We start from the raw sequence: 72,089 nt of genomic DNA on the forward strand, positions 1-72,089 counted from the left end.
CCCTCGCATCCGAGAGGAACCGTAACGCTATTCTTATGAACAAGCTGAAGAAGGCTAGAACTGCCAAACATGGAACTGAAAAACCAATCGTTATTGACGAACGCGGTAACCGAGCAGACCGACATGTTAACGAAGGCGAATCAATGTTCGCATCATCAGTTAACAACCTATCGGTAGCATCACTATTACACATCGTGGAGTGCAAACCAGCTGATAATGATTGCGAGATCGATCGAAAGTGCTATGAAGACTGGAAGTACCTGTTGGAGGCTACATTTCAATTAGTGGGAATAACGGACGAAGTTACCAAAATGAACATATTTAAAATAAGGGCCGGTCCACTGCTTATGGATCTTCTCAACAGCACACCTGCTTTACAAGGTTCACCAGATGAAGTTGTCGCGCCTTACTCTAATGCTATTGATCGTCTACAAAAGTTTTTTGGATCTCGAGAATACAGGTTTCTACAGCGTCAAAAGTTACGTTGTACGGAACAACAAGAAGGAGAGTCCGACATGAAATATGCCAAAAGAGTTATTGCTTCGGCGAAACTATGCGATTTCAAAGAAGAGCAGCTGGCTGAGAACGTTGCTGACGTTATTCAACTACATGCATTTAACTTAAAACTTCGCGAAGTTTGTCGCAAACTTGTTCGGAAAGAAGGAACGGTAGCAGACTTGATAGGAAAGATACGCGGTTCTGAGGTCGATAAGGCAAATGAAGAGATTTTTAATAAAAATCACCCCCAAGCAGCAGCATACGCGGAGGTTGCAGCCGTTTCATATGGGTCATCTAAACCATCTTCCTTCCATCGTTCTTCAAATCACACAAAAATGCTAGGTCCACGTGAAACTTATAAAGGCTACGGGCAAATGGACCACAGACGCAACTGGCAGGCTAGAGATAATTTCCAGCAGCGTTCTTTGGGCAAAAAAGGTCGTATTCTAACCCAATGTTGGCGTTGCACCAGCATTACTCATCTGCCAGGAACCTGTCACGCGATTACCAAGATTTGTCATAACTGTCAAAACGTAGGTCACATTAAACGTGCCTGCCGTGAGCCACCATCCTCGGTTTTTTTGAAGCGTCGAAATGGTGATGAAAACGAGGCAGTGCCCAAACCCAAGAAAATTGCAGCACTTGTCAAGGAAGATAATGATCACGGAGAGAACAATCCCGTAAGTGACTAATTATTACGCTAGGTTTTCAACAACGGTAGCGATTATCAGTCGCGATTATAAAATATCAGTTCTTTTATAAAATATCTATTACTTGCTCTTAACGTTAAACTATATAAAAAAAAAGAAAGCTAACACTGTTCGAGTTTAAGGCCATTACCTTGTTACTAAATAATTAAAAAAAGAGGAAAAGAAATAAAAAAATTGATTTAATGAACTATCAACTAGTTTTCAGATTAAGTAGTATTTGTTACGACCGAATTGGTTCTTTTAATTTAAGAATTAGGCGACAAAAAATATATCCGGCAAATTGGATCTAATCATTGCAACCTCTTACAGGAACAAACCATGCTCCCCTGCGATTCTCTTAAATTAAATAGAAAAGTAAATGAAGACAGTATTGTTACGGGATGTATTGCGGGAATATGCGTAGCATTCCTAATAGATTCCGGTGCAGAAGTGAATACCATTAATGGAGACTTATTTGAAGCACTGATGAACAATAAGGCATCAAGAGATCATTTATTTGGTATAATGCAAGGTGCGGATAGGCCTCTTAAAGCATATGCTTGCGTTGACGAGGTTCCGGTAGTGGCAACTTTTGTTGCCAAATTATTCATCACCGAAGATCGACCGCAGACTTTCGAGAAGTTTTATGTAATAGATAATGGTAGACCGCTTCTTGGTAGAAATACCGCTATCCGATATTGTGTATTGCAAGTAGGACTGGATGTGCCCATTCATCAAAAGCGACCTAAATGCGACACAAACAAATTGTTGCCTGGTGAAATCTTCACATTAACGTCTACTAGAGAGTTCCCACGATTCAACGTGCCCGCTGTGGTTCTTAACTATGATAAAACTAAACCGCCGTCAAGAAACATATTCACTAACATCCCTTTAGCATTTCGGGCTGAAACTGAGCGTAGATTGAACGACCTTTTGCTTTCGGGCATCATCGAGTCAGTAACTGAAACGATGGAGAAATCGTTTTGCTCGTCACTCCTAGTCGTACCCAAAGGCAAAGATGACATCAGACTCGTCGTAGATTTGAGAGGGCCTAACAAATCGATCATTCGAACTCCATTCAGGATGCCGACCCTTGAGGAAATTCTCACAGATTTACATGCTTCAAAATGGTTCTCGACAATCGATCTGACCAGCGCGTTTTTTCATGTCGAAATAGCAGAGGAATCGAGGCATCTTACAAACTTTTTCACGGGGTCAGCCATTTTTCGTTTTAAAAGATTGCCCTTCGGTCTCTGCAACGCTCCTGATATCTTTCAGGAGATATTGCAGACACAAATTCTTAAGGGTTGTCATGGAGCTAGAAACTACCTCGACGATATAATTGTCCACGGTAAAACGAGAAAGGAACACGATGAGAATTTGCGAAAAGTTCTTCAAAGATTACGAGAGCATCAGGTGAACATTAACGTAAAAAAATGCGTGATTGGCAAACAATCCGTAAAATTCATCGGATTTGTATTATCACACGACGGTATGCGAATTGAAGATGAAAAAATAAGAGCGGTAAGAGAATTTCGGAGACCGGAAACGCAACTAGAAGTCAAAAGTTTTCTAGGGCTTATGAACTTTACTGAGAGGTTCATACTCGGAAGGGCCGAAAAGACTGAAAAACTGAGAAACCTAGCAAAATCTGACTCATTTTACTGGTCGCAAGATGAAGAAGATGAATTCATCTATTTGAAATCTGAAGCGTTAAAAACTATCTCTCGGTAAGACGCGATTCATTTTTTGTTACTAGTCATCCGTTTCTAGAAAATGATCTGAGTTTCCTTTTAAGGTTGGGATACTTTAATCCAAACGACGCGACGGAGTTATTCGTCGATGCTTCACCTGTCGGTCTTGGTGCCGTTTTAGTCCAATACGACGAAGACAGGAAACCGAGAATTATTTCATGTGGATCAAAAGTATTGTCTGAAACAGAAAGAAAATATCCGCAAACCCAAAAGGAGGCGTTGGCCATGGTTTGGGCCGTAGAAAAGTTTGCCTTCTACTTAACTGGTAAGACCTTCACTATTCGTACAGATTCCGAGGCCAACGAATTCATTTTTGGAAGTGGGCTCAGATCCGGCAAGCGAGCCGTTACTCGTGCTGAGTCATGGGCTTTGCGGCTCCAGTCATTTAATTTTGATGTGAAACGTATCTCTGGAAATTCGAATGTAGCCGACGCCTTGTCGCGTCTTATAGCTAGGACGCAAAGGGACGAGCCCTTTGATGACGAAAGCGATAAACATTTGTTGTACGTTTTGGATGAAGGATGTTTGGAGATAACCTGGACAGACGTGGAGCTGGCATCAGAATCTGATCAGGATATTTCTGCATTAAGAGCAGCACTGAATACCGGCCTATGGCCAAAACACCTCCATTGGTATGAAGCTCAATCGAAATTGCTACGGATTTTTGGACCAATCGTTTTTAAGAATGACAAGACCGTATTACCATCTCAACTTCGAACGAAGGTTATGGCCACAGCACACCGAGGTCATATCGGCTGCGTGGCTATGAAGCGTATTTTGAGGGAGCATTTTTGGTGGCCTCACATGAGTAAGGATGTGGAAGAATTCGTCAAAAAGTGCGAGATTTGTCTTGTGATTTCTAAAAAGAATCCCCCAACTCCCCTAACAAGTCGCAAACTCCCAGACGGACCTTGGCAAATATTGCAAATCGACTTTTTATCTGTTTCAGGCTGCGGCTCGGGAGAGCTTCTTGTATGTGTCGATACATACTCAAGATATTTATCCGTTATCGAAGTTAAATCTACCGAAACGAAGAGTACATGTGTAGCATTATCCAAAATTTTTCATGTTTGGGGTTTGCCTCTCGTTATGCAAAGTGATAATGGGCCTCCGTTCAGAGGAAGCGAATTTATCTCTTACTGGGAAGCTAAAGGCGTCAAACTACATAAATCAATACCGTTAAACCCTCAGTCGAACGGAGCTGTCGAAAGGCAGAACCAGGGCATTATCAAAGCCCTTACTGCGGCAAAGGTAGCTGGAAATGACTGGAGAAAAACACTACAACAATATGTTTATGCACACAACACCGTGAAACCTCATTCCAGACTTGGAGTGACGCCTTTCGAACTTTTAGTAGGCTGGAAGTACAGAGGCACGTTCCCAAGCTTGTGGGACTCACGTTTAAGTAACGTCGATAAAGATGATGTTCTGGATTCTGACGCAGTGGCTAAATTGATAAGTAAGCAGTATGCTGACCAGCATAGAGGCGCTAGGTTAAGCGACATAGTGGCGGGTGACAAAGTAGTGGTTTCTATCCAAAAAAAGAATAAAACAGATCCTACTTTTTCTGCTGAAGCTTTCACAGTATTAGCGCGACTCGGTTCAAAAGTGGTTATTAGAAACGATGCGGGCATTCAATACTCCCGTAGCGTCCAGGACGTAAAGAAGATACCTAACTTTACTGACAGTTCACGAGAGGATTACGAAGATGCTGAGTCCGATATCGATGGAAAATGCAATTCCCCATCAACACCGCTGTTAAATGCGTCCAAGAGTCAGTCGTCTGATTCTTTACCCACGCAAAGCGAACAAACTGAAAGATCAAAAAGAGTCACTCGTAAGCCTTCTCGTTACAAAGATATGATATTATATAACATTTATCAGTAAGCCGTTTTCCTATGAAACTATAAAATACACTCGCTTTTAGATGCGCGAAACGTTTTTTTATCATCGACGACATATATATCGCTTTCCCTCAACTGTTGTAGCAACTAATGTTCTGTGATTAAGTGAGCCTAAAAAGGCAAAAGGGTTAATAAAGCTTTTTTTCATTAGATACTTACCTTAATTAATAATAGATTGACCCTGTTGCATTTCCACTCAGTGAAAAACTAAAAGTAAACAAATGAGCTGTCATGCTCATGTCTCGCCAAATTATTTGCATTCGTATGGGTGTACTCACGCACGACATCAAAGTACGTCGGTAGAAGGTATGATACAGTATGATGAAGTGTGAAGCGCCGCTTCTTAGACATCCAAGAAGTGTGGTCAAATCAATTTTTTTAATGACAGCCAATGAGAAAATTCGAAATGGGCGTATTGGTAAATTTAAATTCGATGTTGCCATATAGTTTTGCATTAGTGAGAGAGCGCAACATGTTAAACGAAAATATGTCATCCGGTAAACACGTAACTACGTACTAGTGCTGATTAAGGGCTTGTAAGAGACAGTAATTCAAATTGAAGCCATTAACTTCTTTATTCATTTTGTGAAGAATGGGAGAGAGGGAGATTGTAGGAGATGCATATTATAGAAAGGAATTAAAGAAAAAAATAAATAACTATTTACCCCAGTGTCATCACAAACCTAAACTTTCATCTGTTCCTTGCAGGGAACAGCATTACACAAATCGCAAAAAAAAAGAGAAAAAAAATTGAAACGCCTCGCTTCTCGCATGTAGCGCAAAAGAGAAGAGAGAAGTTTGAAATACTCGGTTGCACAGTCAAAGGCTTGAAATTCGTTATGCCAATGCCGAAGCAGCTAGAGTGTGAGTAAATATTTGGAAATGCTCACTCACACTCGCAGAGCAGAGAATTCGGTTGAGTAAGACCATTTCTCGCTTCAGCGATAAACGCCAGTCATTGGAGTGAAGTCTTAGCAGACGGCCGAAAATGAAGAAACGCTCTGTAGTACACGACACTTCTCATTTCTGAAAGCAGTTCTGCTCATTGTGTTGAACAAAAAAAGTTGCACTTTTTGCACAATGAGTGAGGAAATAACAAGCCTGCACGTGTTTAGATTTCTACTTCCACTTCTGTTCTGTGATATTACCCTTTTCCGGTTATAAACTTTATACGTCTCCTAACAGAGGCAGACTACGCACTACCACGTAATTCTAGGTACACTCAAGTCTTTTTTACACGGTTTATTTGTACGATTTTTGTATTACCGTGGTTTTTTATAACGATTTTTGAATTATCATGGTTTTTTGACGTAGGACTACGTCTTACTTTAATAGGGTGACAACGGTTACAGTCCACAGACGTCAGAGCAAGGCACTTTATTTTAGAAGTGTTCCAAAAGATTAACCATATCAGCTATTTTAAAAACTATTTTTGCAAACAAATTTTTTTTTAAATGCAATCAAAAGTTACTATAACATATAAACAAATTTTCACTTTAATCAGTTAAATTGTTTTCTCCAGCAAAATACTAGATAAATCGCCTATTTTATGCCTCCTAACTGTATAGACTAACTGAGAAGAACTATATTTTCGTTTTTTAAGAAAATGTATGGTTGTTGTTTGTGGAACTTTTGTCTTTTATTCACTATTTTCCAGCAGCACTGGTTTTTGCGGGAAAATAACACGAAATCATTCCCTCAGCGATAGTACCGCACATCAATTACTCTAAGCTCACTCTGCAACCGCAATACATCAATGTGCCGAACGCAACGGAAAAGACACTTTAGATTATAGCGAAGCGCTGAAAATTCGTTCATTCTTATAAGCCCCGATTGCCGTGCAGCCGTGGTAACGAGCATACATAATTTGGAAATTAGTAAGGTGTTTGAGATGTACTCCAATTTGCAGGAAAATAAACGCTTTGCATCCAATCCGATTTGGTGAAGGATCACAAAACTCCCAACGTTCTTCGTTCGCAGTTAGCTGCTCAGGCAGTGCGAAAATGGAACAACTGAATTGGATGGAGCTTCCGATGCACGTGACAGACGGAAGGATAGAAGAAGATTACAGATAATGGGAACGAATTAGGCTACAGCACGGATTGTGTTGCTGCAGCAGCATATTTTCTCGTACATTAGGGTATGCGTAAACATCCTTGGAGATATCTTGGCAGATCGAAACAGACGTTCATCAATTATCCATACAGTGTGGAAGCAGTTCAAAGGCATGTCGATTGGCAATGACTTGGCAATTTGGAAGCGTAGAAGGATAAAAATGTCTCTTAAACATTTATGCGTGCAATAATGTCCTCGACCCTATTTTGGCATTCTCAGTCAGGATGAAATCTATTACTGCTCTTTCGAATCTCTTCGTGTGTCATGGCGTAAGTTAGATGCATTCAGAAAGGATTACAGATTGCAGACGATTTCCAGCTTCGAAGGAGTCTCATTAGTACCTACTATACGCTCTTGATGCTATAATAATACATACAAGTAAGATGCGGGTTGCTTGCCTTACATGTCGATGTCAAAGACAAAAACTTATCCTACAGTGAGATGATCTATGTCGTCGAAAGTTTCCCACAAATCGAACCGTAAGATTGCAGACAGAACGCTATCGCTTTCACCAGAAGCTTATTATTTCGGAGATCGAGGATAGTCGAACGATGGCACTGATGTCTTTGAAAGGCTTGCGATGTACAATAGCTAATTAGATTTCAACTTTCCAACTATTGACTTGATATGAGTAATTAATTAAACTTTATAACGGTGCTTGGCACATGATCAGAGTGCACCGGAAACGAAAGATGGTGAATGATAGCTTTGGATGCTGCTGCTGCTGCTAAGGGTGGTGATGACGACGACGAGGATGATGATGATGATTTGTAAGGTGGTTGGATGGTAAGCGGTTTGGGTCTTGATTGCTGGTTTGAAAGGGAAATGATAAATTACCATCTGTTGTGGGGTATAACGGCCATCAATTTCCGTATCGATCCAGTTCACACATGGTCCAGTAGTTGGAGAACATCTTGCAGCAGTCTCTAAAGTGCATTTCTTTCCGTTGTGCTGGCCGTATTCTAGCATGCTCATGTTTGAACGAAACGTATTGATTTGCTTACTCAACTCAATGATAAATTCAGATAAACTAGGAGCAGCTCGTATATTATTCCAAATGGAAAGAAATCATATAAAATATTTACATCTAGTAATTGATTCATTCCAATTCACTAGAAAAAGCTGATTGAAATTTGTAGATATATGGAAATCCATTTGTCGAATCAGATCAATTAACCAGAAAATACCGACCCGAGTAGTTATAACGAATCGATAAATAATGTAATTGTTCGAAAATCGATATTAAACGATTATTCAATTGTTGAAGCTCTGGATAGAACAATAGTATTTTCGATACAGTATTCAGCAAAGAGCAGTGAATAAACGTCACCTGGAATATGTGCTTCTTCGCTACATTACGTTCCAGACAGAATTCTCGACTGGCAGAGAGAAATTCACAGGCAATTTTTACATCGCACTCATAGAAACAAATTGCGACCAAGACAATGCAGTCTCTGCTCTACACCGCGGGGACATTTGTTTCTATTTATTCGGAATTTATATCCTTGTGGGTGCTGTACAACTTCTCGTTTGCCAGTCGCCATGGAAGGCAAATTTATGAACCGAAAGCTTGCCATCGTAATCGCGCACCGCTGGAAAATGAGAAAAGTGAAGGAAACTTTTTAATTTTTACACATACTTTACACGATCATTATCAGCACTGCAGGGGAAAGGTGCAGCTGGTGGGGGTTAAACTGGCCGACTGCTGGTCGCCAGAGAAGTCGGCGGTAGCAGCAGCGGGACTGATTGCACCGAAGCAAGTTGAAGTTGGCCATACCGATGCTATACATTTGCGTGCGAGCTGTACGGTGCCGGTACTGCTATTCAAGTATAATATGCATTTGTAGCATTTCTGTGTGTAGGGAAAAAAGTTAGCGGTGAAGCCTGTAAGTCGAGCAAACAGTATGTAGTACTTCATATTTCATAATAAGAAAATGCGGTTGGCAAGCGGCAGGGAGGGAAGATGTGCACTTTCGCCAGAGTGCCTATTCCCGGTTGTCTACCGGCTGGCAAGAATTTCGCATAAACATGGAGGTATTTTTAATAATTTGTCACCATGTGCAGTGAATGAAAATTAAAGCGGCATATTGCAATTGCGTTGTGCATACTCGAGCACAGTAATGTAAGGTAGGGTAAGGGGGCTAATGCTGATCCTTTCTGGTGGTTCAATAATGGGACTAATTACAACGATTTATTAGTTGAAATTTGTCTTTGTTTCTTGACGCTAATATATATTTTGCGTTTTATCATTATTATTGTAGGATTATAAGAGAAAAAATTCATTCAACTATAAATCAGCTACAACAGAATAAAAAAATAACGTCAAAATCAAACATTTACACCACTACCATTCCTTGTAACTAGCCATTACTTCGAAAACCGCCAAAAGGTCATCTTCGTCGTCAGCATAGAGCCGGGGTGGCTAGTGCTGTTTCAAGCAGTCGTCTCCATTTATTCGATCTTGGACGACTCGTCACCAATTTTTCAGGCGTCTCAGAAGTCGTAAATCACTTTGAACCTTGTCAAGCGCCGGTAGGGTTGTTGGAGAGAACTGTTTTCCTCGCTCTGTCGTCCAGCAGCCTTACGGCTGCCGGTCCATTTAGTTGAAGCAACCGGTTTACGACTGAAATTAGTTATATTTCGGTTACCACAACAACTTTGTAACAACCGTGCTAGTAGGGCGGCTCTCCGTAGCCCACCGACTTTCGGCAGATGCACGATGAAAATCTCTCCAAGTAGTGCCTATAGCTCCCCATTCATACGCCTCCGCCACTCTCTGCTTTCAGTTTGTATTTCACCGAATAGCGTCCGCAGCACCTTTCGCTCATAAACGGTAAGGGTGCGTATGTCCTCCGTGAGTAGCATCACAGCTTCCGGCCCCTAAAGAACTACCGGTCTAATAGGAGTTTTGTACATTGTCAACTTGGTACGGTGGTGATCGTAGCGCTTTGCGAAGGACAAAAAAAGCCAGATTCCCACTGGGTCATGAGATTTGTCTCTTTTGAGCCTCTTCCTTCCGTGTATTTGGTCTTCGCTTTCAGTCTGGCATAGATTGCCCCCGCCATCGCAAACTTCTTGGCATTGATATCAAAGTCATCTTACCGAAGCCTTGGAGTTGGCCAGTTTTTGTGAAAATCGTGCCTCGTTTCGATGACCGCTCATCGGATCACCCCCGTAAAAGTGATGTTGAACAGGATGTAGGATAAGCGGTCGCCTTGTGCCAAAGCTCGTTCCGTCTCGAAGGGTCGCGAGAGTGTCCCAGAGATGCGCACGAAACACATCACTCGAACTATAGTAGCTCTGATCAGTCACGACAGTTTGTCCGGAAAACCGTGTTCGTGCATTATCTGCCATAGCTGGTCTAGATTGACTGTATCGTATGCTGCTTTGTAGTCAATAAAGCTGTGATGCAAATATATGTTGTATACTCCCGACATTTTTGTAAAATATGTCATTTGGATCATTTGTCTTTGGTACCTAGAGGTGCGAGCTCCCATGAAGCCCACCTGATAATTTCCTACGGAATTGGTGCAATCGGTGACAACCGGCGTTACAAGATCTGGGAAAGCACCTCTTAGACAGCGTTTACCAGCATTATGCCGCGATAGTGTAAGTAAAGGGTTCTACTTATGATTTGACTCGAGCATGTAGACTTACCGATTATCTCAAGGGGGCTTCCTATCTGACCGATTTTATCGATCGTTACTTTCCCCGGACGCACGGTGACAATTTGGCTGAACACATGATCGTAGCACTGTGGGAGGATGATTTTCGGGAGCGGGATAAAATAACACAATAATACAGACAAGAAAAATCGAAAAATATATAATTCTCACAATCGATTTCGTAATCTATTAATGAAAAAATCTGCGGCGCCATGTTTGAAACACTGAAAGAAATATTCATTTATATTTTTGTAATTTTTTCATTTTTTTACAGTGATATTGTAAAAAATACATGAAATTTCAAATAGAAACACAATTCTTATTTCAAAAGCACTGCCAGCCATCATAAATTACCAATAGTGTAAGCAGTGTGTTGGTTTAGTAACCTATTGACGTATTCCTGAACTACATATAAGAGCAATTTTAATATTGAACTTTTCAAAAGAAAATTTGACCGCCATGAACATTTTCTAAAAATCTAAAAAAAAGCCTATTATTTATACATTTGATTGAAAAATTTTTTGATTGAAATAAATAGGCGCCGCCATCTTTGGAACACTAAAATAAATGCTCTTGAAAACTTTTTCGATTTTTTTTACTGTGATATTCGCATCGGAAAATTTCCAACAAACAATGGAAATGTGTCCTGCAGTGAGTATAACATCTGTGTTTTTTCAAATTTTTGTGATGTATAATTGATTTTTAAGTGTTGTTAATAACACGTCACTATATTTCGCAACCAGTAAGAGATAGATAGTTACTATATTCAACAAAGTTAGTTATTTTAGTATGTTCAGAACTTTTTGGAGGAGAAAATTTTTTTGAAACTATTTAAAAAACAAAAGTTTAAATCACCCTAATAGGTGATTTCACCGTCACCCTAATAGTACGCTATAGTGCGCTATATTTTATTAATAAACTTCTCCTAAGACACCACCGTGAAAAATCACGCATTTTTTTACCCAATTGCTAATGTCCGCTTTTTGGTGATTCACGCCAAGGACTAGGGTTCAAATCCCAACCCCGCAGAAATCACAAATGACTCAAGCTGTTAAAGTGACTATAATCAAATTAAAAAAAACGACCACCCAAGTAACAATTCTAAGTTTTATTACGTTCCTATAGCGGTTTTCATAACCAATTTTATAAAACCGCTAATAAACTAGAATTTTCTGATGACCGCTATAAAACTGCCTTCTGGCCAAGTGGCCCAGTCCTCAGAATGTTTTCATAACCTCTATAAGAATCAGGTTAAAAGCTCAAGAAGCTGTATTACGCTCTGCTGAAAACAACAAAAAAACCGATTAAGCTTTCACTGCTTGATAGTGCTTGACAGCACTGCCGTAATTTAATAAAGCTTTTCACTTTTCGCTTTGGTAAATGCTAAATCAGTTCGCCAGTTTGGTCGACTTGAAAATACATCCATGAGCAGAAAAGTTAAAGTTTTACTGTCAGATCATTCTGATCGATTTGGTTTATAGCGCCCATAGTTAAATATTCCATAGAATAATAAATAAATTTGAGCAATATTAGTTCGTTTGCAACATGTGCGCATTAAATTTTATCGTACATATTGATTTGATAGGTGGATAGAATTAACGCGCCATTGAAGTTTTGCAATTTTTGAAAACTAGTTGTGTTAACAAAATAAATATATTCAGTTAGTCAATTTCAATTTATAGCATAATTATTTTAGTTGCTTCCTGTGACAGGAAAAACGATCGATAATAACTTTCTTTCTCCAAAACACTTTGCTTTGTTGAATTTTTGTTTGCGAGCTAAAACAAAATACGAGGATATTGAACTTTATTATTCTTCATAATAGCAACTAAAAAACTGTTTGGTCAGGGTGGTACCCTTTTTAATACACTCTTTAAAACTAACATATTTATTGTGTTAATATTTTTTTGAAACGATGGTTCTACAATTGATGAAGGGACGGTAGGGGAAAGAAGTGAAAATTTTTTGGTGAAGGAGCGGAAGAGCGGAAAGGAAGGGGGGGGGGGTATTGGTAGCTATGCTTGACAAGTAGTCATTTTGACTCCTACCTTTTGTCCAATGCTGGTAGGTGCATGAGTCGAACCAAGCTGTAATCTGAGATTACAACCGGATTCGAACCCAGTAATCTCAGATTCTTTCCCCTACCGTCCCTTCATCAATTGTAGAACCATCGTTTCAAAAAACTACAAGGTATACAGCCCTAAGGGTTGTACGAAACGGTGACGTAGGACTATATCAGATGATCAGATCAAAGACTAATGTAAACTGCATTTCTGGCATATGTATGTTTATAAGAATCTGTGAGTGCCATTGTTTAAGTGAATATTTAAAAGAGAAGAGCGAAATATTCAGATTCAATTCTTCATTTAATGCAATGGTGGCTTTGAAAATACGTGGACGGGAGTTCATAAGTACAACGCCTGCAACCTTTGAGACATAGAAATTTCTTTTAAAAATCACTTGTGTGCATCATAAAGGTTGAAATGGTAATGAATTAGCCTCTTATTACAGGGGCGAGGGGTCTCAAAGCATCATAAAATAATAAAATTCATGCCTCCAAACAAACCTACACGTCAAATTTGGTGCCATTTGCTTGATTAGTTCTCGAGTTATGAAGAATGTTGTATTTCATTTGTATGGGACCTCCCCTTTTTAAAGAAAGCAAAGGTTCTAATCCACCATAGAAAAAATCCCCCCTCCCCCTGTTAAAAGACAGAAGGGTCTCATTATACCATAGAAAAAATTCCTGCCTTCTAAAAGCCCCACATGCCAAATTTGGTTTCATTTGCTTGATTAGTTCTAGAGTTATAAGGAAATTTGTACTTCATTTGTATGGGAGCCCCCCTTCTTAGAAAAAGAAGGGGTTTCAGTACACCATAGAAAAACATCTTACTTCCAAAAACCCCCACAAGCCAACTTTGGTTCCTTTTGCTCGAATATGCTCGAGTTATGAGGAAATTTGAATATTATTTGTATGCCCCCCTCCTAAAGAAGGGAGGGGTCTCAATTTACCATAGAAAAAATTCTTGTCTTCTGGAACCCCTACATTCGAAATTTGGTTCTATTTGCTTGATTAGTTCTAGAGTTTTGAGGAAATTTGTATTTCATTTGTACGGGAGCCCTCCCCCCCTCTTAGAAGGAGAAGAGGTCTCAGTACACCGTAGAAAAATAATCCTGCCTTCTGAAACCCCCACATGCCAAATTTGGTTCCATTTGCTTGATTAGTTCTCGAATTTCGAGGAAATTTGTGTTTCATTTCTATAGGAGCTCCCCCTTTTACGCCCCCTTAAAATTGCTCTCTTACCCTCATAAAAATTGCTGGTCATTTTATCTAGCCAACGACATATAAATTGTTCAGTTTCGTTCAGTAGTTTAGTAGTTATTGGCATTTGAAATCTTTCATTCAAACGTTACACTTCTATTTTCGTTTTCACAAAGTGCTACCCAGTCCCAGTATAGTAAACAAAGACGTAGTCCTACGTCAAAAATATTAATATATATGTATGACCGCATTTCAAGGTCAAGACTAAAAACTTGAGATTAGTCTATATTTATTGTGGTTTGACAAGCAACCCCGATAAGATCAATTTTGATTAGTGCGCCATTTTTTTATTGCTACCTCACACTATTGGCAAGTTTATAAGGCACGTGGGGTAGCCAACAAGTTTTAACGTGATAATATAAGCAAACACAATCAATTTGCTTTATTAACAGTTTTATCATGGTTTTCTAGCTAGCTGTAAGTGTGTTTTGACTGGTATCCTCTTGGTATCGCGCAATACCACAATAAAACCAGAAGTAAAGGTTAATACCACAATAAAACCTTTATAAAATTCAAGTAAAACCAAATGGCTTAAGAATTGTTACTTGGGCAAAGACAGACAAAGGCGACAGAATACATACCTACAGTAATAAAAATTAAATACAAAAATTAAAAATAAAGGATGAAATCTGGAAAACAAAAACAAAAGGAAAACAAAAACAAAATGACGAAGGTCGAGAGTATGCGTCTTTGAATAATTTAGGGAAAATCTGAAATGTATCATGAATTGATTTGATTTAACAAAGTAGTAAAAAGTCCTGAATTTCACTGATGTTACAAACCTGTCCCAAATTATCATTGCTGGCGGCCATGATGCAAGTGCTCATATGTCTACTATAATATGATATGTGAAAATTGATTGCCTGACTTTTAGAAATGCTGTAATAAATGCTCAGAGTAGAAAGGGGCGATTCTCTTCAGCAACTGAAAAAATGTAAGTTTTTTTGAAATGTTATTTATTCTTAATGTATCTGATCCCTCGTGTTGCCACCTTACAGACCAAGCTTTGTAGGATTAATTAAATACTAGAAGTCTATTTGGCTATAGTGTTATAAATTTTACAATTGTTAGATTTAAGCGCATCAAATGTATTACTGGGCACTTGTTTCTTTGTTAAAAGCTCCAACAGCTCTCGCCGATTGTCCTCGTGTCTTTGACAGTTGAAGATCAGATGGTCTGGGTCTGCTAGTTGTGCACCACATGTACACGATAGATCCTGGATGATGTTATTTCTCCAAAGATGCGAGTGGTTGGAGAGTAGTTTACTACAGATTACAATTTCTCGGCGATTTAGTGTTAGATCTTGAAACCACGGTTTATTGCTTACATCCGGCAAGAGGCTATGGCAATATCTATGGAAATCTTTGACAATGATTTTCAATTCATCAATTTTTTTGTCGAAAACACAGTAAATTGTGTTTGTATGAATTACATTTATGGTTGAGTGAATGAAGATAATGTTCTTATCAAAAGATTCTGAAAATATGAAAAAATACTGCATTTTAAGCTCATTTGACGAGCGACATTTCAAAAGGTTCATCTGCCAATGAGAAATTTTCTTTGTGTCTCCTCTCTTACGTTTATCACGGCGGCACAAATGCATTTGGATACGTCTATTTTGCATGAATCGGTTGCTGGCGTTATTGGCTAGATTAAGAAAAATTGGGTTGAAATGCACTCATGCCTCCGTAATAAGCCTAAGAAGGAGACGTAAGAGAATCTCTCATTTGCACATTGGACCTTTTGACATGTTGGTCGAGATTTATTCTCAGCTGATTAAAATAGGCGACTCCTGATTAACCAGTTCCTTCCCCTACATAAGATAAAAACTACAAGGTATACAGCCCTAAGGGTTGTACGAAAGGGTGACGTAGGACTATATCAGATCATTAGATCAAAGTCTAATGTAAACTGCATTTCTGGCATATGTATGTTTATAAGAATCTGTGAGTGTCATTGTTTAAGTGAATATTTAAATGAGCGAAATATTCAGACTCAATTCTTCATTGAACGCAATGGTGGCTTTAAAAATACGTGGACGGGGGTTCATAAGTACAACACCAGCAACCATTGAGATAGAGAGATTTATTTTAAAACTCAGTTGTGTGCATCATAAGAGTTGAAATATTAATGAATGACTAGCCGACATATTATTGTATTAAATATGATTATGTGTAGCTTGACATGTTTCAATAAACTTACTTTAACTCTCTTGTGGCCTTTAAAAGGGTCATTGCCCAAGTAACAATTGGTTTTAAATAAGAATTGATAACAGATTTAAAACAAAGCTAATTGCTGACCTTTCGTTTTCGCATACTCATTTAAAACCAATTTCCGACTGAAAAAGCGCAAGAAACGAGCTAAAATGTAACATGTTTGTGAAATATTTCAAAGTGACGCCTATGCGTTGTATGGCTTTTGTACTACCAACAGAAAAGCGCAAATAACTGTTGAAGGGATTTTTTCTGACATTTCCCTGGAGTTATGTATTTACAAGCAAAATAATGTCAGACATTTTTCGCAAGATCAAATGGCTAAAGTATATTTCGGTAATTCATCAATCACTCAAAGCAACATTGTAGCCTTCACATAATCCAAACTAAAGTGCGATTTTAAATTTATCGTGAACTTTTCCATTCTACTTCCGAAAAATTGATGCGCTCAAGATTTACTTTTATAAGCAAAAATTGAGTGGAATCAAAATAAATATCATTTTATGACAATCTCACAAAACATGCTCATCTCTTTGAAAACGTGTGGGATATTTCATATTAATTATGTTATATGTCCCTTTTATACATAAAATCATTCTACGACACAAAAATATTGATCTATTTCATTATATTTTGGGGTAGTCATCGGCCATGCTTGTACAAGATTGGATACAAATGAGCACACCGATAGCCGAAAAATTCGAAACAAATGAAAAGTTGTACTCTATGAATTTTGTTTTGCGTTAACTTACAACTGATTCACAGTTAATTTTTATTTGTGAAAGAACTAAAATTACGCTCAAAAAATACTCGGAAAACTTATAAATTGGAGCATTTAAGCTCAATAAAATATTGCAATCTTGCGAAAATGTGTCAAAGTTATTGATCTGCGCTGTACTTATCGTCATCACTTCGCCCGCAATGTTCAATGCCGGCAATTCGCAGCTACGAAGTTGCTGATATTTGTTTGATTTTTGTGTGACACAAAAAGAAAAGGAAGTATTATTGCTTTTCTTTTCACGCAAATTTTGACAATTCGGCATGGGTCTTCGTGTGAGTGCGAACAGGCTTAAAAATCTTTTTTACTTTCGTAGTCGCGAATACTCAGTTGTAAATGATCGATACAAGCTTAGCTGTACAACCGAAATACAACTTTAACCTGTCATTCTGGCTGAAAACATCGGCGTTTGAAATAAAACATTTTTATAACATCTTGTTTTCCATTAAACTTATTTATGATTTAAATGCAACTGTTTTCTGAATATTTTTCTAAAAAACATGTTGCAAGTGTTACTTGGGTGGTTACAAATGACATTAAAGCCAAAGCATGTTCATCGCAAATCTGACGTGCCATTCGAATGTCCTTCTCTTTTGACATAAATGTCAACAGGCACGTAAGTTAGCCGTCTTTTGCTCCAAGAAGGTTTTACTAGTTTACTTTTACTTTATTTTACTTTACTTTACTTTACTTTACTTTACTTTACTTTACTTTACTTTACTTTATTTTACTTTACTTTACTTTACTTTACTTTACTTTACTTTACTTTACTTTACTTTACTTTACTTTACTTTACTTTACTTTACTTTACTTTACTTTACTTTACTTTACTTTACTTTACTTTACTTTACTTTACTTTACTTTACTTTACTTTACTTTACTTTACTTTACTTTACTTTACTTTACTTTACTTTACTTTACTTTACTTTACTTTACTTTACTTTACTTTACTTTACTTTACCCCTCCCTCTTTTAGAAGGGGAAGGGGTCTCAGTACACCATAGAAAAAAATCCTGCCTTATAAAACCCCCACATGCCAAATTTGGTTCTATTTGCTTGATTAGTTCTCGAGTTTTAAAGAAATTTGTGTTTCATCTATGTAGGAGCCTCCCCTCTTACCTCCTGCATAAAATTGCTAGTTATTTTGTCTATTCAACGACACATAAATTGTTCGATTCCATTCAGTAGTTTAGCTGTTAGTAGCGTTTGAAATCTTTCATTCACTTCTATTTTCGTTTTCACAAAGTGCTACCCAGTCCCAGTATAGTTAACAAAGACGTAGTCCTACGTCAAAAAAAAAATGTAATTTTAAAATGGCCTACACTATCGATTGACGACAATAAATAAATGAATAAACTCCGCCCAATTGAGAAATATTGGGTAAATATCAAACAGCAATTCAAGAAGAGTAGAAAGCTGACTCGGGATGCGACTGTAATGAGAGATGGTAGGGCAAAATGGCCGCTGCGGTAAGCCAATAGAGTGTTCGAAACCTGATATTCGAAAAAAAGTTCGAGATTTCATCAAAATTAAATCGGAATTTTATTCATATGTTTCCGAGATGGATCCGTTTTATGCGTCCAAATATTACATGACGCAAGATTTAACAGTTTCATTATCTTCAAAGTTTCGTTGAAATCCATGAATTTTCAGTTGATTGTGCAGAGATTGCTTAATTGTATGAAAAGTAACAATGTGAGGACACAATGGCAGGCAGTAGACGACAGTAGTCCTTTTCACAGCATCATCCAGCTCCGGTCGGTGCTAATCTGCAGTTATAATCCATCTTCAAAAACATCATCCATCCGAGCAATTCAAAAACACGTCCTCCTGTCGCTCTTGAAACCATTTCACACTTGTTCGACCTACTGACCAGAAACGCAATTTCGATAAACTCGTACTAGATCTCGTAAATCGATTCATTTCTCCGGTTACACCATTCTGTACGCAGTAGCACCGCCATTGCCAGTTTGGACGTCCAATTTCTATCGCCGAAGGGGTCTGTTATCAAAAAATGATGAAAACAGCAAAAACCAACCAGCCTATTTGGATGTTGACCGCAGAACCTCAAATGTTACGTTTGCCAGTTTCTAAGCCACAATACAGCGGCTAAAAGTTGAATGTCTATCGGGAGGCCGCGATTGCTTGCGTCCTATGTGTGTACTGCGAGTCCATTTAGGGGTTGAATATTTTGCGATGTGCACAATCGTACACGAAAGCAACTTCATTCCGTGCAGTAGTGATGGCCATACCATGTTTCCACGTTTCTAAATCCATCGATTTGTACACCTGCATGTGTACTTTTTTTCGTCATGCATTGCAAACTGGTTTCAAAATGATGACAACAATCGTCAGACGCTGAAGGCATTTAGATTTTCAACCCTTTCTCTGCATCCCATTAGATTCAGCGGCCATCCGGCGAAACAGGGATTAACTGCTGCCACTAGAATGGTTTCGAAAAATCCGAAGCCTAGTTTTAGTGATATAATTAATTTTGTGCATTCTGCGTATTTTATTTTGTACAACACACTCTGAAAGAAAATTGGTCTTTTATAAGCGTCTGAAGTTTTGGCCATTTTTAACTCAACATCGTTCGCTGGGTAAGTTACTCAATACAATGAACTGCGAAAAATTCCGCCTATCGTGTCAAGTTATGCATTCTATGAGTATAACAACAACTGGGCAGTCTAGTTTCTAAAGCCTACCTGTAAATCATATTTATGAGGAAATTCGTCGAAAAATTCGAAATTGATCCAAGGTTCGAAGGGTCACGTCTCATATACCAATCTATAAGGTTTGAGTGTGTTACTTATGAGTGGATACTGTTTTTTGTTGTGTGTTTCTCGAAAATGACAAAATCGATTCTTGCGCAATTACTTCCACTTAAAAGATGTTATTCCCATGGTATATTAAATGTGAATGTACCTCATTTTAAAGTAAGACATAACATATTATATAAAACATAGTTCACTGTAATAGATTAATTCAATTAATATATTTACTCAACTTCTCTGTAAAAACAGCTTTAGCTATAGATTTTTCCAATACTTATTCTGCAAAAACTCTTTACTAAATTTTACTAATAAATACGAGTACAGGTAGGCGTCCAACAGTATTGAAATTCTCCAATGAATCGCCGATCTGAACTGATGCTCTACAGCTGTATCCTAGTATTTCAAAAAGCTCCATAATTTTTTTTTATTTTTTAAAACTGATACATTAAAAACTTGGCAAATGATGACTAAGAAACAGTTTTTGACGATAAGCGTCAAACAATGCTCGAGTCCAAAACCCCACTAGGTGACAGAATGAACCTACAGTTGGTGCATTTCTCATGTGCGGATATTCGAGGACACACTGTAGCGATATACCGGGTGAGCTGTTCCGGGATATAACAATGCAAATCGCAGTATGTGACCGTCAGCGAGTGGCACCAAAAAAGTATCCGACCAGGAGCTAGGAGAATGTTTCGAAAGTAGCAGAAAAAATCGAGATTCTATTTTCGCATCAAACGAAGTGATAATGGAAAAGAGATTATCGATGGAAAATGTTAGTTTTTTTTTTCATTTTGCATGCAGCGCACTTTCAATGCAACAGACCGGGCGGCGAGAAAAGAGTTTAGTTCACGAGACTTTTTCCCAAGCTCAACTTTTCCGACCGAACTGAACCTGAAGCGAGTTGTACATGCAAACTCCACTGCAGCGCCGTTTGAATATATTTTAGTTTGTTCTGCTCTTAAATTACCGTTAACTGAATTCAGATGAAGAGTTGAATATGGATGGTGAGAAACGTGATATTTTATTCCAAAAAGTCTTTGAACACATTTATTAGGGTAAACGATTCTAAGAAAATTATCATAATGCATTTCATTTTCGATGCAGTAGACATTTTTCGACTATTCTTGAAAGGTTTCACTCTACAGTAAACACATCAAATCTAAAACTTAAATATTTTCCAATTTTTTTTAATAACCATAACACGCTCACTTATTTACTAATTATATTTTTATATCAGCCGTTGTGAATTGAATTGGGAAATACTCAATACAATTTTATTAACAAAACTCCCGGCACTATCCAGCATAAGTCGAGCGGTTCAACTTTGTAAGCACAGTCGAAGAAGTGGTCTCAGCAGAAACTATAAAAAAAACAAATAAAAACTCAGGTGACTATATTAAACGCACCGAACAACCCTCGATACGCGCCATTCAACATGCAATTGACGCGGAAAATTTTCAGCAGTGGACAGTAGTTTCCTCCGATTTCATTAACGTTTTTATTGCACGGGATTTTCGAGTGCAGCGCACGAAAGTCCTGCAGGCAAAAAACAGCCCACATCGGATGCAGTGGCCCAGCATGATGCTGTCGGCTATAATTGCGAGTGGATATGTACCGGAAAATGGGTCCCCCATTTTTCCCCGGTCTTTCATTGCACGCCACTTTTCATTTCATTTCGTTGGTTAGCATCAATTTCAAACTCATTGATAAATGGTAATTTCACCCGGTCCTACTCTTTGAGGTGGCTTTCCGCAATTTGAGCTCATTGGGAACTTTAGTAATTAGTTCTGCGGTGGACAGAAGCAATGGCTCTGGCCAGTCTACTGCCCGCGGTGGGATGTGGAATGTTCTCCAATAACAATGCATGTCGAAGTTGTGATGAACGAATAGGTTGCTTTGATTAGAATCGGTTCCAGAACAGTGGTTACTGTGCAGAAGGACACTCTTCACCAAAATTATTTTTTACATTCCAGTTTGCGGACTCTTTGTTTGACCTACTGTGGAAAGTAGTGACATGATATGTAGCAAATGACACACTGATTTGCGTTTTCATATTAGATTATGTAATCATCAATCTGTCAACTACTGAAATTTATGCAAAATCGATTGCTACCGGGATACAATTTTAATGGCAAAAATATTGTAACTCATTCAAATTGGTAGATATTAGGCTAAGTTTTTCTAGTCCTATGTTCCGAGTAACTCAAAAGCTCCAGAAGTAAACATTATTGCAACTAACTGGACACGACCTTTGTAGTGTTTGGCGGAATAAATTATCCTGTGGTTGATTGGTCGGCGATCAACGACATCCCAAGCAACAAAAAGTTCCGATAAAAGTGAATTTTTTAGCTTAACCAGCTACCCAAATAATCATGAATAGAATTCTATTCAGCTTAATTTTTAAGCAACTAACCATGCTTTCAAGTTTCAAGTAAGAATGCTAAGCAACTTTCAAACAGAACTAGAAAGTTCGCAAAAAGTCTGCTTAGGTCGCTGTATAGAACGCTGTTCACCTCGAAAAAACAACTTCGATAATCTCAAAATTAAAAAGTAATTTTCCACTTTTCCCTGTTTTTTCCTTAACTTACTTACTTACTTAGGTGGCTTGCCGTTCTAAGACAAAGCCTGTTGAACAAAGTTTCTCCATGTAACTCGGTTGAGGGCTACCGCTCTCCAATTCCTCGGACACCGAGTACTCTTCGACAAATCTCGCTACACCTGGTCTAACCATCTTGCTCGCTGCGCTCCTGGTCGTCTTGTTCCTACCGGATTTGAGGCGAACACCATCTTTGCAAGCTAGTTGTCTGGCATTTTTGCAACATGCCCTGCCCATCGTATCCGTCCAGCTTTAGATACCTTTTGGGCACTATTTGGGTTCGCCATAGAGCTGTGCGAGTTCATGATTCATCCTCCGCCTCCATACTCCGTTCTCCTGTACCAGGGGCGGACTGGCCCACCGGGCAACCGGGCAAATGCCCGGTAAACCACAGTAAAAATTTCGTTGTTACACAAAATGAGATTTTCCAAAATTTTTATTTCAGTTAAACTCTTTCTACGACTCACGAATGTTCAATTCCTGGGGCCCCATGATTCATGAAATCAACCGATTTGATGATTGAAAATTCAGCTTTAAAATGGGACTTTTGGGACCCCGAACTTTAAACCAAAATTTCTCTTTCAATTAAACTTTTGCTACGGCTCACGAATGTTCGATTGCTGGGGCCCCATGATTCATGAAATCATTTAAGTCTCGGAGGTGCAAGCTCCGAAGCTGGTAATATAGCTTCAATTCTGACTATTTAAAAGTAGAATTAGTATTTTATCCGCAGTTATTTGACTACTTATAAATATTGAACTGTTGGCTTAAGCTCCATACTCAGTTTACTTCAGTGGCGACGGTCCGTTATCGATCCTGCGCCGAATGAATTATGGTCCTACAGTACTCAATCCTGGGCTACCTTTCTTCAAACCCCTCGAACACCAGCTGAACGTGCATCATTCTCGATTGCGCACATCTATCAGTGCGATGTCTACTCCGAAGCCTCTTCTTGATTTCCTGCTTAAAATAGTTTTGGCTACTCTTTCATCGGGCATTCTAGATGCGTGACCAGCTCAGCGCAGACTGCCACACTGTACTATCTTCATAATAACAGCATATTTGCATTCTTCTAGTGTTCTCTAGAGCGTTAGTTTTATGCGAATTTGCAAGCTACGGGACTTCAGCTACAAAACGTAATGCCTGCGTAAAGGCCAATTCGCAGCTGCAATTAATCGTTTTATTTTGCGACTTACATCGTTGTCACATGTCACGAGCATACCAAAATATATTCAGTTCCTCTTCGACACCAACGCCATTTGGATTTCCACGCCATGTACTTCGTTTTGGCGGTGTTAATGGTAAGTCCCAATTTCTTAATAAATGACCTAAGGGCTTCTTTCGCTGCTCTACTTTTGATTTCGGTGACATCGACGTCATCCGCAAAATCAAAAAGCACGTGAGGTCTCATCTGCTATTCTGACTCATAATTTTTACTCATCCGGCGTCACACGAATCAACGTAACTAGTTCTGTGGGAAAACCATGTCCTAGCGTTAACTGTCACAGCTCATTTCGTTTGGCTGAATCGTATACCGCCTTGAAATCCATAAAAATATGATGAGTCTGCAAGTTGTACTCCCGGAGCTCGTCAGTTACTAGACGCAGGGTAAATATCTGATCCATCGTGAAGTGACCCTTAAGAAAACCAGCTTGATACTCGTCGACGAACAACTCAGCTAACGGACTCAGTCTAAAACATAGGATAGGGAGGGATAGGAATCTTATAAGCAAAATTGAGCAACGTAATGCCTCGATAGTTTTTACTCTCAAGTCGATGTCCGTTTTTAAAATTGGGAAATGAGGCCAATCAACCTTACTTAACTTAATCAGCTCCAGGCCGTGGTTTCCTCTGCTGTACGAAGAAGTCGTCTCCATTCTACTCAGTCCATGGCCGCAATTCGCCAGCCACGTAGTCTACGTAGGGTCCGCAGGTCGCCTTCCACTTGATCGATCCATCTTGCTCGCTGGGCGCCCCGCCGTCTCGTTCCAGTCGGATCGTTATTGAGAACTTTTTTAACCGGGCAGTCGTCCGACATCCTCACGACATGCCCAGCCCATCGCAGGCGACCGATTTTTGCGGTGTGAGCGATGGGTGGTTCCCTAAGCAGCTGATGCAATTCATGGTTCATTCGCCTCCTCCACGTTCCGTCTTCCATCTGCACTCCGCCGTAGATGGTGCGCAACACCTTCCGTTCGAAAACACTAAGGGCGCGTTGGTCCTCCACGAGCACAGTCCATGTCTCATGGCCGTAAAGGACTACCGGTCTAATCAGCGTCTTGTAGATTGTTAACTTCGTGCGGTGGCGAATTTTGTTCGATCGCAGCGTCCTACGGAGTCCAAAGTAGGCACGATTTTCTGCCATAATGCGTCTTTGTATTTCTCTGCTGGTGTCGTTGTCTGCGGTAACCAGTGAGCCCAGATACACGAACTCTTTTACCACCTCGATTTCATCACCGTCTAAATGAATCCGAGGAGGGAGGTCAGCATTCACTTCTTTAGAACCTCTTCCTTGCATGTATTTTGTTTTCGATACATTAATGACAAGTCCTATCCGTTTGGCTTCAGCTTTCTGTCCGATGTACGTTTCCGCCATCTTCTCAAAGGTACGTGTAATGATGTCAACGTCGTCAGCGAAACCAAGAAGCTGGACGGACTTCGTGAATATCGTGCCACTCGTGTCTATACCCGCTCTTCTTATCACACCCTCCAAAGCGATGTTAAACAGCAAACATGAAAGCCCATCACCTTGCCGTAACCCTCTTCGAGATCCAAAGGGACTCGAGACTGCCCCTGATACTCGAACAACACACATTACTCGATCCACCGTCGCCTTGACCAATCGCGGTAGTTTATCCGGAAATCCGTAGTAGTGCATAATCTGCCATAGCTGATCTCGATCGATCGTGTCGTACGCCGATTTGAAGTCGATGAATAAATGATGCGTGGGCACGTTGTATTCGCGACATTTCTGCAACACTTGCCGAAGCGCGAAAATCTGGTCCGTGGTGGCACGGGCACCCATGAATCCCGCTTGATATTGCCCCACGAACTCCTTTGCAAATGGTGATAGTCGACGACATAAAAGTTGGGAGAGTACCTTGTAGGCGGCGTTCAACAGTGTGATTGCGCGGTAATTGCAACAATCCAACTTGTCGCCCTTTTTGTAGATCGGACACACGATGCCTTCCGTCCACTCCTCCGGTAGTAGCTCATCCTCCCAAATCTTGACAATGACCCAGTGCAGCGCTCTAGTCAGTGCGTCACCACCGTATTTCAGCAGCTCGCCGGGTAGCTGATCAGCCCCAGCCGCTTTATTTTTCTTCAGCCGACCGATCTCTTCTGCTACCTCCTGGAGGTCAGGGGCTGGTATTCTGTCGTTCCACCTTCCACCTTCACTGCTTCCACCTCTCGATCACCTCACGTTCGTTCGTGAGAAGATTACCGTCTGAGTCTCGACACATATCGGCCTGCGGCACATGGCCTTTGCGCGAACGGTTTAACTTCTCGTAGAACCTCCGTTTATCGTTAGCACGGTACAGTTCTTCCATCGCCTCGCGATCCCGACCTTCCTGTTGGCGCTTTTTCCTCCGGAAGACCGAGTTTTGCCTGTTCCGTGCTTGTTTATATCGATCCTCATTCGCCCTCGTACGGAGTTGCAGCATCTTCGCACGTGCTGCATTCTTCTCCTGCACTAATTGCTCGCATTTGCCGTCGAACCAATCGTTTCTTCGGTTCGGATTCATTGTACCTAGTGCCGCTAGAGCGGTGCTACCGATGGCGGTCTTAATGGCTTTCCAACCATCTTCAAGAGTTGCTGCGCCAAGTTGCTCTTCCGTTGGTAGCGCTGCTTCCAGCTGCCGCGCGTATTCCTGGGCAACTCCGGTGACTCGTAGCTGCTCGATGTTGGGTCGCGGCGTACGACTTCGACGCGTGTTATGCACCGTCGAGAGTTTTGAGCGCATGCAGACTGCAACTAGGAAATGATCCGAATCGATATTCGCACTGCGGTAGGTGCGAACGTTTATAACATCAGAGAAGAATTTACCGTCGATTAGAATATGGTCAATTTGGTTTTCTATTCGTTGGTCTGGTGATCTCCAGGTGGCCTTGTGGATATCTTTGCGGGGGAAGAAGGTACTTTGGACTACCATTCCGCGGGAAGCTGCAAAATTTACGCATCGTTGGCCGTTGTCGTTCGTTGCGGCATGCAGGCTGTTTGGCCCGATTACCGGTCTATATATAGCTTCCCGTCCTACCTGCGCGTTCATGTCACCGATGACGATTTTCACGTCCCGTCGCGGACAGCCATCATACACCTGCTCCAGCTGCGCGTAGAACGCCTCCTTCTCGTCATCGGGTTTCCCTTCGTGTGGGCAATGCACATTGATGATACTGTAATTGAAGAAACGGCCCTTAATCCTCAACTTGCACATCCTTGCGTTGATCGGTTGCCAACCAATCACACGCTGGCGCATCTTTCCCAGTACTATAAAGCCGGTTCCCAGCTCGTTGGTGGTGCCACAGCTCTGGTAGAAAGTAGCCGCTCGATGCCCGCTTTTCCATACCTTCTGTCCTGTCCAGCAAAGTTCCTGCAGTGCTACGACTTCGAAGTTTCGGGGATGTAATTCATCATATATTATCCTATCGCGACCCGGGAAGCCGAGCGATTTGCAATTCCACGTCCCGTGTTTCCAATCGTAGTCCTTATTTCGTCGCGTGGGTCGACGCCGATTGTTCCGATCCCTATTTTCTTCTTCGTTGTTGGTAACTTTTAGTTTTCCAGGGCGGCTTGTTGGGCCTGCCCCTAACCCCCTGTCTCGCCGGAGGACCATCGTGCACAGCACTGTTTAGAGTCCCTGCTGGCATAAGAACGAGTATAATAATCAGCCGCCCCTAACATGGAGAACAGACGCTGTTTGAGCCGCACCTCCTTGGTAAACAGACGCTCGTGTTTGACGAAGCATTTCCTCTACCGCCATGCTATGGTTACCGCGCCAGTATTCGCGTCGCACCTCCTCACTTCGCTATTGTCAGATTGACAACATTGCCCAGGCTACGCCGCATTTGGTATCATATGACTCGTGGAGGCGTGAGGCGGGAGCTTGTGAGGACCAGAGCTGTGTTTGACGCTCCTTCCAGGTTGTCAACTCACCATTTGAAGCCCATGGCCAATCAACCACTCCTCCGATATTTATTTTCCTCCCATATTCTGTTCCTGACAATGAGGTGGCGAATTGTTTCGTACAGCTGCTCGTTCCCCGTTTTTAGAAGTTCAGTCAGGATACCATCCTTTACAGCAGCCTTAACGTTTTTCAGCTCACTGATTGCTCTTTTGACCTCCTCCTGTGTTGGTGGCTCCACAGTTTGGCCGTCGTTCAAAATTCTTATCCTGTACCTGCTGATCTTCGTGTTTACTTCTCTGTTCAACAGCGTCTGGAAATGCTCTTCCACCTGGCTGCTACCGTCGTTTTGTCAGTAAGCAGGTTGCCAGCACTATCATTGCACATCACAGGCACGACAAAATTCTTGCACCTGACTGTTTTGTAGAAACTCCGTGTGTCGTTGCTGACGAACCTCTCCTCTGGACTGGCTAGCACGTGCTCTTCGTACTGGCGTTTTAGACAGTGGGTTCTTTTTTCCGCAGCTGTACCAGGACCAACCAAAAAGATTCGCGCAGAGTCTCGGGCATTCCTCAAATTGGAATCGTGTGAAGAAATTCTACAGAGGATTCGCACAGAATACCTTGCTTATAGAAGCAGGATTCTTATAGGAGAATCCAAGAGTTTAATCCCAGGGATAGCTATAACTCGGCACGGGAATCGCCTGCACTATGAACTGTTCTGTTCTGTAGACGCAGTAAGCTACTCATATATATTGAACTATTGACATCCTATCATTTATCACGCAAATCAATTCAACTATTCACGCTGCGGCAGATCCTCCAAAAAGTTCATAAATACAGAATTCAACGCACAATTATTTCGTTGATTTCAAAGTTGCGTATGATACCATCGACCATAAAATCATGGCCATTCTAACCTCGCAGGGGACTTTATCAACGTGATGGTCCCTCATGTGGGCTGTTCAACATGCCGTTACAGAATGTTATGAAAGGAGCCACACACAGGCACAATCTTCAGCAAATCTAGTTAGTTGGTCTGCTTTGCCAATGAAATGGATATTGTCGATAGAACAACATCTGTGGTGGTGGCTGAACAAACTAAAACTCAAAGTAACGAAGATTGGGTTGAAGAAAAATGCGTCCAAACTAAAGTACCGTGAACCGCTAATATGACGCACACGCTAAAAGCTGGTAACTCGGTTCTAATAACGACTGAGTTTGTTTTGTTTCGAGCATCGAGACGCTATGCTGCCCGTTCTCCCAATACTCAACACTCGACAGTGCCTGAGTGAGTGCCTTTTGTGTTAATTTACTATCATGAGAATATAGTAAGCTGGGGCCCCTAATCTCAAGGCCCGGTGGGCCCTTTGGCTCCCAGTCCGCCCCTGTCCTGTACGCCGCCGAAGATCGTTCTTAGCACTCGTCGCTCGAAGGCTCCGAGCACTCGCAGGTCCTCCTCGAGTATTGTCAATGTTTCATGCCCGTAGAGAACAACCGGTCTAATAAGTCTACTGCCCAAGCAGCGTCGTGCGGCCTCGGTTCCGCAGGCCAGCATGTACTTTGTTTTAGACGTATTTACCTTTAGCCCAATCTTTTCTGCTTCGCGCTTTAGTCTGGTGTACTGTTCAGCCACCACCACAGATGTTCTGCCGATAATATCCATGTCATCGGCAAAGCAGACGAATAGACTAGATTTGTTGAATATCGTGCCCCGCGTGTTGATATCCGCTCGGTTCAGAACACCTTGTAGCGCTATGTTGAACAGCAAGCATGAAAGACCATCACCTTGACGAAGCCCTCTGTGCGATTCGAATGAGCTTGACAATCGCACCCGCACAATCCGAACACAGCACTGTGTACCATCCATCGTAGATTTAATCAGTTTGATGAGCTTCCTGGGGAAGCTGTTCTCGTCCATGATTTTCCATAGCTCTTTCCGGTCGATGGTATCATATGCGGCTTTGAAGTCAACGAACAAATTATGCGTAGGCACTTTGTATTCACGGCCCTTTTGAAGGATTTGCCGCAGTGTAAATATTTGATCCGTTGTAGGCCGACCTTCGACGAAGTCTCCAAAACGCATGAAAAAATCCATTACCTGACATGTAAATTGATATTTATATGTAAAGTCTATCACAAAATTCGATAAGAAATCTGTAAACAACTTTGTAATTTGTTTGTTTTCCCGACACATTCGAGCCATAATATAATAGATTACAGAGTTTCACTTCATTTGGTCTAAATTTAGGTATACCCGGGTCATAATGGGTTAAATCAAAGCGCGTAATCAATAGCAATGTAGTTTCATATGGATATGATACAGTAAATGTGCGGTCTGAAATAATGGCACATTTCATCGAAGTCTTTCTCTTATAAAATAATAATAATAAAGTTGCCAAAGAATAATTACGTGTCATTTTTAAACGATAAATCTTTGCACTACCATATTGGTAAAACTCCTATTTCAACTTTTTAAATGTTTTAAATACAGACTCAAAATTATTCAAACCATATCTTTTCAAGAGCATCCACTTTGAACAATATAAATATACCTAAAAAATGGATGCTAATTAAAGTAACCTATTTCCGTTGCACTTAAACAGATTTTTCATACAATGTAGTTCAATTCCGGTGCATGTAATCCGTTGTAGTGTCAAACAACTCCACTTGAAAAATCACACAAACATACCACATCGTTGACTATCAGATTTATTGCCTCTTACTGCATAACCCACTTCGTTCGTCATACACTGACGGTACCACTCAAGCCTAGCGTAATGCGTTGAAATGCCATGTAGCACGATGTTCCGAGGAGCTCTTTAACCTTTAGAAGCACGACCGCAGTACTCCCGATGCGGCCGATTCCGTCTCCGGTGGGGGTGCCCGTTTTGCACCACAGGCACCACTCGCAATCGTGTGTATCCTTTTTAGAATTACCATATAAATTGCGTGAACATTTTTACTTGTTCAAAATTACATGCTATGGAGGTTTTCAACGCTAGCTATCATTTGTAAACAGTACACGGATGCTGTAAAACTCCATCTCTCACAAACACACAGTTCATTAACATGAAATTTTTCATTTTGATAATATCTATCCACGGGCAAATAATTATTAATGAAAAATCAATTTTAATTGAACCGGAATAGGAAACAGTATTCTAGATAACTAGAATCGATTATACTGTTATACTGTATCGCGGTGATTACTAAATTGTGACCCCTATCGTGGTAGGAATTGCAATATAAAAAGCTGCTGGAAGTAATAACTGCTTCCCTCGAGTAAAACTAAGCTGCATCAAATGGATGTTGTCTTCTAAGCAATTAAAATATGTTATGGTTTGAATAAATATATTGGGCTAGATTTGTTACGTTCGTATAGGTACCATACCGGTTGGAATGGTATATCGAGCTAAAAAGAAAATATAACTTCAATTCATTTCAAATTCGGCGGTTTTTTAACTGATTTGTCGGCATCTGAAATTGTAAATAAACCGAATGAGAATTATTCTTTGCGTCCCTATCATAGGATAATAACTTCTTATTCAGTTTCCATATATTCGGTCTTATGAAAACTGAGAAGGTAAGAACTGGGTCATAAATGTCTGTCTTCCGATGCTATGGGGTGGCATACCATAATGTCTAATCTGAAGTGAGCGGCTCATTTTCTAAATACGGAGTCTCGTCAGCTGTATCTAAGAAGATATTTTAACCCTTTGCAAAAACAGCAATACAGCATGAACAAAAAGGACAATTTGGCCAAGTATCGACGAGGGCGGACTACGATCCTGAGGAGGAAAAGTGCCAGAAGGAGGACAGAAATCGCGAAGAGCTGGAACAACTATTCCAGGCTAATGACACGCGCAAGTTTTATGAGAAAGTGAACCAAACTCGTAAGGACTACACACCTCAGCCTGACATGTGTAGAGACAAGGGAGGGAATCTAATCACAAACGAGTGCGAGGTGGTCGACAGGTGGAAGCAGTATGTCGATGAGCACCTCAACGGCGATATAGCAGCAGGAGACGCAATGGAAGTTAACCTCGGAGTGCCTACAAACGACAACAGCTTGCCGGCTCCCGATCTCGAAGAGATCTGGCGAGAAATTCATCAGCTGAAGAATAATAGAGCCGCCGGAAAAGATCGACTACCGGCAGAGCTTTACAAAAATGGAAAAGAACTGCTAACAACGGCACTTCATTGGATAATTTCTAGGATTTGTGAGGAGGAGAAACTACTGGAGGAGTGGATGGAAGGTATAGTCTGTTCCATCTACAAAAAGGGTGACCGGCTAGATTACTGTAATTACCGCGGCACCACGTTGGTCAACGCCGCCTACACGGTGCTCTCTCAGATTTTGTTGCGTCGCCATCCCCAATAGCAAGAGAATTCGTAGGGCAGTATCAGGTGGCAGGCTTTATGGGGGCTCGTGCTACTACGGATCAAATTTTTACTCTCCGACAAATCCTCCAGAAATTTCGAGAGTATAACGTGCCCATGCATCATATTTTCGTGGATTTCAGGGCAGCATACGATACAGTTGAACGAGAACAGCTATGGCAGATAATGCACGAGTACGGTTTTCCGGACAAACTGATGCGGCTGATCACAGCTACTCTGGAGCGAGTGATGTGCTACATGCGCGTTTCGGGGACACTCTCGAGCCCTTACGAATCGCGCATAGGGTTGAGTCAAGGAGATGGACTGTCCTGTATGTTATTCAGTATCGCTATTGAAGATGTGAGGCATCGAAATGAAAGGAACGATCTTCAACAAGAGTAGCCAACTCCCAGCCTTCGCAGACGACCTCGACATCATTACTAGAAACCTTGGGACGGCGTAGGCAATCTACGCCAGACTAAAAATGAAGACTAAAAATAAAGGCTAGGAGGAAAGGGTTACAAATCAACGCGTTGAAAACCAAATATATGGTAGGAAGAGGCTCCAGAGAAAGCAACGGGTGTCTCCCACGGACAGTGACTATTGATGGTGATGAACTGGAAGTGATTGATGAGTTTGGATATTTGGGATCTCTAATTACCGTCGACAATAATACGAGTAAGGAGATCCAACGACGCATTCAAGCTGGAAATCGAGCCTACTTTTCCCTCCACAAGATGCTTCGATCTGGAAGCATGCACCGCCGCACAAAGTTGACGTCATGACGATGTACAAAACGCTATTCAGACCGGTAGTCCTCTACGGCCTTGAGGCAGTAACTTTGTTTACGGAGGACATACGTGCACAAGCCGTATTTGAACGAAAGGTGTTGCGGACTATTTTTGGCGGAGTACAAACGGAAAACGGAGAGTGGCGGAGGCATATGAATCTTGTGCTACAGGCACTACTTGGTGAGATTCCGATCGTACACCTGGCAAAAGTTGGGAGGCTACGGTGGGCTGGTCACGTTGAAAGCATGCCAGACAACTGTACAGTGAAATCTGTCCTCTTCAAGGGCCCACCGACACCAGGAATAGAAGGGCCCAAAGTACTAGATGGCTCGATCAGGTTGAAGCCGACTTGCGCGTGTTGAGACGCGCAACGAATTGGTGATGAGTAGCCCAGGACCGAGTACAATGGAGAAGAATTCTTGATACGGCAAGAGCCACCCCGGCTCTTGGCTAAAGTAAGTAGGAAACTATTGAAAGCTTTCAGCTGTTACAAGGCTACAATTCGCATAGATTCGCTAAGTACAACACTAAGATATTTCAAGAAATCAGAAACAACAGGTAAATCGATTTTTGTTAAATACCTATTATTCTAGGCACATCAGCATGTGGAAACACACAAACAGAAGAAGATGCAGTGGAACCGTATCGGCAGAAAAAGCGCCACCTGGAAGAGCAGGAATATTATAGTATATCACTATTCACTATTCGTTGTTAGCAATAGCCCGTGGTAGATCAACGGATCTCGGGGTTGCTCGAAGGACTTATTTCTTCAGTCGGCGATAGCCCGATTGGGGTCGAATTGAATACATTAAGTCTGAAGTCGAGATGGCTTGCTTTATTAGTCGAAGGGTTTGCTTTTATAGTTATAGTTTTATAGTTTTTTGGTGGAAAATATCGGTAATGCATTTTCCCTATTCTAAATGCATTCTTAAAGCTAAAAAGAGATAGACTACTGGGACAGAAAGATTCTTTGTTCGATACATTTGGTTCTGGAATTGTAATTTGAATCCTTACTGAACACCGAGTGACATCGGCCACCGACGGGTCGGAGAAACAGCTCAGCAGAATGCGTGCACTTGTGAAGTGTATGCATGACGCTGGTGCTTGCGTTCGGTACCCGCCGTGTGTCTCAATATGGTCGGAGTTTTTGTCTGTTTTGTTTTGACCTGTTGCATAATATTTGTTTACATGATGATGTGTATGGCTAGGGTAGAGTACGGATAGTACAATATGCAGATTTGGAGCGGCTGCATCGTTCTCAGGTAACGCGAAAATTCTCTAATATTTTAATACGAGAAATAGCTTTTGGGGTCACTATTAATAGTGGAACTCAATCGTTAAATTTTTTTTTAAATTCCAGCAGTAAAACTGTTTTTTCGCCGAAAATATGCAAAATTAGGTTAGGTACCCCCGAGTCGCACTCAATTAGACGCGAGGCGACAGAGTTTGTGGTTAAACGTTGCTGGGTGAGGGATGAACGCAGTGCGAAAAATTTCAATCGCGAACAAGCTTGCACAAAATATTTTTTTTTTCTCACATAAAACCCACTACAACATCGACATGAGTTTTAACGGAGCTTAAGTTATATTATTGATTTACGGCATGCATCCGTTTTTTAATGCAATGTGGAAATTTGACAATTTTTTCATGGGTTTTCTGTGGGATCGTAGGACTAGTTGAAGTGAAGTAACTTTAGAAATATTTAAAATATTTTACATGCTGATACCCGCAGTGAGAAGTACCAGCCGTAATAAATAACTATGACATCAAAACGTCCACACACCAATAGAGTGTAATATTTACAGTAAATCATTTGATTTGGCTTTGAATCGATATATTTATGCTACGTGCAGTTTCAATGGAATCAAACAAAAGACTATAAAAAGCTACATGTGTTACTGTGGATATAATTAATTTTCGTATTTTTTTTAGTTGTGTGCTTCAATTACAAATTCCCATATCTAATTTAGATATCTATGTACTCATTAATTAATAATGAAAGTTCATTCCACATACCAGCTAAAATCAATTGAAGTTTCAATTCGATGTCTATGGGTCTAGTTTTTATAGTACTTCCCCACTTTATAGCACCGTTCAGTTCCAGAATGTAACGAGTGCAATTAGTCGCTTCAAAATAAAAAATTGTCTGCACAGCATCCCTAGGAACGATAGATTCATCGCACCGGTCATTGGGCACTGAAATCCGATGCGTGGCCAATATGCCCATACGCGCGGGCATAATTTAATACTTTCGATCGAATGTACACCAAGCAGGAATTTATATTTGTTACGCATACTTGACGTTCGTTATATGCTCGCATGCATTATGATTTCCTGCGTGCATGGTTCCGCGGCTTTGGTCTTTCATTCGCACGCAGACAAACCCAAAGTCTTACCATTATTATTGTATTTATATTTCAATTATTTTTTGTCAATTAATATGTGTTAAGCTTATTAAAAATAATATTGCAGCGATATTTTCATTACAGAATTTTCAGGAAGTAGTAAACATTAACAAAGTTACTTTTAATGTTAATTTTGTTACTACCTAGTATTAATATTACATTATTTAACATACTATCGTTCTCATCTGCGTTGACCTGTCATGAAGGCAGTCTTATCGTGCAACTGAATCTGTCACTGGTGGAATGCAATTTCACATCGCGTGCCCTGATGAACCGAGGGGCGAACGAGTTTTTATTGCATTTTTGTCACCACTCAACTTCCACACAACATGTCGGTGTGTACTTGTTAAATGTTCATAAATTAAACTGGAAAGCCAAATGATCCGGAATAAATTGAAAACATGAAATTTTTACATCACACAATCGTTGGATTCTTCGCGGTTCGTCTCACAGGAGATAAATTTTCGCCCAACAGTTTGCGCGCCCGGGAATCGAATTTTCCGCATTCCATAAATTGCTTTCATTCTCGCCCTTTCCATATCACATTTCCGTGTGACAATGGTAGTGTTCCGGTCTGAAAGAAAATGAATTAACTCATTTTGTCAGCTCTTCGTGACTGAACCGTTCAATGTGAGTTTCGTGTGTGTAATAACGGCACAGGAAATCATGCTTCAAATGCGTTAACGAGAAAATTGCTTGTTTTAAAGTAAATTGCACAAAATGTCATTATCTTGCATAATTTATATGGTATCAGCTAGGAACGACAAAAAAATACATCAAAACCTTTTAAATAAATTTTTATCCATTAAAACAAGGTCTGTACAATGATTTACTTAGTTTGATACCCGATCAAATGAAAATAGCAAGCTTTTTATAACAAAATCTACTTAGCGTTTCGTTATAAACTTTCTCGTTAGTAGCTAAAATAATAAAAATTGTAAATAATCTTCATTAGGAATATATACCTGTATCAAATTATATTATAATTTATTCCAGTTTAGTTTCCAGTTGTTCTACTCCCACTAACCAAAATAAGCAAAAGCATAAGCATAAGCATAAGATACCGTTTGTATGATGCTACACCGTTATTGACCAGAAGCGATGAAAATAGCAAAATGATGGCAGGAAAAAGCATATTTGGGACAGTACACTATTCATCATTGTGCAACCTTATCAGGTCCTTGCATGCTGATCAATACCGACGTCGTCTACGTCCAAATGCGGGTCCTGGTGGGTTATGAAAGAATTTAAGTCTAATACTTGTTGCTACCAAAGACCAGGGAATCCTCTGCATCTTCACAAGCATTTCGGGAAAGGAATTGTTGTTAGTAGAAGGGGAAATTAAATAAAGATCCAGCTTAATGGATAATGTAATCTGTCGAAAGCTATGCGCGGTTTCGGAGTGGTTTCATTGAAACGTCCGCGATGTCTGCTAGTACCGACTAACTCGGATATTCAATTGTTTCAATCAAGTGCAAGCTACAGGTATCGTAAACTCGTCTATCCCGGTATGTAAGTTCTTCATGTCGGCTTATTCATGTCGGCACACGACGTGTTGTCTCAAAATGTCATTGATTTTGATGAGTTCATGTATTTGAGATTTCTGGTCATGACTGACAATAATATCAAATATTAAGATTCAAAGATGCATTCAAGCTGGAAGTCGAGGCTACTTTTATCTCCCCACCGTCGCACAAAACTGACGATGTACACAATGCTAATCAGACTTGTAGTTCTCTATGAACTTGAGATTGTAACTTTGCTTACGAAAGACATACGTAATCTTGCCATATGTGAACAAAACGTGTTGCGGATTATTTTTGACGGAGTACAAACAGAAAGCGAAGAGTGGCGCAGGCGTATGAACCACGCACTGCAGTTACTACTTGAAAACAAATGCTACAAATGCTTGACGAAAAATATAAAGATTCTCATCGTACACCTGGTGAAAGTTTGAAATCTAAGGTGGACCGCCCAAGTAACAAATTTAATTTTAAGATGCACTTGACATGAAAGTTAGAAAATTTTAACGCGCCGGTTATTTTCGTTAGATTATTAAAAAATTTAATTAATAAAAAAAAATCAATAATTTCATGAAGAAGTTGATAGCTACCAAATTTTTAACTAATTGCGGCAAAAAGTCTTTTAAGTGTCCGAACATTTATTTGAAAATATAAGATCACTTATGGTATTGCATAACAACACATTTATAAACGCCCATATGCAATTGGCTAGAATTTCAAAAGTAATTCAAACAGTTCTGTTCGCCATTTTTTCAATGGTTTTATCTAAATCAACCTGAAAGCGCTTATTAGACTAACATGTCTTGCACAAGACAAAGAAAAATTTTCCAAGAGGTCGATAAGTTCATCTATACTTATTGTATTCTTGAAGAAGACAATTTGTGCTTGAACAAGAATTGTTTGAATTACTTAAGGGGACCAAGTTTTTTGCAAGATAATCATTCTAGTATAAACAAAGAAAACGTCAACAAAGTGTCAATGTAAGTTGTTTGTTGTGCTGGAGGTTCACCTACTTATATTGAGTTTAATATTTTTTAAGTACAGCAGTCATTATGCTTACCCATATAAATTGCTTTTAAAAATTAAAAGTGGGCTGCACGGCAGTTCCATGCGTAAAGTTTAATCTGCAAAATTTTTTATATACTTTGTCGTTACAACCGTCTTTAAAAAAATATGCTTCAACTGCTTCAACCCCTTCGAACATTTTCCCAACACCGGCTAATGACCTCTATATTCAATTTAAAAAATACAAACAACTCTACAAACCGGCACCGGTACCGCCTCCGCCAAAATACAATCGAACCAAATTTTCTAATAACATACAAATCTACCATTGATGCATCACCACCGGCATAGTCCTTCCTCAGCTCATTTGGAAATCTTCATTGTTTTTTGATTTCGCTGATTTTTCATATGAAATCTTGTTAAAGTTTCGCGCTAAAGTATTTGTTCAATTTTCTCCTGGTTCAGATGCCTATTTTGACAGATCAGTTGTTTACGCTCGAATGTTCTTTCGTCAGAGTATGATTTCTCTTACAAGAATATACGGTTTTAAGACGGTTTTATGGTAGCATTGTTAAGACAAACCAATCTTGCAGAAGAATGTCATAAATTTTTGTCAAAACTATTGCTAGGTTTTAAGGAGCGCCGTTTTTGAGCAGAAATCAAGTATCCTTTAAAACCACTTATAAGGTGAATTACACTTATTGATATTTCAGTTTTATACGTGTTTCTTCAAGTCTCCTTCAATCATACTTCAGAAATGTTAGTCAAATAAGATAACATTCACTTGAGGAAAAACATTATAAAACCTGATAGATTTTGCAATGCTCTGATAAAACTACTATAAGTAATGCATAAGACCAATTTGCTATTGGATTGTTACTTGGGCGCGGTCACGTCGCAAGGACGCCAGACAACTATGCAGTGAAATCCGTTCTCTTCAAGAACCTCCGGAGCGGACCGGAGCGAGGAATAGATGGGCCCAACGCGATAGATGGCTCGACCAAGTTAAAGCCGAATTGCGTCTGTCGAGACTCTAAGCGAATTGGCTACGAGTAACCCAGATCCGAGTACAGTGTGGAGTATTGCTAGAAGTAAGTAAGAAGAAGTAAGAGCAATTCTAGACAATTTAGATCATCTCATCGAGGCTAGATACGAGACAATCTGGTGCTAGATGTTGCACAAATCGTTCATGCGTTACGTATGTATGTATGTATGTATGCAGGCTTGAGATTTCCTCACTCATTAGCATTAGCATTAGGATATGTTGCTGCACACATCGTAGGTGGCTATTCAATCGCATTATATACCTGGCTACGTCCGAACAACCGCAGGGGAAGTGGGTAGGAATGTTAGTGTAGCATCTACTTTTGAAAGTGCAGGGAACCCATACTACCTTCATAGATGTTACAGGAAAACAGAGTATATCATGTTAGTAGGGCAAGGCAAACAATAAGGATCATGAAGAAGATTTATTCAATAATAAACTGTATATAGTATATATTGAGTATATATATGCAAAAATAGAACAATCTCACCAGCAATCCGTCGCGTGAAATACAATTGCGTCATTTGAATTTCCATCAGTGCTTCTAATAACCAATAATTAATTTAATTTTTTTCATATCCATGATATCCATGTGTATTATTTAAACTTGTTACGACCAAAGTTTTAATCGTACAGTAGGAGGTGCTTGATGAGCTAAAACGAAACAAATAATTAAAATAACATATTAGACTTACCAGCTACCAAGGCCGGGTGGCTCAGCCGTCTGCGCAAAATCTTTTTTTTTGTGTGTGGATATTATCACTACGACCAGCATTTTGATCTATTGTGATTTTATCCAGGTGTTGTTCCGCACTTCGTTGTTATTGCAGTATCGCTATAGAGTGAGCGAACTGCTTATTATCCGTGCTTTTGGTGTGTTTTTCACCCCTTTTTCCCTCTTCGCTTCTTACTACTTTTCAACCAATCTAGCTCTAGAGCCGGGAAGTGCGGAGACTAGTTATAATTTGTCCTTGGACAAGAGGCTTCATTCGCACCTCGAGCAAGTATCATTCTTATAACCAGCCCCGGCTAAAGGCTTCATGGTCGGTAAAGCAGAGTTCAGCAAAGAGTGAGGGTGTGTTTTGTGTGTATGTATGTGTTCCTTACTACTACTTATTATGCATTACCAATCTCGTTCCTAGAACCAGGAAGTGGAACAAGCTATAATTTGCCCTTGAACAAGAGGCTTCATTCGCACCTCAAGCAAGTACCACTCTTATAACTTGCCCTGGCAAGAGGCTTTCATTGTTAGTTAATGCAGAATGCAGTAGGAAGGATGTGGAGGGGCCTGAGAATAAACCCATGCTAAAGTCACTTGACAACGAATGGCCTGATTCTACCACGACCACTCGCTTGTCAAGGCAGACTCGGTAACCTTGCGGCTACAGGCCCCCCCTGTATCCAAAATCTTAGTTTTGAGGTCTGGCATCTGGGAACCACGCAGCATCGCACTCCCTAGCTTAGCCACTCAATAGAGTATTACCGGGTATGGCCGCGTGGAGGCGCTAGGTAGGAGCTTGGGCTGCCAAAAGCTATATTGGTCGCTTTCTCGTTTGCCTTTCCCATTTATACCCCTTGAGATTTCCTCACTCATTGTGCAAAAAGTGCAACTTTTTTTTGAACACAATGAGCAGAACTGCTGTCAGAAATGAGAAATAAATCCACACAAGGAGAAATAGACTAAACATAAAGAGAAAAACTGACGCACAGAAAAACTTCTTATTGCGCTCTATAAATGAGAAACTTTCGGTTTCGCTCTCAGTCCTCTCGGTAGCTACAGCAGTAGGCGTGAAAACGACACAACCGGTGCACGTACAGAAACTATAGACTCAGAGGTCTCAAGGCAATCAAAAGTCGTTAAATTTTAAATCTTAGCGGAGAATTAGCTTTGTTTATATTGGGACTTTCCTGTAGGTGCGCGTCAAGAAGCAAGTGCAAGGGAATTCCAATGTTGTCATACCTTAATATCATTTTTCGCACTGTTGCCGTTGTGACATGCCAAACCATATGATGCAGTTGCGTTCACGAGCAGCCAACCTCAACTGAATATACTAAATGTAGGAATCGTGATTTAACTGGATTAATATTTTTCTGATTGCAATGACCGCTATTCACAATCGTCGTTTTTTCTCAACGCACTACCCATATTAAAACTACCCGTAGTTGTCAAACGTCAGCGCATCGCATCAACGTATTCAAAGTGTATTAACATTCTGTTGCACCTCAATGAGTAGCGCAATGTGCAGTTGCTCATACAAGACTGAGCACAGTTTGAATTTTTCTCTTCTCTTTTTTTCCTCTGACGAGGAATCATCCCTGTAATGTAGGTATGTATGTAAGCAGGGAATGCTTATGGAGCAGCAGTAATGCCAGCGTAGTAGTGCAGCAGTTGCAGACGACTACGTGGCGATTTGATCGTGCGTTCCGGAATTGTACCAAGTGAGTGGGTTTATTAAATTAAAAACTAAAAAATGATTCCGTTGTTTGCTTGGTTCTGAAGTAGGCCCGGAGCCGATCCGGAGAAGCTTCGAGTCGCTCACGACCGACTAGGTGACAAAAGAGGTCTTGGGAACTCAATCCCAAAGAGTCCTGAGTGGTTCGACCAGAGACTAGGGACTTTAGCAAAAGCACTTCAGGCTAAGCAGTAACACCTTGAGGAGTTTCCTCCTTCTGATTTTGGTTGACTACTTACTCCATCGTCCAGTCTATGATGCCGCTGTATCGCGACCCTCCCTTGAATTTATGATATAACTAGCTGACCCGACAAACTTCGTATTGCCACAAATTAACCTGTGTTGTACATAAATCATGAATCTCGGATGATCTTTGTCACTATCTCGAGTTTTGCAAGCCCCCCAGTGGGCGGCGCTTCCGACGGCGGGTCACCGGCAACACTCGCGACCGGCTCGTCCTGAATGATCTAGTGTTACTATAGATAGTTTTTGAGGTCTTGTTATTGATTAATGTTTTATGGAAGAGTCTCGAATTTCTCGAGTTGGATTAGTTTTTGAGTTTGGCAAAAATTTCTGTTTTATTTGTATGAGAGTCCATATCCCCCTACCACAGGGGTGAGAGGTCTCTAACTATCATAAAATAAATTCAAGACTCAAAAATCTCCTACATGCTAAATTTGGTTCCATTTGCTTGATTAGTTCTCAAATTATAAGGAAATTTGTATTTCATTTGTATTGGAGCCCCCCCTCCTAATGTGGGAAGAGGTCCTAATTCATCACAGAAAAAATTCTTGCCTCCAAAAACACCTACACGCCAAATTTGGTTCAATTTGCTGGATTAGTTCTCGAGTTATGAGGAAATTTGTATTTCGTTTGTATAGGACCCCCCCTTATAAAGTGGGGAGGGGTCCCAATTCATCATTGAAAAAAAAAATTGTCTCCAAAAACACACATATGCCAAATTTGGTTCAATTCGCGTGATTAGTTCTCGAGTTATGAGGAAATTTGTATTTCATTTGTACAGGAGCCCCTCCTCTTAAAGTGGGGAGGGGTCCTAATTCACCATAGAAAATTTTCTTGCTCTCGAAAACCTTCACATGCCAAATTTGGTTGCATTTGCTTGATTAGTTCTCGAGTTATGAGGAAATTTGTATGGAAGCCCCCCCTCTTAAAGGGGAGAGGAGTTATAATTCCTCTTATAAAGAGGGGAGGGGTCTCAATTCACCATAGAATAAATTCTTGTCACCAAAAAAAACACCCACATGCCAAATGTTGTTCTATTTGCTTGATTAGTTCTCGAGTTAGGAGGAAATTTGTATTTCATTTGTATAGGAGCCCCCCCTCCTAAAGTGGGGAGAGGTTCTTATTCATCATAGAAAAAATTCTTGCCTCCAAAAACACCTACATGCCAAATTTGGTTCCATTTGCTGGATTAGCTCTCGAGTTATGAGGAAATTTGTATGGAAACCCCCCCTCTTAAAGGGGAGAGAAGTTATAATTCCCCTTATAAAGAGGGGAGGGGTCTCAAATTACCCTAGAATAAATTCTTGTCACCGAAAACACCCACATGCCAAATTTGGTTCTATTTGCTTGATTAGTTCTCGAGTTATGCAGAAATTTGTGTTTCATTTGTATGGGAGCCCCCCCTCTTAGTGGGGGGAGGGGTCTCTAACCATCACTAAAACCTTTCCTGGTCCCAAAAACCTCTACATGCAAATTTTCACGCCGATTGGTTCAGTAGTTTTTGATTCTATAAGGAACACAGGACAGACAGACAGACAGACAGACAGAAATCCTTCTTTATAGGTATAGATACAAATAATGAATTTATCACATAGAGTAAGGAGGGGTAAAAGTGCGATTCAATAATTTATCAGTGCAGATTCCGAGTAAATTGACTACATTGGCATGGATGGGGGACTACTTTGACAACTTGAATCTATCGTAAACATTTGTTGTTTACGAAGCATAGTTGTTGAGTTATGGGTAAATGTTATTGTAGAGGGGTTTTGATGTAATATTTCCTTATACGGCAATACGGCAAATACGATATCAACAGGAGGATATTACTTGTCGAAAAATTGTAGCAGCGTTTTACATCACTCACATATTTCTTTTAAAAATCCCAAATAACAATCCAATAGCAAATTAGTCTTATGCATTTCTTATAGTAGTTTTATCAAAGCATTGCAAAATCTATCAGGTTTTATAATGTTTTTCTTCAAGTGAATGTTATCTTATTTGATTAACATTTCTGAAGTATGATTGAAGGAGACTTGAAGAAACACGCATAAAACTGAAATATCAATAAGTGTAATTCACCTTATAAGTGGTTTTAAAGGATACTTGATTTCTGCTCAAAAACGACGCTCCTTAAAACCTAGCAATAGTTTTGACAAAATTTTTTTTTTAATTCTATCGGAACTGTATGAGCTTGCCGTCGCATGTATCAATTGACAAAAATTTATGACATTCTTCTGCAAGATTGGTTTGTCTTAACAATGCTACCATAAAACCGTCTTAAAACCGTATATTCTTGTAAGTCTAGTTCAAACGCAGTTTCATCGGACGGCGTTCGGATATAGCGAACCGATAACTGAATGTATCAGGACCTTTTCTAATGTAGAGGAACTTTTTGACTTTGGTTTACCGTCACACTTGTTTGCACAGAGATTGCGTAGAGCTTATTTAGGATAAGATTTTATTCATGTAGACAATTTTAAGGTCAGATGAATTATATATAATAAATAAATAAATAAATAAATAAGAGAAATCATACTCTGAAGAAAGAACATTCGAGCGTAAACAACTGATCTGTCAAAATGGGCATCTGAACCAGGAGAAAATTGAACAAATATGGATCTTTTAATCGAAACTTTAGCAAGATTTCATATGAAAAATCAGCGAAATAAAAAAACAATGAAGATTTTCAGTATATGAGCTGAGGAAGGACTATGCCGGTGATGATGCATCAATGGTAGATTTGTATGTTATTAGAAAATTTCGTTCGATTGTATTTTGGCGGAGGCGGTGCCGGTGCCGGTTTGTAGAGTTGTTTGTATTTTTTTAACTGAATATAGAGGTCATTAGCCGGTGTTGGGAAAATGTTCGAAGGGGTTGAAGAAGTTGAAGCATATTTTTTTTAAAGACGGTTGTAACGACAAAGTATATAAAAAATTTTGCAGATTAAACTTTACGCATGGAACTGCCGTGCAGTCCTCTTTTAATTTTTAAAATCAATTTATATGGATAATCATAATGATTGCTGTACTTAAAAAATAATTAAACTCAATATAAGTAGGAGAATCTGCAGCACAGAAAACATCCTATATTGACACTTTGTTGACGTTTTCTTTGTTTATACGAGAATGATTATCTTGCAAAAAACTTGGTCCCCTTGAGTAATTCAAACAATTCTTGTTCAAGCACAACTTGTCTTCGTCAAGAATACAATAAGTATAGGTGAACTTATCGACCTCTTGGAAAATTTTTCTTTATCTTGTGCAAGAAATGTTAGTCTAATAAGCGCTTTCAGGTTGATTTAGATAAAACCATTGAAAAAATTGCGAACAGGACTGTTTTGATTACTTTTGAAATTCTAGCCAATTGCATATGGGAGTTTATAAATATGTTGTTATACAATACCATAAGTGATCTTATATTTTTAAATAAATGTTCGGACACTTAAAAGACTTTTTGCCGCAATTTGTTAAAAATTTGGTAGCTATCAACTTCTCCATGAAATTATTGAATTTTTTTTTATTAATTAAATTTTTAAATAATCTAGCGAAAGTAACCGGCGCGTTAAAATTTTCTAACTTTCATGTCACAAAACATCGACAAACTGAGCGTGACATGAAAAATTTCTCATTGATTGACAACAAAGCAGCTGCTTTTATTTTCAATTTTCATTTATATCCAGTTTGGAAAAGCAATATCTGTGAATGCTTTTTCTCTCATAGCTTTTAGTCAATTTAAACAAATTAAGACTGTGAAAAGTGATCATACACTTGCAAGTGTTCTTTGAGACGACAACCATAAAATCATCAACACTTGTGGTGGTTTTCTTTTAGTTTCAACCGACTCTTGGAAGTCACTATAAATACATATCGATAAGAATTACAAGTTTTAAAAGGACCTTTGGAAATATTCTTGAGAACCTTCTTTAGTGTGGGCCTCCCCAGATTTATAAGGGTTTTATGGCTGTTTTATCGCAGATTTGTAGAATTGCAAGTGTTATATTCGGTTTTAAGGAGCAAATGCCTTGAAACCTCTTCAAGTGCATCTTAAAATTGAATTTGTTACTTGGGAAGTTAGTCCAGGCTCTCTTGTCCCGCCTACAAGCTCGTTTAATAGCCTCCTCCAGTTCGTATCGTTACCGGGCCGCGGTCTTAGCTGATCTGGTTCACGGTCGCTCAATGTCGGCTCTCCGTTCATCTATCATCCTCCAAGATTCATCCAAGATCCACTCCCTCCGCCCGCTGCGTGCTTTGCCGAGGGTTTCATCACTGAAACGTGATGGAGGCGTTCTTGATGCTGGTCCATTGCTCTTCGACAGTTACACCTGGTGGCAAGTCCGAGGCTCAGTGTTGAAATGGTACTGTAAACTAAACTCTTACTTTTTACATTTTGTTATGATTTGCACGAGAGCTATCAGAAATAACGTAAGTTTTAACACTTTTTAGTTCCACTGTAAATTCCAAATTAGTAATCAATAAAAAAAATTTGCGCAGATCTTGGTGCTTACTGAGAGTTTGCAATTTACGGTTTTCAACATATGTATATTACTATAGCTGGCTCCGACTGGAATTTTCGGTATAAATTCATTATTTCGAGCCACTGCAATATGCCTCGCTTGGTACATCTGTTCAGGAAACATACGTTGCTGGTGTCCGATACTAGCAGTAATTAAACTGGATTTATTTTGAAATGCTTAACGCATCAGGAACTCCCAATTTTTAATAAATAAATTATAGATACATGAAGCAATATGTGAGCTTAACGATAGTGAACGATTTCGATTGGATGTTCGGAATTAGGGGTATTAAATCAGGAAAAACTAAATAAAAACGGAATAAGGTGCGTGCAGCCACAATAGACAGCCTAAATTTATAGTTAGCAAAACCAATTCATTTTAGCTAAATATTTTTAATGTTTAATGTGGTTGACAATGAAAGATACACTTGTACCACCGAAGGATGTGAACATATTATAAAGAACCTAGAATGGAATATTAACTTAAATTATAATTTGAACAGTCCACTAAATCTGATTTTCTTCTGCCAATAATTAATCTATTGAGCAAACTTTGACCATTCAGTATTATTAGTCAATTTCATTTCCTCTCTGCTAATTTCATTTTAACTAAAGATAATTAATATTAGTAATTGGCAGTAGAAAATAGTGTAACGTAAAAAAAACCCCGCTGCAATCAATTACGCTGACCATGGGCCAAACTAACGACGTGTTTCGGGGCGTGAAAGGACAAAGTTTTCAAATTAAATTTATCGCTGCGATCAACTTGTAAGCCATCGAAAACAAGTGAGACAAATTAACACTTTCTCGTCAGTGAAAATACTGACCTGATTGCCGGGCGAAGTTTCCTCCGTTAGTGCGGAGAAAGCATTTATGCTCAAAAGCCCCGAAACAGAATCGGCTGGCTGGCAGATTGGCAGACGATGCGTTGCGTAGCGAGATTGTCCAGGAACTGATGGATCGGACGAATTGCCTGCGCCCGGGATGTAAAATCGCTTGCACGGGAAACCATTTAACGGTAGTTCATCGTAGAAAATTTTAAAAAAATTCTTGATTTCGTGTCTATAGCCTTTTTATAACATTTTGAGCTTTATACAAAACTCAAGCTGAGAAAAAAAGATGAGTAAGAAAGAAAATTTGCAGTTTAAGTACCCAAAAATAAGATATCAAAATTATTTAACACTACGATAAATACAAAACGTTTCCAATAGCTTATTGAATCCAACTATAATTGCTATTAAACTGCGACTTAATAAGTTCTTGGTATTGATCATTTTGGTATACAGCAACGCATGTCGATGGATTTACTTTGTTGCATCCTTTTGGTAAATATGAAATGAAAGCGAAACGCAATCCCTGACCGGTCAGATTTTCTGCTTGACGAAGAAGAGATGTGCACACATTCATTGAAGTGATATTTGCTTGTATCATGGAAACCAAAATGTTTGAATGTGTCTTTCAGAAAACATAACTGCAAATTTAGTACACACAAAATTAACACTTTAGCAATTGAATAAAAGCATCAAAATATTTTTATCTTTTCTGAAGGTGCAAATTTGCTTGGAATAACGTGTAATGGTACAATATGGCACATTAACAACGTCTCGCGCTTGTTGGTGAATGCGAGTTTTTATTCTGCTCGCACATGCATTCTTGACCATTTTCATCGTTTGCCTTTTTATCAATATAAGGAATATTCAACATGCATACTCCGTTTGAGCTCCAAGAATTGACCGGGTTCGTCTGCTAGTCAATAGAATGGTGATTAAAGCTTTGCGTATTTTCTACTCTATTACATCAATTTTATGTTAGTTACCAACTAGTGTTCAGTGCACGAAATTTGTGGATAACAACTCGTATCCACGAGGAAATATCTGTTTCAATTATTGAAAAGTAATTGAAACAGCTATTCCCTTGTGGATACGAGTTGTTATTTACAAATAAAACACTATAACACTATAAAACAAAGTGAATGAAGTTTTGCTTTGGTATCTTCTTAAATCTTAGGTTTTTAGAACACTTAGAGCTCTTTTCTTTGCTATTATTGGAAAATAGTGGTAGAACGTCGGTGGCGCATCTCTTCATCGAATTGTTTTGCGTCTTCAACAACATAGGAAAATCTAGATGGTACGTTTCCAAAATGCATTCTGTAGAGCCACAATATGCAAATTTTCAAAAGGCCGGAATTTAGGCCTTCCGCGGTCGTTGTCCACAACTTTGTGCAGAAAGTTCATGAAACGGGCTTACTAGTGAACAATACAATCCTGTACGTGCGCATACCGTATAACATCCTCAAGAAAGCGGATTTTGTAACCGAAAGGGAGAAACCCTGTCAGTCCTAGAATATCAAATCACCATTTCTAGCCAAAGTAGCCGCATTTGCCTGAGCAGAATATGGCGCAAATCGGATTATCTGCTTACAACTTTCGATTGTCCGATAAGGAATTGACATTCCATAGTCATTCACTTGGTTTTTGGTTGCAATTTAAGATTTTGATAGTTATTTCTCCGGTTAACACAGAAACATAATGAAGTGGTGTTAACACTTCGCTTTTTTATCTATAAAAATTAGATTGGAAACGTCGTATCGAACTGACTCGAAAAGTTACCTGGTTATTCAGCTCGCTGAATCGTAGCCAGTCAGTCAGTGATCTGACAAGAATACTGCAATTTATCTTAGAGTGTTGCAAAAGAAATTTTGCAACCTTCTCACAAGGCTCAACAATGAAACTTTTCGTTTGACGGCAAGTTTTAAGATTTTCCCAATAACGTTCATGTTCAGATGAAAACCAAGATCGAATCTTTTGTTTTATCCAACATGCCGCAATTGGTAAAGCATGTTTCGGTCCGAAAACCGGCTTTTCTGTCCCAGATCTTGCTAGTTCTTCAGTCCATTCATTTCCGGTTATACCAGAATGGCCAGGAACCCAAACCAGATCATCGGCATTCAGAATGCTTAGTTCTTCTAATTGAGTGTGGCAGGCGGTTACTGTTTTAGATTTGGAATTAGCCGCACAAAGTGCTTTCATAGCGGCTTGACTATCCCAAGTCACAATTCTAAAGGCACTTGGTTTTACTTAAATTTTATATGGGTTTTATTGCGGTATTAGTCATTACCTCTAGTTTTATTGTGGTATTGCGCAATACCAAAAGAATACGAGTCTAAACACACTTATAGCTAACTAGAAAACCATAATAAAACTGTTAATAAAGCAAATTTATTGCGGTTGCTTATATTACCACGTTAAAACTTGTTGGCTGCACCACGTCTCCTATAAACTTACCATAAGTGTGGCGTAGCAATACAAAATGGCGCACCAATCAAAATTGATCTCATCGCGATTGTTTGTCAAATCGCCAGTAATCTGTTAGTTTTATAAAGCTATTAAAACACCCTGACAAAACAGTTTTTTTGCTGCTTTTATGAAGAATACTAAAGTTTAACACCAAAATGGTTTTTTTATGCGAAGCCATATAGCCATATTCTAGTATTTCGTTTTAGCTTGCAAACAAACATTCATCAAAGCAAAGTGTTTTGCGGAAAGAAAGTTATTATCAATCGGTTTTCCTGTCATAGGAAGTAACTAAAATGATTTTGCTAGAAATTGAGATTGACTAACTGAATATTTTTGTTTTGTTATAGTAACCAGTTTTCGAAGATTGCAAAATTTCAGTAGCGCGTTGATTTTATCCACCTATCAAATCAATATGTACGATAAAATTTAATGCGCACATGTTGCAAACGAACTAAGATTGCTCAAATTTATTTATTATTCTATGGAATATTTTACTATGGGCGCTATAAACCAAATCGATCAGAATGATCTGACAGTAAAACTTTAACTTTTCTGCTCACGGATGTATTTTCACGTCGACCAAACTGGCGAACTGATTTAGCATTTACCAAAGCGAAAAGTGAAAAGCTTTATTAAATAATTGCGGTAGCTGTCAAGCAGCGAAAGCTTAATCGGTTTTATTGCTGTTTTCAGCAGAGCGTAATACGGCTACTTGAGCTTATAACCTGATTCTTATAGCGGTTATGAAAACATTCTGAGGAATGGGCCACTTGGTGAGAAAGCAGTTTTATAGCGGTCATCAGAAAGTTCTGGTGGAGTTCATAATTTTATTAGCGGTTTTATGACATTGGTTATGAAAACCACTATACGAAAATAATAAAACTTGGAATTTTTACTTGGGATTAAACACATCCTTTAAAGCGATGTTGCTATTCATCGATAAGAGTACTGATTCGGTTCGAAACACACTCAAAGGTGATTCCATAACGTCAAATTCTCCGGCAATGCTTTTCTAGCTGAGAATTATTTAATGAGAGTGAGAGAAAAGCGAATTACCACTCTCTCTTTTTCATGCAATGATTTGATCGCTAGTGATGCCAATCAAAAACATATACCTCGCATTTTGCTCATCGCGATGAGTAGTTATGATTTATCAATTTTGGAAAACAGGCAAAAGCGCTATCGGATATTGAATTATACCGTCAAAAAAACATGCACCTAACATTTATGTTTATTTTTCAGTTCGACTATTAGCACCTAAGATACTTGGAATATACATTTTTGCGACATAATACATAAATGCACTTCAAAACATCAACGTTCTTCCACACCCAGAAGACTTTTAATCTCATAAAATTATTTTAAAATGTTATTCATAATTTTTCAACATTCACGTAGAGTGCAGCATAAATCTTTTTTTTCGTGACAATAACAAACTCAAAGGATCAAATTTTGAACAGTAGCTGACGATATTTTTATTATCAACCTTCACCGTTAGTCACACAAGAAGAAGATGTATTATTTTTCATATCTTCAAACCTTCGAGGCACCAATTAATAATAATAATATTGCACCAGGTTTGCATTTCATTGAAACTAAATCTTGAAACCATTTTGTTTGTCCATGTGCCGCTTGAAGTTACTGATTGTGTATGGCGTTGCAAGTATATGTTGACGTTTGACAAGTTCATAATTATTATATGTGATAGGAATAACGTTTTTTTTTGAACGAGCAATATTTCTTTTGTTATTTGCTAAAACAATATGTTTGTTTACGCTGATCGCAAAATACATTCTCGGTTGGATGACAGCGATTAACGATGATTAGCGATGAGTGTGAGAAAGAGATACCGAGCGAGTATTTTCGAGCGTAATCAATTCATATTTTGCTCACAAGTTTTTACACGATAGAGTTGCAAGTTGATAAGATTTAAATCACTGATAAGCAGGTGATGAGCCTTCATCGTGATGAAAATTTGCAACATTGCTTTGAAGATGGTTTAGCTTTGTCTGAACAGTCACAACTTTCCCTCTCTGCCACCATACAAGACAACCATACACCAGTATTGGTCTGACAACGACCGTGTACAACCAGTGTATGTATTTGGGTTTAAGCCCCCAAGAGTTGCCAATTTGCATGTCTACATTGCCCAAAGGCCATGCACGCTTTTTTAATTCGGAAATCAATATTTGTGGACCAGTCAAGCTTGGAGTTGAGAATCAACCCCACGTACTTCACCTCGTTCACAACATCAACATCCGAATCGTAAAAGCGCAGAGCGCGAGCTCCATTGGTATTTCTACGTCTTGAAAATAAGACGATAGATGTTTTGCTCGGATTTACCGAATTTACCGTAATGTCTGCTGCATTAAGTCAAATAACGTGATTATGCACTTTTAAACTACTACGATGAGACAGTCATCCACAAAACCATATGACGGATAGCCTAGACCATTGAGTTTCATCAGTAGGCCATCCGCCACAAGCTTCCATAAAAGAGGCGAGAGAACGCCACCTTGTGGACATCCACGAACACTTTGCTATGTCCAAGAGAATATTGCTGAAGACCAATGATCCAGCCATTAGAACCGACTATCAGTAGAACTCTACAAACACGACAGAAAAATATTGACAATAACTCTACACTGAATAATTTTCAAATTTGTCCCGCCTAGAAAAAGTGTGATCGACCTGACTAATAAATGCTAACTACTAGGTACTTTCCCGGATCTTGTTACGCATGCTGTCACCGATAGCCAAGCTTCCATATGGAACTAGTACGCGGGCTTCATGGGATCCGTCAAATTTCCATATTACAACAGATCTTGCAGATCTTGACGCTATGCTTTTTCCTTCTTAACTGAAGTACAAGCTTGTGAAGAATTGCGTGAAACTAGCCGTTACAAACACACGTTGGACACTCTTTTCTCGCAGATCGTTAGCCACAGTAGCTCCTTCTTCGGGAGCTTAGTGTAGGAGACATATTTGACGTTATCGGTTATCTTCTTGGTGAAGGACATAAAGTACCCGGTCCCCTACCAGTCGTTACCGTCAGCGCCAAGCAGGTCTCGTCAGCCAGCGGGTCGCCGGAAAGATGTTTTTCATCAGTGCCTTCTCAGCTGGTCCTTCCGGTTGAATACCTGCAGATACGGCTAGCCTCGGTTGACGCTTCCGCATAAAAATGTCCACTTGAACAGGTACTTCGTCACTGTTTGATCAGTTTCCGACCTTCCGGCCCAAGCCGCTGAACAATGAGGCCACTTTACTATCGGCCTCCCTTTTGCTGACTTTTGCTGTGCTTTACGATCGAGCGACCGGAACTAAGTTTCCGCTCTCACCTTTCTCCAGAAGATAAAGGATGTTGTAAATGCTAGATCGGTTATGATATCGAAAGTCTTCACTCCGGGGTGGAGCTGGCATTACGAGCAAAGCATTGAGCATAGTTGCTTGACACTCTGCGCCATTACTGCTGCAAATCAACTAATAAGGCTGGGGTCAGCCCCGGTGTAGTGGTTAGCATTCACATATTGATTCATTTATTTTGTTTTCAAGAGGATTGCAACGATTGGCGATGCCTTGATTCGCACATTTATCTAGTTTTGATTAGATAAAGCATTTGGCCATCAAATGACATTTTACACATTTATTATTTCGAAAAATCATGCCTCGAAAATTGTACATAAAAATATTTATTTAAAATTTTCTGTTTATTTGAAAAAAATCAAAGCTCAAATTTCAGATATCATTCCATTCTAATCCCATCATACTATTGTATTATTTCGGAAAATACTCAAACTATGAGAAAATAGAATGGAATAGATAGAGCAAACATTCTAGAAAAAAGCTTGTAGGTGAAAGACTTTTTCATATTTGGTACTTTTGTACAATTTTTCAATACATTTTAAGTCAAAATGTTCTTAATATTGAATTCCTGTTCACTTTTATATGAACAAAGTAATTTCTTATTACCTATTCATTATTTAAAATAATCATTCTGAATGAGAAACTGCTGTACGGTAGCGTAATTTGATTACCGGATCGGGAAATACCCCTGAGCGACAATCGACAGCTGTACTATCATAACGACATTTCACCAACCGTTCGATAATCTCCTGAGATGATTTTGTATATCGATACAAACCGCTGTGCTTCGTGACTGATTGTGTAATCCTTGGATATGTCAATCTTGCCGTAGCTGATATCTACTATCCGGTGTATTTCCTATTCAATGTCTTCCGGAAATAATACGTTGTAGTAAATCATAATCATGAAGCCTCTAACAGGAAGCACGTTTGCACCCAGCAATCTGCTACATCGATCAGTTTAATAGTGTGGAAATAAAGCACAAAGATTATAGGATAATTTTGATAGATAAATTAAGCCGTTGAAAAACTAAGCTATTGGTTTCGGTCCTCGGTGCTTACCTTGTAAATTTCTACTAAGTTTACACTAAAGTGTATGAAATATATATTTTGTTGTAATTTGGTTCAGCTTATACTATGATCATTTCAATACAACGAAATATTTGGGACTTTAAGATGAAATAATTTTATTGCGACACAGTGAATAGGAAATCAATGGTGTGCCTAGGACTAGCACGTCCTAGCACGGCACACCATTGATTTGCTATTCACTGTGTCGCAATAAAATTATTTCATCTTAAAGTCCCAAATATTTCGTTGTATTGAAATGATCACAGTATAAGCTAATACATATTATATAGCTGTGTTGCTAATACAGGGTGCGGCAGGAAAAATTTCGAAAAATTATGGTACTTTTAAGTCCCATTTTCAACTACTTTAAGCAATAACAGTAATATTTTCTCAATGTGTCCGCCATTTTTATCAATGAAATCCTCAAGACGACACCCGAAGCTAGAACACACCTACCGAACATAATTCTCCGACATCGACTGCCATGTTCGCATTATAACAAATTTCACGTTCTTCACACTAGGGTAAGATGACAAGCCTGTAATTGTATTTCAATAGAATGCAAATGGAATATTCCAACGGGTTAAGATCCGGACTGCCAGGGGGCCATAAACCTTTCGGCCAAAACTTTATGTTTTCCATCAGTCATCGCTGGGTCCGATTGGACATGTGGCATGGTGCTCCATCCTGTTGTAGGACCACGTATTGATCCTCAGAGGAGTTAGTTAGATTTTAACACCAGCATCAATTAAAAAAGGGTGCATCGTCAATTCATTGCCAAGCTAAACATCAAACTCGTTAGCACTTCTTTGGCGTATTTTCAAAAATTTGTAATAAAACAATTCCGATGTTTGCATGCAGTACTTGAAAGTAAGTAAACGTAAACAAATACACGGTCAACAGAAATAGGTCATTAGCTATCACAAATTAACCCATTATTAAAGTTTAAACGTTTTCGAATGTTTTCTTACCGCACCCTGTAGAAGGTTTCATTAAAATCAGTCAACAATGTAAAAGTAATCTGATGGCCGACTTTATTTCACAATTGAGCACAGCTTGACATCCATTTTCATTTTGGACATCACCGTTTTTGATATCATATTTTTTCTCAATGGGCATTGTAAATTTGTTGATTCCATACTTGAAAAGTTGAAAACATTTTCAGGTAGAGTTTTATTGCGTGTATTAATTCTTCATCAAATACGAACCGGATGGACCATTTCAAGTGCACTTAATTATTGAATTGAACATTAATCCTAGGGGATCACCGTACAATACCACTCTTTTCACACGTATTTCGCTTCTTGCAGAATTTGAAATGGATCATCACGATAAACCGAAGATAATTGTTCTGAAAATCCATTTCCCGTGTGCCGACTCCGAAAGGATAGCAACTTTCGTTCCCATTTTGGCACAATGGTGTGAACTGAACTAAACTGAACGAAACAATGCATATGGAGTATCCCATGATGATGAAATTAAAACGAGCGCATCAGGAGCTACTTGAACGGCACCGGTGCGAAATTTAATGCCCGCTGTGTTCTTTCTCGCCGGAATAGGCGAAAATGGAACTACACTTCCATAGCTCTATAACCGATAAAAGTAGCAATAAAACGAAATTTAGCTTGCCAGTTTAATCACGTATAGCGATGCAGTTATTGTGCTCAAGGTTCGATTTTTATTTTCTATTCCGTGCAAGTTTCATCTTTTCCAATGGAAAATAATAAAAATCGGATCAATGGCAACCGTCAGTACCGTCCGGATGGGTACCTACTATAAAATATTTCAGTTGGGTCAGGTATGTGCTAACTGAATGCGCGTCGTTACACGTAAAGCCAATAGGTAATGGCTATCCAAGCGAACATGAAATCCCCATCAAAGTGAATTGCTAAACGCGTTGGCAACTCATTTGGCCAATTATTAATATTTGGGTAAGCTTTTTTAGATGTTCAAAATTAAACACTTCTCTTATCAATGTAATGCAATAAACCGCATTGTACATAAAGTTTTGTAATTACTCTTTTGACCGATGAAATCTTCCTCTAAATGATGTCCGCGGTAAAATTAAAACACACACGTTGAATTGAAATTTTGAGTGTAGAAAATTGAACGTGGGGGGGAATGATAAAAATATTTGGAAAGAATGGAACAATCGTACTTAAATGGTTCTATTGTCCTATTCTTTCCAAATAATTTTATCATTCCTTATTTTTGAGAAATCGCCGGTGTCCGGGCGTAGAGGTCTGTCCGGCCCTATAGGACTTCTCCCTACATTATTTGCACTGCATGAGTTTTTTCATCAGTCGCGCAAAAATCAGGAAAATGGCAACTCGAAAGAACAACTTGTCCACGAAAAAATTCTGCACGAGTAGGGTCTTTTTCTAATTCCCGTCGTAATAAGTAAAGCCATTCTAATTTTCATCATTTGCTGGATGGATTTAATGAATACTCCAAAAGTTCTTGTGCTGATTTGACTAAAACACACTTATCTTCCGATCCGTGAACTTTGAAATCACTGAAAAGCGACTATTAAAGCATATTTTTGAAATTACGCAACTGACTTTATTTCTAAAATTCGTCGTCCCGTTTTAAAATCCGTCCATCAAAATTTTTCATCGTCCGAACTAAAAATCACAACAATGTTTAGGAAGCTAATGCGCATGTATTTGTGTAGGACGGCATTACAAATGTTATTCTACAAAATTTCTGCAGGTCAGGCAAGTTTTTCTGGCTGTATAATAACGACAGTGCCTTGCGTGAGTTATTTTCATTTATGAATGACGGAAATTAAAACGATTAGTCGACATTGTCTTCTTCGTCGCACGAAAAAACGTATGAAATTTGGCTGGTAAGATTTCTTTAATGATAGAAAGCATTTAAATAGATCTCAGCTCATTTTGATTGATCGCGTATGATAGACAACTAACTAAAATATTAGGGAATAACTAGTTTTGCATTGTGTGTCATAAAAATGCTGATATTTCTAATAATTTGTATTGGATAGGACGGGAATAGGCAAATACGACGATGTAACAACATACCCTACATCGAAAATAAAAACCACATTATATCGCGCCTTCGGTAAAAAGTTGGAAATCCCGAATACTACGGTTTCTCGTGTCATAAAACGGTTTGAAGAACGTCTGACTGTTGAGCGTAAGCTAAGATGCACAGAAAAGTCCACATAGTGTTAAGAATCATAAACGTAGTTGGGGGCTTCGACCGGAAGACCAAATCTCGAGCTGGATTACATACGTACAAGGCTCAAAAGGTCCTAAACCGTGACAAAAAACAGAATACGATCACGAAAACCCGTGCCGGAATGCTCAGGAAATCAAACTGCTACATATTGGACGACGCGACCTACGTGAAACCGGACTTCAATCCGAAATTCTTGATTAGGTAAGCAACTTGTTCATTCGGAAAGCGAATTACACCTTTCGTGACCACAGTTATCATTAATGGACAGGTGTATTTGAAAAAGTATCTTTCTCTTCTGCAGTATCACAACTATACTACGCTCGCTTTCGTGCCGTAAGATCTTACCCCCGCAAATATACCGAAGCAGCGGCCAATTTTGTGTGTTGCAGTTTTATCATGGAAATTATGCACGCGAGGCCTCTAGGTAACCGACTGCGATGAGAGACACTCGTTAATTTGACCGATGGGGAGAAAATTTTCGTTGCTTCATGAATTCTACCGTCCAAAACCTGCAAAAAAAATTACGACTCAAAATCTCTGTACCAGCGCTGTACATAAGCGTATTTACAACGGTGCGACTATTGTCCAAACAAATTCAAAATGACCTTCAAATACAACCGCCGTCGGAATAAGAGTCGAGAGAGGCACACAAGCAAACGATGCTAAACTGCCATACGAAACGACTCTTCGTATGTAAGTATGTATTTATGTATGAATATTGTATGTATGAATATTCGAAAATTTCCTAGCAAGGCCAGTAATAATGGAAATTATAACCAAAATGGGTATGAAATAGGGAGAGTTACCTGGAAGGAGCGTCAAACATAGCTCTGGACCAACCCGGAGCCCAGTGCTTACTAGTAGATGTAAGTCAAATGATGACGATCGATGCCCATACCTGGAGCAGCTAAGCTAGGAGGTGTCAACTTAATTGTCTGTCCTCTTAGTGAGGGGCGGCACATACAGCGTCGGTCTCGGAGCGAGCGGGATGTAGGCATCGCTACCCGGGTAAGATAGTACGCCGAAACTCTCTTGTACCACGAACAACGAAAATGGAACTAAGAAACATATTAATAAGTATACGACATGTCAAAGCACAAGGAAACGATTGATGGATAACTATTGGAAACTCGATACCTGGAATGTCCAAATTCTCCAATAACCAGAACGAACTGTCTTGCTTGCTCAGGGGTTATATCGACCAGGAAGTTGTCGGAACGTGGCGAAAACGCGCACTGAAAGCACGCTCTGTTTCAACATCCAGCGGTTGGCGGCAGATGGCGTGGCAACGGAATACACCAGAAAACTTGATCAAAGAGAAGAAGATATAAGTGGGTTTTGGAAGAACTTCCAGGCTGCCATTGGAACAACTGCGAAAGAGGTATGGGTACGACATGTAGAAGGCAGCGTAATAGCTGCTAGGTTTGATACCAAGCTAGTTTTCGTGAGGGTCTGCGTCAGTTACTAGTTCCGTTCCGTCAGTTCCGGTAGCACAACTTGCAGACTCATTATCTGTTTGCGGATTTTAAAGTGGCGTACGATTCAGTTAAACGAAATGAGCTGTGTCAGATAACGCTAGAACTAGGTTTTCCAACAAAACTGATTTGTGCAACGCTGGATGGGTCAAAATCGTGCGTCAGAATAGCTGGTAAGAGGTTCTCTTCCGGCGAACACAAGCAGCGGTCAGAGCTGTGGAAAAATGGGCAACGACATCCGGACTCCAGCTCGCTCCAGATAAAAGCGCACTACTCCACTGCTGCTCTAGTAATCACCAAACCAGTTCACGACAGATCCTTCAAAAAACATCAAAAAACGATGCGAGTCCTGGGCGTCTTATTGGACAGGAAGCTATCGTTTCAACAACATTTTGCACAGGTGAAGCAACCCCCATAAATCTCCTCAGAGCGATATCGGGGCGCAGAACGAACAGCAGTAGGCAAACGAGACTGAAAGTAGCAAAAGCAATACTGGACTCCAGGCTACTATACGGTATTGAACTGACCTGCAGCGCTGATACCGAACTTGTCCGCACACTTGGTCCTACCTATAATCATTCTAGGAGGATCATATCCACCTTACTCCCCTCCACTCCAACATTGCCAACCCACGCCGAGCTGGGAATACTACCTTTCGATTTTCTGGTAAGCCTTACCATCGCAAAACGAGCCGCAGGACACGCTGAGAAAACCAAACCAAAAGACCGAAGGATACACCTCCTTACCCATGCAAACCAATCATTACGACAGGCAATGGGGCAAAAGCTTCCACCCGTGACCCAAATACACTGGACCGGTGACAGGGGCTGGGCTCTTCACCCATTACGCACTGACCGTAGTCTACAGCATGAAATGCGCCGGAATCGCAACCCTGAAAGCATCAAAATGGCTGCAGCGGAACTTTTACGTGAGAAGTAAACTCAAGTCTTTTTTTACACGGTTTGTTTTTTCGATTACTCGAAAACGGTGCAGCTAAGAAACTATTTACAATCTACGTGAGGAATGTCGAGCTACTCCCAAATGTATTGAGAAATAAATGAATGGTCTCTAAGTTACCCCGTTCTTAATACTCAAAAAACTAAACCGTGTAAAAAAAGTACTTGAGTGTATCCCAATTATACACACCGATATACTGACGGCTCAAAGGCATACGAACGTGTCGGTTTCGGCGTCCACGAAGATCTAATAGACCAATTCCACCGTCTCCCGAACATCACCTCAATCTTCTCAGCTGAGGCAGCAGGAATATACAGAGCAGCAACATCTCCGTCTGATCAACCAATCGCAGTTATTAGCGACTCCCTCAGCGCAATTCAGGCACTCGGATGGCAAACAGCTCGCCACCCGTGGATTCAGGCAACACAGAAAGACACCAGAACAGACACAATTTTCATCTGGGTTCCAGGGCACTGTGGCATCCCTGGCAACGAAGCTGCTGATAGACTCGCCGGACTCGGGCGAAAAGGAACTTTGTACACCAAAAAAGTGGCCTACATAGACGTCAAAAAGTGGTTGGAAAGCAAAATGAGACGAGTATGGGAAGAAAGATGACACGGCTGTGAAGATATTTTCTTACGAAAAATAAAAAACGCAACTATCACCTGGACTGAAAGAAAGAACTGGAAAGAAAGAAAAGTATTATCAAGGCTAAGAACTGGACACACAGGAATAACGCACAATCTAACAGGCACCGGAGAATTCAAGAAAACCTGCTCGATATGCAATGTCACATTAACTGTGGAGCACATAATTACGTTCTGTCCGGAGTTCGAGGGACCATGACGCACCTACAACATCTCATCAAGCGTAAGGGAGGCACTGAGCGACGATTCTGTAGCAGAAACGACGATAATATTGTTCCTGAAAGACTGCAGCTTATTCGACCAAATTTAAATTGAATGCTTTGGCAGAAACAAAATTGAGTTTCTTTACTTTTTACAAAGAGGCGAACCAGCCGCAGGCTGAAAACCTCTCTAATATAGAATTAAAAAAAAGCAAGGGGATGCACGCTGGTGAATGACTATAACAGTGTAACCTGACCACTTTCAGTTATAGCAACTCTTATCCCCACCTCCGCGTGGTGCCAGCTGGTAATACAACCAAGTCCCGGGTAATACCAGAAACTCCCCTCTGGTTGGTCACGTGGTTGTAAACAGAGAGGGAGAGAGGGACTCCTAGACGTTAGACTTCTGGTCTACCAAGTGTTCGAGTGGTCCGTTGTGACCCATTGGGGCCGATGCCAGTAAGGTTTCAACTTCGGTAAACTGGCGGCTATGATAGCTGGCTTGAAGGGGGACCATTTAGAATCAAAATGAGTCTTTTAAACAAATTTACAGCAAGTGCAGATACGGTGGAAAACCCGTTCGCGAGAGGAGGCATCAGTGTTCTCCACCAAGGGTGGAGAAGGATGCAACCCGAAGTGCTAGTGTGGGTGGCAAGGGTAGCGGTACGCCTACCACGCCAGACACAGCGATGAACGGCCTTTCGCTAATCAGGGCGATGGCAAAGAATAGAGTGGCACTACCCAAAGTGGTAGCTGCGTTACAGCAGCTCGATATAATCATCGAGTTCACGTCAGGTCGCGGCAATTTCTCCAAGGACTTGCAAGGAAGCAGAGCTTGCTCAGCGTAGCGATGCTTCGGAGAACCTTGTGTGCAGTGACCAAAGTGCACAACGACCTCGTGGCTCGTGCAGGAGAGGTGAAGACAGTGAAGGCGTCGAAGTCAGTACAGACGGATGTCTGCTCGGCGTGTCGCAACGCGGCCCTGGAAGCCATGGAGAGCGTTACCAACAGCGGTAAGGCATCTGCCAGGCGTCTGAGACGGTCCCCGGGGGATGGCACCCCTGGTGGACCAAAAAAAAACGCCTCATCGGTAAAAGCCCTCAGGCTAGCGAGTTGGTGGAGCCAACCGACCAAGCAGCGGGAAGCACTAAGACGGGTTGCCCAGTGGATCGGGCTCAAGGCCAAGAGGAAAAAAAGAGGAAGCTCCACCAAAAAAAAAGCTTCACCTAAACCGACAGGGAAGCGAGCGAAGAAGAGCGACGCTCTTATCCTGAAACCCGACGGGTCGAAATACTCGGAGGTTCTCAAAGCCTTCAGAGGAGATGCCCTACTCAAGGATTTTGGCGCGGACGTGCGGAGCATCCGCCGCTCACGCACGGGCGAAATGATCCTTGAGTTGAAGAAGGACGCCACCAAGAAGAGTTCCGCATACAAATCGATAGCGGAAGGAGTGCTCGGGAGGTACGTGCTCTCACTTCAGAAATGACTTTCCAGCTTAAAAACCTGGATGAGATCACCGATGTGTCTGAGGTTGTACAGGCTCTCAAAGAGCAAAGTGGAGTGGTCGTGGCAAGGGTCCTGTCGGGACCCAGGTAGCCACCATACGACTTCCACTGGCGGACGGAAACGAAGCCCTGAAAGCTGCTAGGCTAAAAGTGGGATGGTCGGTATGCCCACTAAGCGTGCTGAAGCAATCGGAAGCTTGCTTCCGGTGCTTCGAGCAAGAGGGCAGATAGGAAGCAATTCTGCAGGAGATGTGGCAGTGCTGGCCATAAAGCAAAGAAGGACTGCGCGGAGCCTCCCAAGTGCTTGATCTGTACCGGTAAACGGGACGCAAACCACGTAACCACGTAATATGGATGACAAGCAGATTCCCGGTTCAAAAGGTTGTGTCAAGTGCAGACGAGGGATTTGCGGTTGCCAAAGTGGGTGGAGTGTTCTACTGCAGCTGTTATGCTCCGCCGAGTTGGCCTATCGAGCAGTTTACGCGGATTGTAGACCGAATATCAGTTGTGCTGACTGCTCTAAGGCCGGTGGTTGTGGCGGGTGACTTTAACGCTTGGGCGTTAGAGTGGGGAAGTCGTCGCACGAACCACAGGGGTCTGGTTGAGGCTCTGGCAAAGCTCAACGTAGATCTGGCCAACGTCGGCACCACAAGTACCTTCAGTAGGAACGGTGCGGAGTCTATCATCGACGTGACATTCGGCAGTCCTGGTCTGATAGGAAACTGGAGGGTAGACAATGGCTACACTCACAGTGACCATCAGGCGGTCCGCTATGGTGTCGGTCAGATAACGAGGCGGCAGGCGGCGAGTAGAGACGACACTCCAACCACCCGTGGATGGAAGACATCATACTTCGACCCCGAAGTATTTGTGTAAGCAATCTGAAGAGAGTGCGGTGATCGCGGTATGCCCGATCCAAACGCTGATCATTTGGTTGAGGTACTGTCGCGAGCGTGTGACGCTACCATGCCTAGGAAAGGCCGACCTAGGTATGGTAGGTCACCGGCTTACTGGTGGACAGATGAAATTGCAGAACTCCGTGGAACGTACTTTCGTGCGAGAATAATTATGCAAAGAGCTCGTTCGGACGAAGGCAGGACTGAATGTTGAGAAGCACTGGTTGCTGCACGCGAGTGGAATAAAAGCTAGTAAACGAGCCTGTTTTGAAAGGTTATGTGCTAGTGCCAATACGAACCCGTGGGGTGATACCTACAGGGTCGTGATGGCAAAGACCAAGGGCGTGATGGCGCCCGCAGAGCGATCACCAAAGATACTGGAGCGGATCATTGAAAGCCTCTATTCTCGCCACGAGCCAAGGCCCTGGCCCCAGGCCGCTGAGTCGTCCCACGGCCGGCGTTCCACTATCTCAGACCATAGCGTAAGATGGTCGGCCTCCACGCCGGACATCCAAAGTAACGTGAGCGACGGCAGTTTAGAGGTCGGGTAGGAAGCGACGGTTACGAACGAGAAACTCATTGAGTTCGCTAAATCCCTAGAGGTGAGCAAGGCACCGGGGCCAGACGGAATCGCGAATATGGCCATTAAAGTGGCTATTCTAGAGGCTCCCGAATGATTCGGGACAGTAATGGGTAGATGCCTGGAAGCTGGCCACTTCCCGGACAGATGGAAGCGACAGAACCTGGTCCTATTGCCAAAGCCGGGAAAACCTCCGGGTGTCCCCTCGTCATATAGGCTGATCCGCCTGCTCGATACTTCCGGCAAGGTGCTGGAGAGGGTTATCCTTAAGAGACTCGTACACTGAGGGTACAAACGGTCTGTCAAGGAACCAATTCGGCTTCCGTAAAGGCAAATCTACGGTGGATGCCATCTTGTCTGTCACTAAGACAGCCGAGGTGGCAATCCAGCGTAAGAGGACAGGTATCCGTTATTGCGCAGTTGTCACGCTCGACGTGAAAAATGCGTTTAATAGCGCTAGCTGGGACTCCATAGCCAAATCGCTTCAGGACGTCCAAGTGCCGGTGTCGCTGTACAGGATTCTGGAAAATTATTTCCAGAATCGTGTGCTATGCTACAACGCGGAGGAGGGTCAGAAGTGCGTTCCAATCACCGCAGGGGTTCCGGGTTCCATACTGGGCCCGGTGTTGTGGAACGTCATGTATGACAAGGTGTTAAAGCTAAAGTTCCCGGTAGGGGTGGTGACTGTTAGCTTTGCGGACAATATCACCTTGGAAGTCTACGGTGAATCTATCGGAAAGGTCGAGTTGACGGCTGCCCACTCTATAAGCATTGTTGAAGATTGGATGCGCTCCAGGAAACTGTAGCTAGCGCATCATAAAACGGAGGTTATCGTGGTGATCAACCGCAAGTCGGTGCAGCAAGCAAATATCAGCGTCGATCGAGCACTGCACTATTTCGTCAACGCGGTCCTTAAAACTCCTGGGAGTCATGGTCGACGACAAGCTCAAGTTCGGGAGCCACGTCGACTATACCTACAAGATGGCTTTCACAGCTATTTCGGCATTGTCTCGTATGATGCCTAATAGCTCTGCGGTATATGGCAGCAAGCGAAGGCTATTAGCCAACGTGGTCCAGTCCTTACTTAGGTATGGCGGGCCGGCGTGTTCATCGGCATTAGGAACCAAAAGCTACCTAGGTAAGCTGGAAAGTACCTATCGTCTCATGTGCTTGAGAGTGGCGAGTGCGTATCGCACAGTTTCACATGACGCAATCTGCGTCTTAGCGGATATGATGCCTATTGGCATCATCATCAGCGAAGACGTAGAGTGCTTCAACCAACGTGGAACTAGAGACATACGGAGTACCACAAGATCGACCTCGATGACCACATTGCGCGGGCATGGTCTAATTCCACAAAAGGCCGGTGGACACATTGACTTATCCCGGACGTGTCCGGGTGGGTCGACAGGCGCCACAGCGAAGTCAACTTTCACCTGACACAGATTTTGTCAGGGCATAGTTGTTTTAGACAGTATATGCACAAGTTCGGGTATGCGGATTCCCCTGCGTGTCCCGAATGCGTGGATGTAGAAGAAACTGCAGAACATGTTTTCTTTATATACCCTCGTTTCGTGGACGCGAGAAGCAACATGCAGGCAGTGAGCGGACAGGACACTACTCCGGATAACTTAGTACAAAGGATGTGTTCTAGCTCGGTGGTCTGGGGAGCGGTCAATGCGGCAACTACCCAGATTGTACTTGAGCTACAAAACCGCTGGAGAGCCGATCAACGGCGAATAAATCATAGTCTATATACCATAGTCCAGTAGTTATCTAAGAGTGCGTTAAGCACAATAGCCAGGGTGGTGGTGCTAGGGGGATTGAGGCTGGAGACTCGAGTAGGGCTTTAGTGGGTCTAAATCCTCACGCCCCATTAGGGGGGTCGGGATATCTAACCCCACTCCCTGGGTTGTCTTCTCAGGTGTCTGATAGTACCGTATCTTCTAAGGTGCTGAGCAGATTTCCCTACTCGTAAAAAAAGGGATGCATTCTTTAATTTGCTATTCAACATTGCCTTGAAAGGTGCAATATACTTTGTTTGCGGATGACGAAGATATCATCGGAATCAACTGTTGAGCAGAGGATGAGACCTTGAAGCTTTTTAGATTGGAAAGCAGCGAGATGTAGACTTACCATTAACACCGCCAAAATGAAATACATAGTTGCTGGCAGGAATTGTGGGAGTCCAAATGGTGTTGGTGCCGAGGTTAAACTGAATGAAAAAAGATATGAAGTAGTAAAGGAATTCATATATCTTGGTAAGCTCGTGACATGTGAACACGATGTAAGCCGCGAAGTTAAACGAGGAGTTAAAGCCGCAAATTGGGCGTTGAACGGATTATGTAGCCAGCTGAAGTCCCGTAGTTTGCAAATTCACACAACACAAGTGCACCACAGAACACTAATCCTCCCGGTGACCCATGGCAGACAAGAATCATGGAAGCTGATCGACGAATGATTGGGGGTTTGAGCATAACATTTTGCAATCAATACTTGGTGGCAAAATGTGAAATGGAGTGTGGCGCAGACGCATGAGTGTTGTTCAATGTGGCAAGCTGTGGTTGGCTGGGCACGTAGCCAGAATGCCAGAAAGATAACAAGAATTTCCTTTTACCACCGTACACGCTTATTTTGACACATTATTATTTTATGAAATACCAAAGTATTGCAAAAGTTTTGTGTATTTTTAGAATTTAATGTTAAAGGTCTTGAGTAACAAATTATGACAAAGCGCCGTTTTGGATCTCGTCTGTGTTATGTTCGTCTTGTTCGACTTTATACTCGACCTTTGTCAAATAATTCAAACAAATGGAGCAACGCTGCATGTAACGATACCTTCACCAGCCAAAAAGAGTTGAATTTGAATATATAAATAAATCTAATTGACTGAACTGTTTGAAGTTGGTATGATATTTAGAGGCAATTGATTATGGCTAATTTCTTCAGGCAAACGGGTTTCTATTATTACCAGGTATATTATAAATAATGAAGCTCCGTATGAACGATTTTTAAGCGCAATGGTTAATGGAATGGACGCACAATCTACATAATCGAGATCATCGAAATATGCACGTTTCAGAGAGGAGCTTCGAAACAACCGACCGATTGTTCTTTTTTTAAGCTGCTTGTTTTTAAACTTTCGTATGTTTATTTTTACGGATTCTTGTTTGTACACTGCGATAGCATCATGATGCTTTTCGGCACGTCGAATCTTTATTATTATTATTTTTATAGCACATGCAAGCGTGCATTCAACAGAATTCGCTCCCTGCCCTGCGTTCGAACCGGGCGAGTGCGCTGGAGGAGTTGCAGTGTTTGGCTTTGGTTCGTGCCACCGTGACCACTGCTGGTCAGCATCATGCGAAATTGGTGTTTTTGTTTTTCCGGTCAGCCAGCGACAGGTGTGCATACGGGAGCAACTGTGGCCAGCAGCCATGGCAGAGTTAACTCGCCAAATCCGGCTCGGAATCAACCTCCTTTTCAACCTTAGTTTTTGTTTATTTTTGCCAATTTTCGTCGCGTGATCACGTGCGCCGCTGGAAGTCGCTGGTGTTGATGATGGTGAATAAAACACACCTGAATGGGCTGGTCGATACACGTTTTATCCACCCCTACATCTGCCCACAAGATAAATTCAACTGCGCGGTATGCTGGTATGGCACCATGATGGTAGCTTCTCGGAACGGACACGGAAGGGTGACAGAAGCTTTACCCGTTGGAGCACGCTTACGCTGCTGCTGCTGCTGCGGTATGTCGAACCAACGTTGCACCACTTAATTGTGATGATTGCTGGCAGTGTTATAGGTGTTCGACATCAGTATGATGCCGTAATGCCTTCGTAATTCCTATTCTATTAATTCGACAAATTAAATGTTAATAAAAGTATACTAGGTTGAATATAATTTTCCAGAATTATGCAGAGTATGTTATATAGAACAAGAGAAAGCTTATAAAAATACCATTCAATATAAAATTTGTTGTGAAAGTGGACAATAAGAAAACAATTGCTAGAAACGATGCGGGTTTTTTGAAGTTAGGTAATACTACGAAAAATTTAAAATGTGTTATAATATTTGGAGTTATTTTACTTTGATAACTTGCTATGAATTTACACCCACTTGCTAAATGAGAATACAAAACGTACTCATTCAGCAGTCGCGGTTGATGGTTTCCACTGGTACGGTTTACGATTGTATAAAATAGCGTTTTAGTATCCATGTGGTCTATAGAAGAATCATTTTGTTATATAAAAGTACAGAACTAGCAGAATTTAATGCCAATCGTTGTTTTTTATTACTCATATATGATATACGACTAAGAAGCTAAGGATTTTCTGATTTCCGATGATGATTTTGTTTTACTGGGAGCTATCAGGCACCAGCATTGGTGGATCGATCCACACGTTTGTCACAATTATGTTCAAGGTTTGTGTCACAGTGTAAGGTAGAGTGTACATCACAAAAAAATCTAATGCAAGTGGCAAAATTCTAATAATTAAGGTGGAACAAGAGTTTTGTGAATTTAAAAATCGACTTTCTTACTGATTATAACGAAAGATTAAAATTTTGAGAAAAAGTGGCTGAAGTCGTTTAAATAAATTCTAAAAATTGACAAACTGATTGGTTGTCATATGCAGACAGGGAAGGGAAACAGCGGCTTCCGCCCGCTGTAAGATGGCAGCCCCATCGGCATGATAGGGACCTTAGGTCAATAACATACTCTACCCGAAAACAACAAAAGTAACTGAAAATGGAAGAAGAAATCCATCTGGATTACTGGAAACGACTTTTAGCATGAAAACATAGACAAGAATCGAAATATGGACTGGCCCTTGCCTAGTAGGATAAGCGATCCGCCTGAAATTTAAAATCCTGGAGTTGAGCCAGGTCCGCTAGCCTGGTACTGGCGAACACAAGAGACATCATCCGGGTAAGTACTTGCTCTACTCTGGCATACGAGGTGAAAATCCTTCTCGAGAAAGAGGAGTAGGATTCCTACTGAACCCAGGGACACATGCGGTCCTGATGAAGTGAGAACCGATAAATGTAACAATAATCGTTGCCGGATTTAGAACACGGGTTGGAACCTTTACAGCAATCCAGTGCTATGCGCCAACAAATGCTGCCGATTTGCAGGAGAAAGAGAGTTTCTACAGCCAGCTGATCAGCGTGGTTGAGAAAATCCCGAAGGGAGACATTCAAATCCACTTAGGCAACCTCACCGCGAAGATTGGCTTAAACAACGCGGACCTTCAATGCGTTATAGAACACCATGGCCTAGGAGAGATGAGCGAAAACGGAGAGCTGTTTACAGAATTTTGTGGTAATAACAACATGGTTATTGGAGGACCATCACATAAAGTCACGTGGGTTTGCCACAACGGTCGAACAGAAAACCAAATTGAGCACAACTGCATCAGCCGAAAATGGCGAAGGAGCATTCTTGATGTACGCAAGAAACGCAACGCCGATATTGCATCCGGTCATTACCTTGTTATCGCCGAGATACGTTTGCACGTCGCACGTACCTAACGATGGGAGGAGAAAGTTGCGTGCTATTACAAAGTGCGCCGATTGATGAATCTTGAGTGGAAAAGGACTTTTGTCGAACAACTTGAATTCCGAGTCTCGAAGTTGCCACCTGGTGGAACCGTCGAAGAGCAATGTACCGGCATCAAGGACACCTTTATCACGACCAGTAACGAAACCCTTGGCTAAGCGCGCAGCGGGCGGAGGAAGTGGATTTTGGACGAAATTTAAAGAAAGATCGTCGTGCGGTGGGAGGCGAAACCTGGCATTGAGCGAGCGTGAACCAGAGAGGCTAAGTCAGCTACGCGTCAAGGATACACCGAACCGGAGGAGTTATTAAACGAGCTTGTTGGCGGCACAAGATAGCCTGAACTAACTCTCTTACCGAAGAAGGAGGAACTACCGCCGCCAATGCTGCCGTTTGTTCTACGATATTTCTCGCCTCCTTAGTGATGCCAGGATGAATACTAAGATGCGGCTAAAGGACAGAGTTAGTCAGTTACCGGCGCGTATCAAAAGTCAGAAACCAACAGAAGCAGGAGCGCATGACGCCAATAGTTCGTCGCATTAATCGCTTCAACTCTGAAGCGCCATCACTGGATGAAATTCATGTAGCAATCAAAAGTAAAACCAATAGGGTGCAAAGGGCAGTTTGTATTTCATCCGAGATACTCAAAGCTCACCCATTTTTGTCAGCTCAGATGATGCTGAATAGTAATCCACAACTTTTCCGGTGAATTGGATGCAAGGCACGTTGGTCAAAATCTCTAAATAGGAGACCTTACTGAATGTGGTAACTGGCGTGGCATCACGATGCTCTGTATTACTCTCAAAGTACTCTGTAAGGTAATCTTCAACCCAATCCAGAAGAAGATCTACGCTACGATCCGTGCTGGCCGATCATGTGTAGACCATATCACAACGCTCCGCATCATATTGGAGCATATCAATGAATTCCAGGATTCTCTTCTGCTGGTGTTCGTTGACTTTCAAAAAGGGTTTGATCGACTCAATCACGAAAACATTTACGGCGCACATAGGCGTAGATGAGTTCCAGATAAGCTAGTCCAACTCATCGACGTTCAGTAAGGAAAATTCTCGTCCAAGGTGTTACAAAATGGCGTCTTTTTTATATTTTTATACAATTTTAAGAAAATCTTCCAAATACTAGACCACTACGGTGTTGTGTAGCATTCACAAGGTACCATCTTGCATCTACCTGTTAAAAAATCTCCGGCTCCCCGTTTCCTGAACTCCTCACGAAACTACCGTTAGGTTTTACTACAGGAAGAAGGACGCACATAAGCACTCCATCGTCGTATTGTATATGAAAGTTGCTATATGGTATAAGATGATCGTTTCCCAGCTATTGTATAAGAACGTTGTTCTAAAATGTTCACTTCACTCGTGGGGCGGACTTATCACGGCTGTTGCACACGCGAGGCGGACTTACCGCGACTGTCGTAAACGCGACAGATTCCTGCCAGCAGGGCCTAAGCTCTCTAATGACAGCCCATGGGTCCGAAAGGCCTAGGGGGTCACTAGAAGCGGAATGTCATCTATTAGCGCAGCCCTTAGGTCCGGATGGTCAAGGGGGCGCAATAAAAACTTCCAAGCTTAGAGATGGATAGGATTCAATTCAATTCGTTTATTCAAAAACTGTCCTATTTATGCTCGAATTGTGGCGATGGTGACATCGTCACAAATCGATATTTTGGAATCGATACTTGTTGTTTTATAATGTTCCTGTTGTTTCCTAATATTAAAACGAGATAGACTACCGAGACAGCGGGTGTCGAAAAAGGTTCTATATAAATATTTAATTGTTCAATTGCGCTATGTACGTAATGCTTGTAATGTGACCCTTTGCCGAACACAGTTCGATGCCGGACCACCAGCAGCGTGGTCAGCATAAAATGTGCATCCGATCGACGGTGCTGGTACTTGTGCATCGCGGCGGACGGAAGAGTTTGGCTATGTTCTTATGACTCATTTCTTACTGTTTGCTTACTGTTTAAATGATGATCATTTTGGATGGCGTACGTATAGTACAGTAGCCGTAGCCGAGTGAACAGGTGAGGGGTGCGGCGGTATGGTATGACAGAAAGTGTTGTTTGAACCTACAACAAACAACACTCCCTGTCATACCATACCGCCGCGCCCCTCGCTTGCCCACTCAGGCCTTTATCTGACCCTAGTTAAGCTATGTTTGGTCATGTTGTAGCAAACGTTCTAGCCGTTGCAGCTCCGTCATCACGTCCGTCACCGCCCTATTGACGGCACCGCACGCGCGCTTCTCCGCACACATTCTCTGTACAACGTTATCAGCGTTGGTGTCTACTCCAACGACCGCAAGCATCTCACGCTGAGTGAAACATCACATGCTCCAGTGTTTCCTCGGCTACCGTACAAACATGACAAAAGGGCGAACCTAGCCACCCACTCGCAGATAGATACTTCTCAAAACATCCATGACCTAATAAAAATAGAGTGAGGTAAAAGTTTGCCTCGCCGTATCTTCTACCGATCCAAGACGATATGTTCTGGATCAGCCTATGGGTCACCTGCCATGTTCAGCGTAGTCCCATTCCATCTGCCACCACATAATAGAGTCCAGCCTAACTCTGTCCTGAGCGCCCCTGAAGTTCCTCCATGCCGCTCGGCATAATCTTGGACAGCGCAGTAACCATTGCATTGCTGACGCCATACCACAAGCATGATCCACATGGCTGGTGAAGTTCAGCCTATTGTCTGCCATTACACCCTTCACACCACGCTACTTACTATCACCAGAGAGAATTACTTGTCCTCTAACGATAATTTTGGCCTCGAGGACCGCCTTGCGGTTGTTTATCATAACCGCTTCCGTCTTATGATGGGCCAATCGTAGATTGACGCCAGCCATCCAAGCCTCTATTACACTTATGGCGTCCGATGTCAGCATTTCCACCTCTTCTAAAAACTAGCCTGCCACTGTTAGGACAATATCGTCGGCGCAGCTTGTAATCTAGACCCCAGTGGGCAGCCCATCGTACATGGCATTCCAGAGCATTGGACTGAGAATCTAGTCCCATGGAACACCCGCTGTCACTTTGTACTTCTTCGCCCCATCAACCGTGTCGTACACTAGCGTCCGGTTCTCGAAGTAGCTTTTAAGTAACTTGCATAGATGGTCCGGTACCAAAATCCTTTGCAGCAATAGCGCGATCGCACCCTAACTAGGCGCTGTTAATCGCATTTTTGACATCGATCGAGACCTATTGCCCCGGCTTTTCTGTCTCTCTAAACATTTCAGAAAATGTTTGGATATCCGCTTTCAGTGGTTTGCTCGCAGTCCCGTCAGGACCGGGCGCATTCTTCGTTTCTAGACTTCTGGCAACCGCAATGAGCTCCTCGTGCGTGATCGGAACGAGGGTGTCATTCGCTTGGCCATAGGGGGTCGGAGGCCACCTCACTGGATTCTGTTGCGGAAATAACCCTTCCACAACAACTCTCAGCTTGTGTGGGCAGGTTTCCGGCGCAGTAGATGCACCCGTCATCTTTTTCACCACCACCTGGTAAATATCACCATAGGG

This window comes from Sabethes cyaneus, chromosome 3 (assembly GCF_943734655.1).
Source record: "Sabethes cyaneus chromosome 3, idSabCyanKW18_F2, whole genome shotgun sequence".
NCBI classification, from domain to species: domain Eukaryota; kingdom Metazoa; phylum Arthropoda; class Insecta; order Diptera; family Culicidae; genus Sabethes; species Sabethes cyaneus.